The following is a 72,089-nucleotide window of genomic DNA, read 5'->3' on the forward strand; positions in this document are numbered from 1 at the left end:
TTGATTAACGAGCTAGTCAAGCAGAGGCAAACTAGTGACACTCTGTTTGTCTATGTATGCACACATGTATTATGTTTCCGGTTAATACAATTCTAGCATGAATAATAAACATTTATCATGATATAAGGAAATATATAATACTTTATTATTGCCTCTAGGGCATATTTCCTTTAGTCTCCCACTTGCACTAGAGTCAATAATCTAGATTACATAGTAATGATTCTTACACCCATGGAGTCTTGGTGCTGACCATGTTTTGCTCGTGGAAGAGGCTTAGTCAACGGATCTGCTACATTCAGATCCGTATGTATCTTGCAAATTTCTATGTCTCCCACCTGGACTAAATCCCGGATGGAATTGAAGCGTCTTCTGATGTGCTTGGTTCTCTTGTGAAATCTGGATTCCTTTGCTAAGGCAATTGCACCAGTATTATCACAAAAGATTTTCATTGGTCCCGATGTACTAGGTATGACACCTAGATCGGATATGAACTCCTTCATCCAGACTCCTTCATTCGCTGCTTCCGAAGTAGCTATGTATTCCGCTTCACACGTAGATCCCGCCACGACACTTTGCTTGGAACTGCACCAACTGACAGCTCCACCGTTCAATGTAAATACGTATCCGGTTTGCGATTTCGAATCGTCCGGATCAGTGTCAAAGCTTGCATCAACGTAACCCCTTACGATGAGCTCTTTGTCACCTCCATATACGAGAAACATATCCTTAGTCCTTTTCAGGTATTTCAGGATGTTCTTGACCGCTGTCCAGTGATCCACTCCTAGATTACTTTGGTACCTCCCTGCTAAACTTATAGCTAGGGACACATCAGGTCTGGTACACAGCATTGCATACATGATAGAGCCTATGGCTGAAGCATAGGGAACATCTTTCATCTTCTCTCTATCTTCTGCAGTGGTCGGGCATTGAGTCTTACTCAATCTCACACCTTGTAGTACAGGCAAGAACCCTTTCTTTGCTTGATCCATTTTGAACTTCTTCAAAACTTTGTCAAGGTATGTGCTTTGTGAAAGTCCAATTAAGCGTCTTGATCTATCTCTATAGATCTTAATGCCTAATATATATGCAGCTTCACCGAGGTCTTTCATTGAAAAACTCTTATTCAAGTATCCCTTTATGCTATCCAGAAATTCTATATCATTTCCAATCAGTAATATGTCATCCACATATAATATCAGAAATGCTATCGAGCTCCCACTCACTTTATTGTAAATACAGGCTTCTCCAAAAGTCTGTATAAAACCAAATGCTTTGATCACACTATCAAAGCGTTTATTCCAACTCCGAGAGGCTTGCACCAGTCCATAAATGGATCGCTGGAGCTTGCACACTTTGTTAGCTCCCTTTGGATCGACAAAACCTTCCGGTTGCATCATATACAACTCTTCTTCCAGAAATCCATTCAGGAACGCAGTTTTGACATCCATTTGCCAAATTTCATAATCATAAAATGCGGCAATTGCTAACATGATTCGGACAGACTTAAGCATCGCTACGGGTGAGAAGGTCTCATCGTAGTCAATTCCTTGAACTTGTCGAAAACCTTTCGCAACAAGTCGAGCTTTATAGATAGTAACATTACCATCAGCGTCAGTCTTCTTCTTGAAGATCCATTTATTTTCAATGGCTTGCCGACCATCGGGCAAGTCAACCAAAGTACATACTTTGTTCTCATACATGGATCCCATCTCGGATTTCATGGCTTCAAGCCATTTTGCGGAATCTGGGCTCACCATCGCTTCTTCATAGTTCATAGGTTCGCCATGGTCTAGTAACATGACCTCCAGAACAGGATTACCGTACCACTCTGGTGCGGATCTTGATCTAGTTAACCTATGAAGTTCAGTAATAACTTGATCTGAAGTTTCATGATCATTATCATTAACTTCCTCACTACTTGGTGTAGGTGTCGCAGAAACTGATCTCTGCGATGATCTACTTTCCAATAAGGGAGCAGGTACAGTTACCTCATCAAGTTCTACTTTCCTCCCACTCACATCTTTCGAGAGAAACTCCTTCTCTAGAAAGGATCCATTTCTAGCAACAAATGTCTTGCCTTCGGATCTGTGATAGAAGGTGTACCCAACGGTCTCCTTTGGGTATCCTATGAAGACACATTTCTCCGATTTAGGCTCGAGCTTATCAGGTTGAAGTTTCTTCACATAAGCATCGCAACCCCAAACTTTAAGATACGACAACTTTGGTTTCTTGCCAAACCATAGTTCAAAAGGCGTCGTCTCAACGGATTTCGATGGTGTCCTATTTAGAGTGAATGCAGCTGTCTCTAAAGCATAACCCCAAAACGATAGCGGTAAATCAGTAAGAGACATCATAGTTCGCACCATATCTAATAAAGTACGATTACGACGTTCAGACACACCATTACACTGTGGTGTTCCGGGTGGCGTGAGTTGCGAAACTATTCCGCATTGTTTCAAATCTAGACCAAACTCGTAACTCAAATATTCTCCTCCACGATCAGATCGTAGGAATTTTATTTTCTTGTTACGATGATTTTCAACTTCACTCTGAAATTCTTTGAACTTTTCAAATGTTTCAGACTTATGTTTCATTAAGTAGATATACCCATATCTGCTCAAATCATCTGTGAAGGTGAGAAAATAACGATATCCGCCACGAGCTTCAATATTCATCGGACCACATACATCTGTATGTATGATTTCCAACAAATCTGTTGCTTTCTCCATAGTTCCGGAGAACGGTGTTTTGGTCATCTTGCCCATAAGGCACGGTTCGCAAGTACCAAGTGATTCAAAATCAAGTGATTCCAAAATTCCATCAGTATGGAGTTTCTTCATGCGCTTTACACCGATATGACCCAAACGGCAGTGCCACAAATAAGTTGCACTGTCATTATTAACTCTGCATCTTTTGGCTTCAACATTATGAATATGTGTATCACTACTATCGAGATTCATTAAAAATAGACCACTCTTCAAGGGTGCATGACCATAAAAGATATTATTCATATAAATAGAACAACCATTATTCTCTGATTTAAATGAATAACCGTCTCGCATTAAACAAGATCCAGATATAATGTTCATGCTCAACGCTGGCACCAAATAACAATTATTTAGGTCTAAAACTAATCCCGAAGGTAGATGTAGAGGTAGCGTGCCGACGGCGATCACATCGACTTTGGAACCATTTCCCACGCGCATCGTCACCTCGTCCTTATCCAAACTTCGCTTAATCCGTAGCCCCTGTTTCGAGTTGCAAATATTAGCAACAGAACCAGTATCAAATACCCAGGTGCTACTGCGAGTATTAGTAAGGTACACATCAATAACATGTATATCACATATACCTTTGTTAACCTTGCCATCCTTCTTATCCGCCAAATACTTGGGGCAGTTCCGCTTCCAGTGGCCAGTCTGCTTACAGTAGAAGCACTCAGTTTCAGGCTTAGGTCCAGACTTGGATTTCTTCTCCTGAACAGCAACTTGCTTGCTGTTCTTCTTGAAGTTCCCTTTCTTCTTCCCTTTGCCCTTTTTCTTGAAACTAGTGGTTTTACTGACCATCAACACTTGATGCTCCTTTTTGATTTCTACCTCCGCTGCCTTTAGCATTGCGAAGAGCTCGGGAATCGTCTTATCCATCCCTTGCATGTTATAGTTCATCACGAAGCTCTTGTAGCTTGGTGGCAGTGATTGAAGAATTCTGTCAATGACGCAATCATCCAGAAGTTGAACTCCCAGTTGAATCAAGTGATTATTATACCCAGACATTCTGAGTATATGCTCACTGACAGAACTATTCTCTTCCATCTTGCAGCTATAGAACTTATTGGAGACTTCATATCTCTCAATCCGGGCATTTGCTTGAAATATTAACTTCAACTCCTGGAACATCTCATATGCTCCATGACGTTCAAAACGTCGTTGAAGTCCCGGTTCTAAGCCGTAAAGCATGGCACACTGAACTATTGAGTAGTCATCAGATTTGCTTTGCCAGACGTTCATAACTTCTGGCGTAGCTCTTGCAGGAGGCCTGGCACCTAGCGGTGCTTCCAGGACGTAATTCTTCTGTGCAGCAATGAGGATAATCCTCAAGTTACGGACCCAGTCCGTGTAATTGCTACCATCATCTTTCAACTTAGCTTTCTCAAGGAACGCATTAAAATTCAACGGAACAACAGCACGGGCCATATATCTACAATTAACATAGACAAGCAAGATACTATCAGGTACTAAGTTCATGATAAATTTAAGTTCAATTAATCATATTACTTAAGAACTCCCACTTAGATAGACATCTCTCTAATCATCTAAGTGATTACGTGATCCAAAGTAACTAAACCATGTCCGATTAACACGTGAGATGGAGTAGTTTCAATGGTGAACATCACTATGTTGATCATATCTACTATATGATTCACGCTCGACCTTTCGGTCTCTGTGTTCCGAGGCCATATCTATACATATGCTAGGCTCGTCAAGTTTAACCTGAGTATTCCGCGTGTGCAACTGTTTTGCACCCGTTGTATTTGAACGTAGAGCCTATCACACCCGATTAACACGTGGTGTCTCAGCACGAAGAACTTTCGCAACGGTGCATACTCAGGGAGAACACTTTTGTCTTGAAATTTTAGTGAGAGATCATCTTATAATGCTACCGTCAATCAAAGCAAGATAAGATGCATAAAGGATTAACATCACATGCAATCAATATAAGTGATATGATATGGCCATCATCATCTTGTGCTTGTGATCTCCATCTCCGAAGCACCGTGCTCGTGATCTCCATCTCCGAAGCACTGTCATGATCACCATCGTCACCGGCTCGACACCTTGATCTCCATCGTAGTATCGTTGTCGTCTCGCCAACTTATTGCTTTTACGACTATCGCTACCGCTTAGTGATAAAGTAAAACTATTACATGGCGATTGCATCTCATACAATAAAGCGACAACCATATGGCTCCTGCCAGTTGCCGATAACTCGGTTACAAAACATGATCATCTCATACAACACATTATATCACATCATGTCTTGACCATATCACATCATAACATGCCCTGCAAAAACAAGTTAGACGTCCTCTACTTTGTTGTTGCATGTTTTACGTGGCTGCTACGGGCTTAGCAAGAACCGTTCTTACCTACGCATCAAAACCACAATGATAGTTTGTCAAGTTGGTGCTGTTTTAACCTTCGCAAGGACCGGGCGTAGCCACACTCGGTTCAACTAAAGTGAGAGAGACAGACACCCGCCAGTCACCTTTAAGCAACGAGTGCTCCAAACGGTGAAACCAGTCTCGCGTAAGCGTACGCGTAAAGTCGGTCCGGGCCGCTTCATCTCACAATACCGCTGAACCAAAGTATGACATGCTGGTAAGAAGTATGACTTATATCGCCCACAACTCACTTGTGTTCTACTCGTGCATAGCATCAACGCATAAAACCAGGCTCGGATGCCACTGTTGGGGAACGTAGTAATTTCAAAAAATTTCCTACGCACACGCAAGATCATGGTGATGCATAACAACGAGAGGGGAGAGTGTTGTCCACGTACCCTCGTAGACCGACGGCGGAAGCGTTATCACAACACGGTTGATGTAGTCGTACGTCTTCACGATCCGACCGATCAAGTACCGAACGCACGGCACCTCCGAAGTTCTACACACGTTCAGCTCGATGACGTCCTTCGAACTCCGATCCAGCCGAGTGTTGAGGGAGAGTTTTGTCAGCACGACGGCGTGGTGACGATGATGATGTTCCACCGACGCAGGGCTTCGCCTAAGCTCCGCGACGGTATTATCGAGGTGTAATCTGGTGGAGGGGGGCACCGCACACGGCTAAAATATCGTATATCAAGTGTGTTTTGAGGTGCCCCTGCCCCCGTATATAAAGGAGAAAGGGGGAGGCCGGCTGCCTATGGGCGCGCCAAGGAGAGGGGGGGGAGTCCTCCTCCTAGTAGGAGTAGGACTCCCCTTTCCTAGTCCTACTAGGAAAAGAAGGGGGGAAGGAAAGAGAGGGAGAGGGAGAGGGAAAGGGGGCTGCGCCCCCTTCTCCTAGTCCAACTAGGACTCCTCCTGGGAGGGGGCACGCCACCTCCTGGCTGCTGCCCTCTCTCTCCCCTCAAGGCCCACCAAGGCCCAATACTTCCCCGGGGGGTTTCGGTAACCCTCCGGCACTCCGGTTTAATCCGAAACTTCTCCGGAACACTTCCGGTGTCCGAATATAGTCGTCCAATATATCAATCTTTACGTCTCGACCATTTCGAGACTCCTCGTCATGTCCGTGATCACATCCGGGACTCCGAACAACCTTCGGTACATCAAAACATATAAACTCATAATAAAACTGTCATCGTAACTTTAAGCGTGCGGACCCTTTGGGTTCGAGAACAATGTAGACATGACCGAGACACCTCTCCGGTCAATAACCAATAGCGGGACCTGGATGCCCATATTGGCTCCCACATATTCTATGAAGATCTTTATCGGTCAGACCGCATAACAACATACGTTGTTCCCTTTGTCATCGGTATGTTACTTGCCCGAGATTCGATCGTCGGTATCTCGATACCTAGTTCAATCTCGTTACCGGCAAGTCTCTTTACTCGTTCCGTAATACATCATCCCGCAACTAACTCATTAGTCACAATGCTTGCAAGGCTTATAGTGATGTGCATTACCGAGTGGGCCCAAAGATACCTCTCCGACAATTGGAGTGACAAATCCTAATCTCGAAATATGCCAACCCAACAAGTACCTTTGGAGACACCTGTAGAGCACCTTTATAATCACCCAGTTACGTTGTGACGTTTGGTAGCACACAAAGTGTTCCTCCGGTAAACGGGAGTTGCATAATCTCATAGTCATAGGAACATGTATAAGTCATGAAGAAAGCAATAGTAACATACTAAACGATCGGGTGCTAGCTAACGTAATGGGTCATGTCAATCACGTCATTCTCCTAATGAGGTGATCCCGTTAATCAAATGACAACTCATGTCTATGGCTAGGAAACATAACCATCTTTGATTAACGAGCTAGTCAAGCAGAGGCAAACTAGTGACACTCTGTTTGTCTATGTATTCACACATGTATTATGTTTCCGGTTAATACAATTCTAGCATGAATAATAAACATTTATCATGATATAAGGAAATATATAATACTTTATTATTGCCTCTAGGGCATATTTCCTTCACTTCCATCTTGATCCATACAACCTAGCTGTCAATAGTCTTCGTGCTTTAGCTTCATTACTTTCTTGACTATGGCTTGTCTAGTGTAGTCTACCTTCCGCTGCATGTCAATAGGTTCATTTCTATCGTTTGTCTTCGAAACTCCCATGTTTTGAAGACTTTCATAAAAACCGCCTATTCACCCCCACTAATCGATAACTAGCACTTTCACCATGGAGGAAGAGAAGGAAGAAGGACGCGAAGGGACGGACGCTCTGGACACCCCGGGTGCCCGGGCAAGAGGACCCCGGGTGCCCAGGCACAAGGCCGTGGGGCGGGCAAACCCCCTGGACACCCCGGGTGCCCGGCCCCTAGAGCCCCGGGTGCCCGGTCCCCCACCTGGGCGCACCCCCGGGTGGCCGGTCCCCCACCTGGGCGCACCCCCGGGTGGCCGGTCCCTCCAGCCACGGCCTACCCGCTGGCGCGACCCCGGGTGCCCGGCCCCTTGGCACTTGCCTCTCACCGGTCCGGGTGCCCGGACCCCTCCGAGAGTGCCTGCGTGCACTATGGGTTTTGACCCTTGTACCCCTCTCTTTCCCCCAATTCGTCCCTAGACTATATATACCCCTTCCCTAGCTCATTAGAGGGGATAGAAAAGTACATGTGAGATATTGAGAGAGCTTTGCTCATCTTCCTCCTCTTGGAGATCATGACCTCCTAAGGGAGAAGATCCTCTTGTGGATATCAAGGCCCCATCTAGGGAAGGATCCCCATCATAGGATCATCAAGACCTCTCTCCTCATAGGATTGGGATGAACTAGTTACCTTGTATCTTTCCTTTGTTGTCCTTGAATCATTGTGACCTCTTGTGTGTTCTTGGATCTAGCATATGTGTGATTGGATCTAGTCAATTTGAGTGTTTTCCCTCTCTTGTGTTCTTCGTGTTCTTGGGGATTTCCCCTCCAATTCATGAAAGATCTCCATCTAGGGTTCCACCCTACAACAGTGTGTTAGTTTAGAGTATCCACATGCGAACAATCAAATAACAATAAGCAATGCAAATGAGCATGAACTGACAACTAGGTGATAATCTCACGGTCCTAAAAAATGATGTGGTCTTTATAAGAAACATGACTAGATTGTCCTTAGCACGATTAGGATTTGGGTTACTTCTGAGTTAACTTCACTTTTGTTACTTAATTACTCTTGTAACCATCTAGTCAATCAAACACACTACTGTCACTTTATTCAACACATGCAGTTATTCGTAGCTAATTTCTACGCACAAGTTACTTCTTATCCTTGGTGGGATTGATATTCTACTTATCGGAAAGAACTACAAACGATCTCCTATGTTTGTGGGTATCATCTATCAATCTTTTTGTACTCGCAACAATTCTTGCATTTCATGTTCAATTTATGCAAGCCAGAAACATGTAGTGGATTGAGTAATGTCATCCCTAGCAGAGTGCCGAGATGACATTTTAATGTCAACTGTTGTAATATTTTCACTTGACATGGTTGATTGTAAGTATAGCCACACGTTGACCCAGCCAGGTGTCTACTTGCATCCAAGCTTAGAAGCCTTCAGTCTACCCCATGACTCAAAACGATTATTCTCTAAGAGCATCGGTTCATATATTTCACATATCAAACTTTAAATTCCCATGATTCGCGAAGTATGATCGTTCGTAAACAAACAAATGCAATCTAGGGTGCATCCCATTGACCCAAACACTAATAACTAGAGATGCTACACACAAAATATGAAACATCATTTCGTCGATTGATTTATCTCAAAAATCGTGTATCTGACTAGTGATCCATCTTCAGCGGTGAGTTCGTCTTGAGGGCTTCAAAACAAGACCGTGTGTTGCCATGTTTCAAAGTTTTTTTGCCATGTTAGCTCCCATATTATGTCACCATGATTGCCATGTTAAGAGTGAGAAATTGCCATGGTATTTTGTGTGTACTTACACGGCAATATTTTTGTTTATTTTTAAATATTGTACTAACATGCATGGTTAGATGATGAATATTCAAGTATTGTTGACACAAAAATAAGAAGTGGATATCAATGCATACAACTACCACGAAGCAAGCCCTACTTTGGCTTATATTGTCATTTTTTAACTTGGCAATGTACTTTATGTTTGGCAGCTAAGAGCATCTACAATCGGATCTAGCTAATCCAGCCACCTAAGGCCCCGTTCGGAATGAAGGAGTTGAAAACATAGGAATTGATGGAAACAGAGGAAAGGAAAAGGAGCGAAGATGCAAAACTAAGGAATAGAGACCCATAGGGAAATCTCATGAGAAGGTGTTTGGATGAAAAGGATCGAAAATAGAGAGGCTTTTTCTTTAGTCTCGCGGATAGTGCTGCTCTTGATCACGGGATCACACATGCATTATTTTACCCAAATGATAAGTGACACACGCGTGGCACGAAGTAACACCGTCGTGACATTTTTTACAACTAAAATTGCCATCTAAAAAAACAAATCCCCCCAAAAATTGAAACTTGACATCCAAACAAAAAGTTGACATGCTTCACAACTAAAGTTGCCATACTCGGGTAAGTAAACTTGCCATCAAAAAATGTCAGAGCAGAATTGCTTCATGCCACATGTGTGACACTTATCAGGGTCCTTATTTTATTCTGGTCAACATATATAGCTACAACCCTATCCGGTATCCACGCATGGCAAAATGAGTATGGGGTGGATTTTTTTCAATCCTATGGAAACGGTACGGCCTGGCAAGTTTTGTCTTGAAATAATGTTCACTTTTCCTATGTACCGAACGACTACAGAGGAAAAAATTCCAGAGGAATGATGTTCCTGTGAAAATCCTGCAGAAAAACCTACAAACCGAACACAGCCTAAACATCCGCGGACCGAGTCTGGTCACCCCTCAAATGTTTGCTCCCACAACCAGGTACATCACTAGTGAATCCTGAAATCTATACAATCGCATGCAACATAAGATCTCCACCAGAATACATCTTGATCCCACACGACGCATTCGGCTACTTCATCATGCATGCCATCGGACTACCAAAATTGGCATGCTCTGCTACATCATATATGTTGCCCTTGCCCTTGTTGTCTTCATGACGGAAGTAGCAGTCGAAGATGCAAAATGAATCAAGCCGAATCTACTCACTGTCGGAGTTGTCCGACTCGTCGCTGGCCTCCTCCTTCTCCTCTTTGGGGGGTAGTTCGGACATGCCATAAACCTCCTAATTTTTCTCCCGGGTGAGGGCACATGTCCTCCTCCTTTGCCACTTCTCAAGGATGCGGGCATGGATGGCTTTGTCGTCCAAGGCGATGTGACGACTCGTGACGCATGCCGGCGTTGACCTCTGACTCGTACCCCTGACGTCGCAGGGATGAAGTGCGATCAAAGGGGCTGCGCTACCACCCTGAAGTTGGGGTGCCAGACGGTGGACACTGCGGCCGGCGAGGCCGCCATCACGCGCCTCAAGCCACTAGCCCCGATGGATCCGAGCTCCATTTGCGCGGACGCAATAGATTCATGCCGGATCAACTCTGGCCACGGTCTGGCGCACTCCTCTCAGGAGCGGTAGAGAGCCATGTAGACAACCATCTCTTCCTCGCCCCCGCATGGGACGAGGCCCTAGTTGACGGATCGGGAAAGCTTGGAGTCGGATCCGCTGCCCATCATGCCGAAGAAGGTCGGAGATCGCTAGAATGATCTTGGGGGTGGAGTAGAGTGAACTGGCTATAATTTCATCCTAAATGCGGATAGGGACAAATATATGTAGGGTCGGGGTGGGCCAACACGGTCTGTACTCGACATGGCGGACGCGCCCGGGTGCGTCCAACCCTCCCCATATCTGCCCCATATATTGGTTGGATGCGAGGGGCACCAGTCAGCTCAGACATATAGGGCTGGTATGAGGAGTGCGGCTGGGTCGAGATTTTGTGACTGATCACTAACAGGCCATCTGACTGGACGTATAGGTAGCGTTTGAGTAGTCCAGTTGTAGATGTCATGACTAAGAGCATACATCCGGATACACCAAAACTGGTCCCTCAAACTATTGGGGAACGTAGCATGCAATTTCAAATAGTTCACATCTTTATGTGATTAACACCCATAGTTCACATCGCCATGTGACCAACACCCAAAGGAGTCAGTAATCTAGTTCACATCGCTATGTGATTAACACCCAAAGAGTACTAAGGTGTGATCATGTTTTGCTTGTGAGAGAAGTTTAGTCAACAGGTCTGCCACATTCAGATCGGTATGTATTTTGCAAATTTCTATGTCTATAATGCTCTGCATGGAGCTACTCTAGCTAATTGCTCTCACTTTCAATATGTATCCAGATTGAGACTCAGAGTCATCCGGATCAGTGTCACAGCTTGCATTGACGTAACTCTTTACGACGAAATCTTTGTCACCTTCATAACCGAGAAACATTTCCTTAGTCCTCTTTAGATACCTAAGGATAATTTTGACCGTTGTCCAGTGATCAACTCCTGGATCACTATTGTGGCCCCTTGCCAAACTCATGGCAAGGTACACAATAGGTCTGGTATACAGCACGGCATATTTTATAGAACCTATGGCTGAGGCATAGGGAATGACTTTCATTCTCTCTCTCTCTCTCTTCTGCCGTGGTCGGGTTTTCAGTATTACTCAACTTCATACCTTCCAACTCAGGCAAGAACTCCTTCTTTGACTGATCCATTTTGAATTCCTTCAAAATCTTATCAAGGTATGTACTCATCAAAAGTCTTATCAAGCGTCTTAATCTATCTCTATAGATCTTGATGCCCAATACGTAAGCAGCTTCACCGAGGTCTTTCTTTGAAAAACTACTTTCGAACACTCCTTTATGCTTTCCAGAAAATTCTACATCATTTCCGATCAATAATATGTCATTCACATATACTTATCAGAAAGGCTGGAGTGCTCCCACTCACTTTCTTGTAAATACAGGCTTCACCGCAAGTCTGTATAAAACTATATGCTTTGATCAACTCATCAAAGCGTATATTCCAATTCCGAGATGCTTGCACTAGTCCATAGATGGATCGCTGGAGCTTGCACATTTTGTTAGTACCTTTAGGATTGACAAAACCTTCTGATTGTATCATATACAACTCTTTTTCCATTAAGGAATGCAGTTTCGATATCCATTTGCCAGATTTCATAAAATGCGGCAACTGCTAACATGATTCGGACAGACTTAAGCATCAATACGAGTGAGAAAATCTCATCGTAGTCAACACCTTGAACTTGTCGAAAAACCTTTAGCGACAATTTGAGCTTTGTAGATAGTAACACTACCATCAGCGTCTGTCTTCCTCTTGAAGATCCATTTATTCTCAATGGCTTGCCGATCATCGGGCAAGTCCATCAAAGTCCACACTTTGTTCTTATATATATGGATCCTATCTCAGATTTCATGGCCTCAAGCCATTTATCGGAATCTGGGCTCATCATAGCTTCTTCATAGTTCGTCATGGTCTAGTAACATGACTTCCAGAATAGGACTACCGTACCACTCTGGTGCGGAACGTGCTCTGGTTGACCTACGAGATTCGATAGTAACTTGATCTGAAGTTTCATGATCATAATCATTAGCTTCTTCTCTAGTTGGTGTAGGCATCACAGAAGCAGTTTTCTGTGATGAGCTACTTTCCAATTCGAGAGAAGGTACAATTACCTCATCAAGTTCTACTTTCCTCCCACTCACTTCTTTCGAAAGAAGCTCCTTCTCTAGAAAGGATCCATTTTTAGCAACAAAGATCTTGCCTACGGATCTGTGATAGAAGGTGTACCCAACAGTTTCTTTTGGGTATCCTATGAAGACACACTTCTCCGATTTGGGTTCGAGCTTATTAGGCTGAAGCCTTTTCACATAAGCATCGCAACCCCAAACTTTTAAGAAATGACAACTTAGGTTTCTCGCCAAACCACAGTTCATACGGTGTCGTCTCAACGGATTTAGACGGTGCCCTATTTAACGTGAATGCATCTATCTCTAATGCATAACCCCGAAATGATAGTGGTAAATCAGTAAGAGACATCATAGATCGCAATATATCTAATAAAGTACGGTTACGACGTTCGAACACACCATTACGCTGTGGTGTTCTAGGTGGCGTGAGTTGTGAAACTATTCCACATTGTTTTAAATGAAGGCCAAACTCGTAACTCAAATATTCGCCTCCACGATCAGATCGTAGAAACTTTATTTTCTTGTTACGATGATTCTCCACTTCACTCTGAAATTCTTTGAACTTTTCAAATGTTTCAGACTTGTGTTTCATCAAGTAGATATACCCATATCTGCTTAAATCATCTGTGAAGGTCAGAAAATAACGATACCCGCCGTGAGCCTCAACACTCATCGGACCGCATACATCGGTATGTACTATTTCCAATAAGTCAGTGGCTCGCTCCATTGTTCCGGAGAACGGAGTTTTAGTCATCTTGCCCATGAGGCATGGTTCGCAAGTATCAAATGATTCATAATCAAGTGATTTCAAAAACCCATCTGTATGGAGTTTCTTCATGTGCTTTACACCAATATGACCTAAACGGCAGTGTCACAAGTATGTTGCACTATCATTATCAACTTTGCATCTTTTGGCATCAATATTATGAATATGTGTATCACTACGATCGAGATTCAATAAACCATTTATATTGAGTGTATGACCATAGAAGGTTTTATTCATGTAAACAGAATAACAATTATTTTTTGACTTAAATAAATAACCGTATTGCAATAAACATGATCCAATCATATTCATGCTCAACGCAAACACCAAATAACATTTATTTTAGGTTCAACACTAATCCCGAAGGTAAAGGGAGTGTGCGACGGTGACCTTATCAACCTTGGAATCACTTCCAACACACATCGTCACCTCGCCCTTAACTAGTATCTGTTCATTTTGCAACTCCTGTTTCGAGTTACAAATCTTAGCAACTGAACTGGTATAAAATACCCAGGGGCTACTATGAACACTAGTAAAGTACACATCAATAACATGTATATCAAATATACCTTTGTTCACTTTGCCATCTTTCTTATCCGCCAAGTTTTTTGGGCAGTTCCGCTTTCAGTAGAAGCACTCAGTTTCAGGTTTGGGTCTAGCTTTGGGCTTGTTCACAGGAGTGGCAACTTGCCTGCCATTCTTCTAGAAGTTCCCTTTCTTTCCCTTGCCCTTTTTTCTTGAAACTAGTGTTCTTGTTTAACCATCAACACTTGATGCTATTTCTTGATTTCTACCTTCGCCGATTTCAGCATCGCGAAGAGCTTGGGAATCATTTTCGTTATCCCTTGCATATTATAGTTCATCACGATGTTCTAGTAACTTGGTGATAGTGACTAGAGAACTCTGTCAATCACTATCTTATCTGGAAGATTAACTCCCACTTGATTCAAGCAATTGTAGTACCCAGACATTCTGAGCACATGCTCACTAGCTGAGCTATTCTCCTCCATCTTGAAGGCAAAGTACTTGTCAGAGGTCTCATACCTCTTAACACGGGCATGAGTCTGAAATATCAATTTCAGCTCTTGGAACATCTCATATGCTCCATGGCGTTCAAAACATTTTTGAAGTCCCGGTTCTAAGCCGTAAAGCATGGTGCACTAAACTATCAAGTATTCATCATACCGAGCTTGTCAACCGTTCATAACGTCTGCATCTGCTCCTGCAATAGGTCTGTCACCTAGCGGTGCATCAAGGACATAATTCTTTTGTGCAGCAATGAGGATAATCCTCAGATCACGGACCCAGTCCACATCATTGCTACTATCATCTTTCAACTTAGTTTTCTCTAGGAACATATCAAAAATAAAACAGGGGAGCTATACGCGAGCTATTGATCTACAACATAGATATGCAAATACTATCAGGACTAAGTTCATGATAAATTAAGTTTAATTAATCATATTACTTAAGAACTCCCACTTAGATAGACATCCCTCGAGTCATCTAAATGATTATGTGATCCAAATCAACTAAACCATGTCCGATCATCACGTGAGATGGATTAGTCTTCAATGGTGAACATCTCTTGGTTGATCATATCTACTATATGATTCACATTCGACCTTTAGGTCTCCAGTGTTCCGAGGCCATGTCTGCACATGCTAGTCTCGTCAAGTTTAACCCGAGTATTCCACATGTGCAAAACTGTCTTGCACCCGTTGTATGTGAACGTAGAGTCTATCACACCCGATCATCACGTGGTGTATCAGCACGACGAACTGTCGCAACAGTGCATACTCAGGGAGAACACTTATACCTTGAAATTTTAGTGAGGGGTCATCTTATAATACTACCGCCGTACTAAGCAAAATAAGATGCATAAAAGATAAACATCACATGCAATCAATATATGTGACATGATATGGCCATCATCATCTTGTGCCTTTGATATCCATCTCCAAAGCACTGTCATGATCTCCATCGTCACCGGTTTGACACCTTGATCTCCATCGTAGCGTCGTGGTCGTCTCGCCAGCTATTGCTTCTACAACTATCGCTAACGCATAGTGATAAAGTAAAGCAATTACACGGCGTTTGCATTTCATACAATAAAGAGACAACCACAAGGCTCCTGCCGGTTGCCAGTGACTTTTACAAAACATGATCATCTCATACAATAATGTATATCACATCATGTCTTGACCATATCACATCACAACATGCCCTGCAAAAACAAGTTAGACGTCCTCTACTTTGTTGTTGCAAGTTTTACGTGGCTATTACAGGCATCTAGCAAGAACCGTTCTTACCTACACATCAAAACCACAATGGTGATTTATCAAGTTTGCTGTTTTAACCTTCAACAAGGACCGGCCACAGTCAAATTTGATTCAACTAAAGTTGGAGAAACAGACACCCGCCAGCCACCTTTATGCAAAACTAGTTGCATGTCTGCCGGTGGAACCGGTCTCATGAACATGGTCATGTAAGGTTGGTCCAGGTCGCTTCATCCAATAATACTGCCGAATCAAAATAAGACATTGGTGGTAAGCAGTATGACGATCACCGCCCACAACACTTTGTGTTCTACTCGTGCATATCATCTACGCATAGACCTGGCTCGGATGCCACTGTTGGGGAACATAGCATGCAATTTCAAAAAAATTCCTACGCTCACGCAAGATCTATCTAGGATATGCATAGCAACGAGAGGGGGAGAGTGTGTTCACGTACCCTCGTAGACCGAAAGCGGAAGCGTTTGACAACACGGTTGATGTAGTCGAACTTCTTCTCGTTCCGACCGATCAAGCACCGAACGTATGGCACCTCCAAGTTCTGCACACGTTCAGCTCGATGATGTCCCTCGAACCCTTGATCCAGCAAAGTGTCGAGGGAGAGTTCCGTCAGCACGACGGCGTGGTGACGGTGATGGAGAAGTGATCCATGCAGGGCTTCGCCTAAGCACTACGTGAATATGACCGGAGGCGTAAACTGTGGAGGGGGGTGCCGCACACGGCTAACAGATGTTGTTCTGTGTTCTAGCGGTGCCCCCCCACATATATATAGGTTGGAGGGGAGGAGAGGCAGCCAAGGGGGTGCCCCAAGTAGGAGGAATCCTACTTGGGCGCCTCCCAATTCGGCCTCCCCCCTTACCATATCTTCCGGAGGGAGAAGGAAGGAGGAGGGAGGAGGGAAGGAAGGGGGAGGCCGAATCCCTCCCCTTCCTTTCCCTCTTCTCCTCTTTCCTTCCCCTCCTAATTCGGCCTACATGGGGCGCACCAGCCCCTTAGGAGGCTGGTATGTCCCCTTCTTGGCCCATTAGGCCCATGTAGTTGCCGGGGGGGATGCCCGGAACCCCTTCCGGTGACCCGATATGTACCCGGTACCCCCAGAACACTTCCGGTGTCCGAATATCATCGGTCTATATATGAATCTTTACCTCTCGACCATTTCGAGACTCCTCGTCATGTCCGTGATCTCATCCGGGACTCCGAACAACATTCGGTCACCAAATCACATAACTCATATAATACAAAATCGTCATCAAACGTTAAGCATGCGGACCCTACGGGTTCGAGAGCTATGTAGACATGACCGAGACACATCTTCGGACAATAATCAACAGCGGAACTTGGATGCTCATATTGGTTCCTACATATTCTACGAAGATCTTTATCGGTCGTACCGTAATGACAACATACGTCATTCCCTTTGTCATCGGTATGTTACTTGCCCGAGATTCAATCGTCGGTATCTTCATACCTAGTTCAATCTCGTTACCGGCAAGTTTCTTTACTCGTTTCGTAATACATCATCCCGCAACTAACTCATTAGTCATATTGCTTGCAAGGCTTATTATGATGTGCATTACCGAGAGGGCCCAGAGATACCTCTCCAATACTCAAAGTGACAAATCCTAATCTCAATCTATGCCAACCCAACAAACACCTTCGGAGATATTTGTAGAGCATCTTTATAATCACCCAGTTATGTTGTGACGTTTGATAGCACACAAGGTATTCCTCTAGGGCATGAATAATAAAAATTTATCATAATATAAGAAAATATAAAATAACAACTTTATTATTGCCTCTAGGGCATATTTCCTTCACAAACGTCTGTGGACGTGACCGGACGCGTCCATGAACAGTGATCGGCGACACCTTAAATTTTCATATCCCCATCCATGTATCTCAATTAGCAAACACCAAATCCATGTTCACTGCATCGTAAACTTCCGATACAGCCGGACGTCCGCCTACTACTTCAATACATGACATCAGATTACAAAAAATTGGCATGTTCTACATACATAGTAAGCTATGGACAAAGATCATTCACGATTGTCCTTGTCGGCGCCGTTGGCGTATTTCTCACGGAAGTGGCGCTCGAAGGCGCGATATGGATCAAGCCGGATCTCCTCCTCGGCGGAGTTGTTCGCCCCGTCACTATCCTCATCCCCTCTTTGGGGGTGGGGGGCCGACCATGGCACAGATCGCTCACGCTCGCTCTCGGGGCGAGGGAGCTCTTATTTCTCCTATGCCGTTTCTGGAGGATGCGGGAACATATGGCTTCCTCTTCTGCAGCAGCGTGCACTGCCGCCTCCGCCTCTGCTACATCGGCGGCGAGGCAGACCTCACACTCCCACGCCCTCTGCTTGTTACAGCGGGCACACCGGTCCCTTAGCACTCATATGGCGGCAGACCGGAAATGGGGTGGCATACGGACCTCGAGCCACCAGCCTTGGCGGATCCGAGCGCCAGTGGCGCCGACACAATGGATTCACGCCGGATAGATTTCGACTTCCGTTGGGCGCACTCCTCCCGGGAGCAGTGGAGGGCCATGCAGACGGCCATAGCCTCCTTCGCCCCGCATGGGACGACGCCGCAGTCAATGTATTGGGAGTGGTCGGAGTTAGAACCGCTAGTCGCCGTGATGGAGAGGGTCGGACATCATCGGAAGGGAGCTTGGGGGCGGAGCAGAGTGGTTGGGTTTGGTCCGGAGAGCGGATGGGGACGGATATATGTGGGGCCGGGGTGGCCAGCATGGGTCGAATCCGACGTGGCGGACGCGCCCAGGCCTCCCTATATCCACCCTAGATTTGGGTTGGATATGAGGGGTAACGGGCGTTTGGGCCTAGTAGAAGGTGTCCGTCTGGGTCGGTTTTTTTTATCGGGCCGTCTGCTCGAGTGTCCGGGCCGTCCGCCCGAGTGTTTAGGGGGGTTTAGGGAGTGGGGATGTAGATGTTCTAATAATCTAACAAGTAATAAATAGAATAATATGTGAAGTACAAACATGAAAAATGTTGTCGAAATGTTCAATATAAAATCTAGTTACGAAAATCTCGCTGCAAAGAACCATAAATGTAAACAGATCATCGAGTTTAGCGGTTTAAGAGATACATAGTAAATCTAGCAGTTTGTCTAATTCACATCTAGATGTTTTCTAAGGATGTCACATTTAAGCTCTCACAAATAACGCAACAACAAGGAACAAAAAAAACAAAGACAAAAAAATAGACCACAAATATAGTGGACATCAGGTTAGATGTGACATACTATGTCACATCTAGATGTGTCCTAGACAGACCCTCTAATTTGTTTAATTCACATCTAGATGTTTTCTAAGGATGTCACATCTAAGCTGTCACAAATAACGCAACAACAAGAAACAAAAAAAAGACCACAAATATAGTGGACATCAAGTTAGATGTGTCCTAAACAGACCCTAAATCTAGAGACGGGTCATTGCAAACAATTTTAGACTGCACAGCGCTAGTTGTACTTGTATATCAAGTTTACAACTCCACAGAACATTGGACGGGCCATAGTGTATATGTAAGCTGACTGAATATGTCATCATTCTTTCTTCCTCCTCCAACTATTCTTGTTCCCACGAAGTTGACTTCTAAGGCCTGGTTTGATAGCAAAGTATTTTGAGAATACTACAGTTTTTAAGATTATCATAGTTTTATTTACAATGAGGTGTTTGGTTGTCCTTCAAAACTGCGTTTTCAATACTACAGTATTTACTAAACCATGGTTTTTTCTCTGTATTAAAAAAAAGCACCAGACCTCTTTTTAAATAACAGAGAAGCGGAAAAAACGGCATAGCACCCCGTTATCCTCTACCCCGCTATTCTCAACAACTCGCCTTGCTCCCACACCCCGCCGCTGCTGTTGCTCTGCCCAAGCGTCCTTTTTTAGCATGGCTGTTTAGTGGAGTTCAGTTTGTGCAAGCTTCGGTTGTTAATTGTTATGCATGCGGATGGTAAGGAGTGGCCAGCTGGCTAACTAGATAGAAAAATACGCTGCTCTATGGCCGTGTGCATGGCCGTTCTTTGGCCGGTCGCTACATGCAATGGCTAGCTCCTCTAGAAAAACGGGCGTGTTTGATGCAGTACAACTAATTCTGCAACGCTGTGTCAAACAGCTTCTCTGTATTACTAATACTTTAGAATACTCTGCTATGCCAATACCACGGTATTTCATACCAACTGGCTAAATTACTGTAGTTTTTGACACTGTAGTTTTTTTTAGCACTTTGCTATCAAACGGGGCCTAAATTACAACTTCAGTCAACTTACATACAACTACAGTGCTAGACCGAATCTTTTGATACACGGGATTGACTAAGGAATTGTCAATTACATCTATCAACACCATCATCTGCAATTTAACGTGGAACAATTTACATTGTACTAAGATCTAATCTGGTTTACGATCCAGAAGCAGCAATCGATCACGGCGACTAGCCGCTGAGGAGCCTCCGGTACCCCTGCGGCGGCCGGGGTACGAGTGATGAGCAGCCGCGACTCTGCTCGACATTGGAGAGCCACTTCTTGGCAGTGCGAAGCAGCCCCGACCGATGCCGCGTCTGCTGCTCGATCTCGATGGCGTCTCTAAGGCGGAGCTCCACCGTGTCGCGCAACGAGGCGTCGTGCGGGCAGGTCTTCACGGCCCGTGTCGCCACGGTGCGGGCGCGCCTGGCGTCCCCGTGACGGAGCTCGAACGCGAGGTACGCGCACCAGTAGTCGCCGTACTCGTCGGCGGTGGTGCCGTCGTCGTCCTTGCGGAGGTTTCCATCCTTGGCGCAGACGGTGCCCCACTCCTCGAAGAGCCACCGGGCAACGCCGACGCCGCCGCCGCCGTCCATCTCCACGGCGATCCACGTCCTGTAGACAGACGCGTAGTCCTTGACGCAGGAGAGGGCGCCGCGGAGCAGCTGGGCCGCCTCCTTCATGTCGCCGTCGATCCTACGCATCTCCCGCGCCGTCTCGCACCATCGCAGCGCCTGGGCGCGCGCGGGCTTGGTGGCGTCCAGGAACTCGTAGACGCTCTGCCGCCGTCGCCGCTGGGCCTCGTCGAGTACAGCCATCCCCATCGCCTGGACGAAGGGAAGCAGATGCGCCCTGGATGGATCCCTGGTCAATGTCTAGCAATTAAGGCACTGAGTTCCTGAGGCGAATAGCAGCGCGAGGGCGGCAATTTGTAAGGGGATTCCAGTTCCACCCCAGCTCGTCTTCGGAGACGAACCCAGGCTGTTGAATCCTTTTTGGATTCTGTGGATTCACGTATCTGTTGCCGAGATGAATCCAAGCATATTTGGATGGCTCTGATCATAGAGCAGGATTATAGATTTATAGTGAATCAATAGAAGTTCATCTCTGAGATCGAGAACTCTGACATTTAATCGGAGAGCTGTTTGGATGTTGAGATTGAGAACTTTAACATAGACTAACAATAATTCAACAATACATGATCCTGGTAGTGTCAATTTTATTTTAAAACATTTATGTTAATTAATAACTATAATTCTACAAATGTTCATACTACATCAGACATCATGCAGGTTGGAACACTACTAACAGGTAAATCATCAGAATCACTACCAAGGCATGACTTTGCAATTTCATGAGCCACGTGTTTGCTTGCCTGGTAATCTTGATCAAATTGAAACTCTGAAAAAGCTTTGTGATCCCAGCATCTCTATCTTCAAATCAATAAGGGCCGACTTGTCCGGAGTTTAATTTGAAAGGATAGAAAACACAAATAAGCCATCAGTTTCAAAAAAAAAAGAAAAGGTTGATGCAAGTGATACCGATGAAGAGCCCTGCCATCCACTCACAAAGCTCTGTTTTTTCACACTTCAGCATTTAGAGCATCTCCAGCCGTTGGCCCCCCCAAGAGGGTTAAAAATCGCCGTCTGGGGGCGAGTCGACGCTAAAATCGGCACTGAGACGATTGGGTTTCCAGCCACCGCCCCCAGGTCGTCCCCAGGCGCCGATATCGGCCCATTTTTGGCGCCAATGTACCCGCTTTTCGGCCCCACTTTCGGCGAAAAATTGGCCCGATATCGGCGCAAATTGGCCCATATTCGCCGTGGTTCGGTGCAAATTCAACAAAAGTAATTTTTTTTATCACAATCAAATAGTTCAACAACAAATAGTTCAATACAAATTTTATAGTTTAACAAATAAAAACTCATATTTCATCACACGTCGAGCTAGGCGTTGACCTTGAGCCTCCATAGGTGCTCCACCAGATCCTGCAGCAGTTGTTGATGCACCTGTTGGTCTCGGATCTCCTGACGCATATTGAGGAAGACAGTGCAGGTTGCTGGTAGCTGATGATCAACTTGCGCAAGAGGACCCTGCCTGTAATATGGTTCAGTGTCAAACACTGGCTCTTCCTGCTCGCTCTCAATGACCATGTTGTGCAAGATGACACAACAAGTCATGATCTCCCACATTTGATCTTTCGACCAGGTCTGAGCGGGTACCGGACAACAGCAAATCGAGATTGGAGCACACCAAATGCCTGCTCGACATCCTTCCTGCAAGCCTCCTGAACCTCCGTAAAGTGGGAGTTCTTGCCTCCTGGCACAGGGTTTGAGATAGTCTTCACAAATGTAGACCATCTCGTATTGATGCCATCAACTAGGTAGTACCCCTTGTTGTAGTGCCGCCCATTGACCTCGAAGTTCACCGGAGGAGAATGACCTTCAACAAGCTTGGCAAAGACATGGGAGCACTGCAGCACGTTGATGTCATTGTGAGTTCCTGGCATACCAAAAAGGAGTGCCAAATCCAGAGGTCCTGTGTGGCCACTGCCTCAAGTACCACACTGCAACCGCCTTTGGCGCCTTTGTACATCCCCTGCCAAGCAAATGGACAGTTCTTCCATTTCCAATGCATGCAGTCGATGCTTCCAAGCATCCCAGTAAATCCTCTTGCTGCATTCTATGCTAGGATCCGAGCAGTGTCTTCAGCATTGCGTGATCGCAAGTATTGTGGTCCAAACACTGCCACCACTGCCCTGCAGAACTTGTAGAAACACTCAATGGTCGTGGACTCGGCCATGCGCCCATAGTCGTCGAGTGAATCACTGGGAGCTCTGTATGCAAGCATCCTCATAACTGTCATGCACTTCTGGATTGAGGTGAATTCAAGTTTGCCGGTGCAATCCTTCTTGCACTTGAAGTAGCTGTCGAACTCCCGGATGGAATTCACAATCCCGAGGAAAAGCTTTCGGCTCATCTGATAACGGCGCCGAAATACTTTGTCAAGGTGAGCACAACCCACCGGGGCAAGCCCGGCCCCTCAGGCGCTCCCCGGTGTCTTCTGCCCTACTCCTTCACCTTCTGGTCCTTCCACGAAGCTTCGGGGGTCTCTTTTGTTCCACAAAAAATCGTCAAAAAGTTTCAGCTCATTTGGAGAACTTCCATTTCTGCATAAAAAACAACACCACGGTAGTTCTGCTGAAAACGTCAGTCCGGGTTAGTTCCATGCAAATCATACCAAAACCATATAAAATTGTTGTAAACATGGCATGAATACTTCATAAATTATAGATACGTTGGAGACGTATCGGTACCTGACATGGCAAATGCGCCCGGGCGCGCCCAACCCTCTCCATATCCGCCCTATGTTGGATGCGAGGGGCACCGATCAGCTCAGACATATAGGGCTGGTATGAGGAGTGCGGCTGGGTCGAGATTTTGTGACCGATCACTAATAGGTCGTCCGATCGGATGTATAGGAAGCGTTTGAGGAGTCCAGTTGTAGATGTTATAAGTGAATAAGAGCATCTACATCCGGATACACCAGATCTGGCCCCTCAAACGTCCGCGACGTGACCGGACGCGTCCATGAACAGTGACCGACCACACCTTAAATTTTCATTTCCCCATCTAGGTATCTTAATTAGCAAACACAAAATCCATGTTACACATGCATCGTAAACTTTCGATACGGCCAGACGTCCGGCTACTACATCAGTACATGCCATCAGATTATCAAAAATTTGCATGTTCTACATACATACTAAGCTATGGACAAAGATCATTCGGGGGTGCCCTTGTCGGCGCCCTTGGCATATTTCTCACAGAAGTAGCGCTCGAAGGCGCAATATGGATCAAGCCGAATCTCCTCCTCGCCGGAGATGTTCGCCCCGTCACTATCCTCATCCCCTCCTGGGGGGTGTCCGACCATGGCACGGATCGCTCGGGCTTGCTCTCAGGGCGAGGGCGCTCTTATTCCTCCTCTGTCGCTTCTGGAGGATGCGGGAACAGATGGATTCCTCTTCTGCGGCAGCGCGCGCTGCCGCCTCCGCCTCTGCTACATCGGTGGCGAGGCGAACCACGTGCTCTTGCGCCCTCTGCTTGTTACGGCGGGCACACCAGTCCCTTAGCACTCATATGGCGGCAGACGGACCTCGAGCCACCAGCCCCGGTGGACCCAAGCGCCAATTACGCCGCCACAACGGATTCACGCCGGATAGATTTCGACATCCGTCGGGTGCACTCCTCCCGGGAGCGGTGGAGGGCCATGCGAACGGCCATAGCCTCCTTCGCCCCGCATGGGACGACGTCACAATCGATGTACCGGGAGTGGTCGGAGTTAGAACCGCTGGCCGCCATGATGGAGAGGGCCGGATATCATCGGGAGGGAGCTTGGGGGCGGAGCGGAGTGGTTGGGTTGGGTCCGGAGAGCGAATGGGGACACATATATGTGGGGTCGGGGTGGCTAGCATGGGTCGAATCTGACATGGCGGACGCGCCAAGGCCTCCCTATATCCACCCCAGATTTGGGTTGGATACGAGGGGTATCGGTTAGCACGGGCGTTTAGGCCTGGTAGGAGGCGTCCGTCTGGGTCGGGTTTTCTTCTTATCGGGCCGTCTGCTCGCCTGTCCGGGCCGTGTGCCTGAGTGTTTACGCGGGTTTGGGGGAGTCGGGATGTATATATATATTCTAATAATCTAACATGTAAATAGAATAACATGTCAAGTACAGACACGCAAAATGTTGTCGAAATGCATCAATATAAAATATAGTTTGGAAAATCTCGCTGCAAAGAACCATAAATATAAACAGATCATCAATTTGGACGGCACAGCGCTAGTTGTACCTTTACATCAAGTTTACAACTCCATAGAACAGTTGGACGGGCCATAGTATATGTAAGCTGACTGAATATGTCATCATTCTTTCTTCCTCATCCAATTGTTCTTGTTCACACGAAGTTGACTTCTAAGTAGATTACAAATTCAGTCAACTTACATACAACTACTGTGCTAGACCGAATCTTTTGATGCACGAGATTGACCAAAGAATTGTTAATTACATCGATCAACACATCATCTGCAATTTAATATGGAACAATGTTGAGTAAATAGGCAATTTCTCGATTAAATTAATCCACGAGTAAATCACTAGCATGGCATTGACACATATGATCGCATACTGATATTCAGTCAAAGTAGCACATACTACGCTAATTGCAGAAAGATCTACGTATAACGCTAGCATGGCAAAAACAGAAAACAGTAGGAGCGGGATAAACGGGTTATACCCTCCAGTAGGCCATGCAGAGGCCGCGGCTTTGGTGGCAGCAGCGGCGTCCTCGGCGGCCTTCTTGTCAGCTTCAGCTTTCTCGGCGGCGGCACGTTCGGCGTCGGTGGACATGGTGATGATGAAGGCGACGCGGACGTAGAGGAAGTAGACGATCGACCGTGTACGCGGCGGACGGGATGGAGTCACCGGCGGCTTATAGGCGCAGCCGCGTGGAGAGACGTGGGCTCGACCCACGTCCGAGATCGTGGCCCAGCTGTCAGAAAACTCTCCGTTAGTGACTGGCAAAAATAAGCGCGTAGGTGTAAGCTCGGCTCGGCTCAATCCCGCGCCGGTGGAGGATGAGTGCGCGAGGGCCTCTTCTCTTCTCAAACTCCAATAGCATGTAGAAGAGAAACCCTTATAAGGAGGTCCAACTCCTCTTCGACTTTCGGGGTGGGACTAAACTTCCCACTACACCTAGTGCCATATAACCCACGTGGGCCCTTAGAGATTTTTCAGAAATTGCTACATGGGCCTAGAGTGCATCTCAAATTTCAGCAAACAATTTACATTGTACTAAGATCTAATCTGGTTTACGATCCAGAAGCAGCAATCGATCACGGCGACTAGCCGCTGAGGAGCCTCCGGTACCCCTGCGGCGGCCGGGGTACGAGTGATGAGCAGCCGCGACTCTGCTCGCTGTTGGCGAGCCACTTCTTGGCCGTGCGAAGCAGACCCGACCGATGCCGCCTCTGCTGCTCGATCTCGATGGCGTCGCTAAGGCGGAGCTCCACCGTGTCGCGCAACGAGGCGTCGTGCGGGCAGGCCTTCACGGCCCGTGCCGCCACGGTGCGCGCGCGCCTGGCGTCCCCGTGACGGAGCTCGAACGCGAGGTACGCGCACCAGTAGTCGCCGTACTCGTCGGCGGTGGCGCCGTCGTCGTCCTTGCGGAGGTTTCCATCCTTGGCGCACACGGTGCCCCACTCCTCGAAGAGCCACCGGGCAACGCCGACGCCGCCGCCGCCGTCCATCTCCATGGCGATCCACGTCCTGTAGACAGACGCGTAGTCCTTGACGCAGGAGAGGGCGCCGCGGAGCAGCTGGGCCGCCTCCTTCATGTCGCCGTCGATCCTACGCATCTCCCGCGCCGTCTCGCACCATCGCAGCGCCTGGGCGCGCGCGGGCTTGGTGGCGTCCAAAAACTCGTAGACGCTCTGCCGCCGTCGCCGCTGGGCCTCGTCGAGTACAGTCATCCCCATCGCCTGGAGGAACGGAAGCAGATCCGCCCTGGATGGATCCCTGGTCAATGTCTAGCAATTAGGGCACTGAGTTCCTGAGGCGAATAGCAGCGCGAGGGCGGCAATTTGTAAGGGGATTCCAGTTCCACCCCAAGTCGTCTTCGGAGACGAACCCAGGCTGCTGAATCCTCTTGGATTATGTGGGTTCACGTCTCTGTTGCCGAGATGAATTCAAGCATATTTGGACGGCTCTGATCTTAAAGCAGGATTTTATATATAGTGAATCAAATAGAAGTTCATCTGACATTTAGTCGGAGAGCTATTTGGATGTTGAGGTCACACTTTAACATGGACTAACAATAATTCAACAATACATGATCCTGGTAGTGTTAATTTTATTTTAAAACATTTATATTTATATTAATCAATAACAATAATTTTTCAAATGTTCGTACTACACCAGACATCATGCAGGTTGGAACACTACTAACAGGTAAACCATCAGAACCACTACCAAAGCATGACTTTGCAATTTCATGAGCACGTGTTTGTTTGCCTGCTAATCTTGATCAAATTGAAGCTCTGAAAAAGCTTTGTGATCCCAGCATCTCTATCTTCAAATCAATAAGGGCCAACTTGTCCGGAGCTTAATTTGAAAGGATAGAATACACAAATAAGCCGTTAGTTTCTGAAAGAAAAAAATGGTTGATGCAAGTGATACCGATGTAGAGCCCTGCCATCCACTCACAAAGCTCTGTTTTTTCACACTTAAGGACTTACGAATAAAATCCCAAGCCGAGAAAGGCACCCCACCGACAGATTCTCTAGCCACGATACCACAACCGTATAGAAAAGCGGCATCCGCATTAATTTTACCCAAATGATAAGTGCTACACGTGTGGCACGAAGCACTCCAGTCCTGATATTTTTTACAACTGAAGTTTTCATCCGAAAAGAAAAAAAAACTGAAATTTACCATCCGAAAAGAAAGTTGACATGCTTGACAACTAAAATTGTCGTCCTCACATCACTATACTTGCCATAAAAAACGTTCGGAGTTGCATGTGTTCGTGCCACACTTGTGACACTTATCAATGTCCTAATTTTAAAGAATCTTGCGGAAGAGGCACCCATGCTTCGTGCTTAATCATCTTAGAGGGATCAAAACCGTAGTCAGGCCACACAGCCTTGCCCTTCTCCAGATTTTCATGGTTGAAATGCCTTGGCAGCCAGCATAGGAAGACAAATACCTCTCCATAAAACAACCAAAAAGTGGATGAGCCCCCTTTCCTTTTCAAAAATCACACCATTTCTTAAGTACCAAAGTCTCCAAAAGAGACTGCGTGTGGGTGCTCACATCATCAAGCAGAATAAAGAGCTAATCCAGAAAATCTCCTCCTCTGGGAGACCCCATTTACCTCCCGTGCGTGCCTTTGTACAAGACATAAGGGCATGCAAGGTATCGCCATCTTCATCACCACAAATAGCACACGTACATGTACGGGCTTGTAGTGCGTCACTCTGTTTACTTAAACCGTCAGACTATTTGTCGCCACACCCCAAGAGAAAATTATAATCTTTTGAGACACATCCACTTTCCAGATAATGTTTCGCAACTTTCTATCTCCACCCGCCTGATATTCCACAAGTGTAGGTGATCAATTGTAGATATTTTCGATAAGTAAAAGTACGGATCCCACAGGGAGCTGAAGGAATTGGTAACTGCAGAAATAACAAAGGTTTACTGTAAATGCTAAAAGATGTAGTTGTGTTGTGACCTGTGACGGTGGAGTGGTAACCCAATAACAATAAAGAGTAAAAAAGTGCAGCAAATGACCCATTCCTTTGTAAGGTCAAGAGCAAGCTGGTGGTGTTACTTATGATAATTAAATGTTCTTAAGGATGGAGGGAATATCTCATAGTTGTTAATTCCATAATGACTCGCATTGATTATTGTTGCTTGATCTATGTTGTGTGTATAGGGTAACGCAACAGAAAATAAAAAAAATTCCATCCTACGCACCAGCCTAGGACCACTATGAGGATGCATACAAGGTTTGATCTGATCGTTATCAACTTGTAGTGCATCGGAAGTAGAGTTGGTGAAGACCGTTGGTGCAGATCCCCACAACTAGGAATTTACAACCTCCCAACTATGAGGATTTTCTCCCTCAAACAGTCCCTTGAATGGAAGATCGAACATACAATCTCTGTACCGGGTTGCACACATACGGTGTCACCTATCCAGTGGCGCTTCGTCGTTCAGAACTAATCTATACCGGAGATCAGGCAACCTTTGGACGCTATGAAAGTATTTCATGCAGTAACTAGAGAGAGAGAGAGAAGGCAGATCATTGCATGTATACCTCGCCATGGGAAACCTGGCCCGAAAAAGCCCGACCCCGCCCGGCCTGGTCTTGCCCATGGGCCGGGCCTGGGCCTAGGTTTTGAGCCCGAACGTGTGGATAGAGTCTACTATGTGCTGCAAAATCATAGACTTACACATACTTATGATAGTGCTCTCTGCAAACATCCGCAGGTACTAACATTTATTAAGGCATCAAACCTAACCATAGACATAACTTTCTCTAGGGTCCCTATTCAATCCTTATGTTGTAATTCGTTGACTTTGGGAACAGTCATTTCTTTCACTCTGGCCTCCCACCGTAATTTTTTTATAACACAGTGCTTCCCTCTAGGCCCATATAAATGAAGTAATATGAAGTTGATGTTCTCATACCACAACATGATCAACAATCTTTACTACAAATATATATGACACTTAACAACTAGTTTTATCCCATGTCCTCGGGAACACTACAGATCTACGCATGATGCATCATGGTCTTATCCGATTCCTTTTTTCAGATAGGATGAACTTATTTGACGAGTCAGGTGCTTTTAACTTAAACCAATGGTGGGATGAATGAGCAGACATTGCTTTATGGCCCAAATTTTGCGTGGCTTGCTAGGCTTGGCTAGCGCTAACTTCACCCGCTGAACCACTATTTCCTTTTTGATTACTTAAAAAACCTTATTTCCTTTTTGATAGGTGATGAGTGATATTTTTGCAGTCATTCCATCATTGTTTAAATCGGATAACCTCGAGAGAATCGCCATGATATTGGCACTAATGACTAATGAATGCAAGAAATTATGAAACCTCTTGTTTAATGTGTTTCCACACGAAATGAGCTCAAACATAAAAGAAAATCATAATATAGAAGAAAATACCAAGTGAGTGGACCAAGCCAAGGAAAATGGAGTCATCAAGAGGGAAACCGGGAAGAATGTGATACATGGTACGATCGCATGTGCTCATACCCACGGTCGTACCATTTTCCATCGACACCCTGACATCCAACCGAGCATAAAATGTCAAGTCTCATTTGCAACAGAGAGCCGCCCATCGATGAAACGGAGAACCAGAAGCCATCTACAAACCCTAATCACCGCCATTTCCCACCTCATATCCATAGCCATCACCACCTTCATCACTAGAGCCATTCTCTCCAAGTTAGTCATACTTGTAATCAGTCCATCGCAATCGACAACTATTATAAGACAAATTATCCAATCAATCATTCATCTTTATGTCATCTTCAACGATTTGTTCTTGTGATCCGATCGTGATGTGTGAGTAAGTCCTTAAGGCAATGAGTTGAGGCAAGGCGCAACCCTATGTACTTTTGCGCGGAGTCGTTGGAATGACTTTGCTTGATTGATGTTATTTGTATGTGCACTTCACAATGGAGTCGCCTTTTGTCTTCTTCTCGTTCTAAGGCCCTGCAGGTACCCAGGAATCCGTAGATCAATCAAGGAGGACGTAAGAAGTGAGGATGCGTGGAACACTATTATGAACACAAGTGACAGAAATGATTAGTGCGGTAGCGGAAAGCAATTCCTTGGGGACAAATGATGTGTAGTCATTAAAAGCCCAATGTTTTTGTGTGACGTATTTCTTAATAACCGAGGTAACTCCCTGCAAGGGTAATGGCCATCGATTGGACAACCGACTCTCGATGCAGACTAGTCGTGACATACTTTGAAAACATCCACCACTTCATCGTGTTGTAAGCACGTTGTAACGGGTGTCTTCTAGGACTATGTTTATTATAAGATGAGATCTCATGCACATGTACAAGGATGTGAGAGTAAGACCTCATACCCATGCCTATTTCAAAATCATTATTTACATCCAAAAAGGTTGTTAAAGGTCCGGTTAAAAAACTGAAATTTTGCTTTTCTAGGGTCACTCCTTGGGAAAAAAGTAAAGGAACCTTTTGCTATCCAAACCAGGTCTCAAAGGGCATCAACATGGGATGGCCCCGGAAGCAGGTATATTAATGCAAACAGGTTACAACACTTCAAAAAAAAGATCCAAGAAGGTAGAAATACAACACGTTCTTCCACTTTTGCATAGAGAACCGCAAAGATAATATTCCAATGGTAATGTGGTCCGTGCACAACCAGTGACCTCACCAAAGCCGCTTTGGCCACAGTCTTCGACAAAGACCTTACCGAGACAGGTAAGGAAGACATGGCCTCACTATGGAGGTTCAAATAGGCGGCTGGAAACTTTTGTTGCTTTGATCTTCAGTCCCAGTGGCCGAGGTCGAAGTAGAGACTAAATATAACACAATGAATAGAAGAACTAGCTTCAAGATCCATCGAGCACCAGATTCATACCGACAGAGTAAGGACCCATCTTCTGTTTCCCTTAGCCAAGTCGACGAAGAAAGGGGCAAGTATACTTCTGATACACCAGATCTAGCAACCCCAAGCTTATTTGGGGAGGAAGAGGGGTCACCATACTCCTCTTCCAGCCCGATGGTCCTTCATGGACGACGAGCGGAAAGAGCCCCAGCCGCTAGGTGGTGTCACTCGTGGACACCCATGGCCATCTCTCGCGCGACATAACAATAACCAATGCCATGACTTCATTCGCCCCGTAGGCAAATCTAACCCAAAACCTAGAACTAGTACCATCCACACCTGCATCCCCACCACATCTCCCAAAAATAGTGCCAGGAGTTCCTAAGGATTCTATTCCTATCAATCAAAGGGCCTAACATAGGAAAATTCCAAATGGTTCAAACCCTCCAAAACCCCATGCAATTCCTTTGAATGAAAGAAGCCCTTGCAATCGCTCAAAACTCCTTACATTCCTATTTGCAAGAAACGAGGGAAAGACAATAGGTAGCATAATATTAAATTCATCTTACCATTGCATATGTTTTAACCTTAATTTGACCACACCTTTTACAATTCTTGTGTTTTTCTTATTCTTGCAAATCAAACATACTATTCTACAGTTTTCGTATGTTTTCACATTCCTATGCAATCCTAATCATGTTCATGTATTTTTTCCATCATGGGAATAAAAAAATATCCTATGGATCTCTTTGGTTCAAAGGATTTTTTTAAGGATTAGAACCCATACCAATTTTTTGGTCAATTGGTTCTTAGAATTGAATCCTATAAAAAAGAACCCTAAGTAATCCTTTCTACGGGAAAAAAGGGATCTGACGCCCACGCCGTCCCCCAGCAGGGCGGCTCGGGTTTCCTTCCTACCGGCAACCGTCCTTGCCCAACTCCTCCCCCTCGTCGCCGCCGGTGACCGCTGCTGGGCAAAGCTCGTGTGGTGGTGGCGGCGGCGGGACAACTTGGCTCGCCTCCTCCCTGTGGTGGTTGCTGGAACATCACGGTAATGGATGGTGGTGGTGCATGAGACGGTCGGGAAGCGTCACAGCGTCGTTTGCTCATGCCTCCTCTGTTGTGCTTGTGCTCCACGCATGGCGGGCTGCTCTCTTCGGTAGCGGGCGGGGCAGTGCGGCGCCTGCTCCTGGTGGTGGCCGACGACTACGCCCGCTGGGCGGTAAACGGCTTCCCTGTTAGCCGGATCTGTCCGGCGACAGTAGTTCATTCAGTGGTGGTAGCTCAGTTGGCTAGCCGACCAGTGGCTTGGGTGGTGATACCGCCGGCGGAAGCCGATGATGGTGACGCCTGTGGGCGTCGTTACCTTGATGAAGGCGTCAAAGATGCGTTTTTTTCCTCATGGCCTCCATTTGCTCTCCAGGGAAACCCTAGGTCCGAGTTTCTTCGGGTCGGACGATGACGTCACATGTGTCGTGTACCCTCTTGGGGGCATTGTTTTGGAGATGGTCTTAGCTAGAGGGACCTGTGGTTTGTAGGAGGTTTGTGCTACACCTGCCGCCTCCTTGTGTCTCCGGTGCCCTGATTTGGGTGGTTGAGATATGAAGACGGTGTGTGGCGAAACATCGATACTCTGCTGCAGTCTGGCTTTCCGAAGGTGATGCATGGTGGCAGTGCCGCTGTTGATGTCCGGTGGTGCCAATGCCCGTGCCATGGTTGCTCGAGGAAGTTCATGGCGGACGATTTGATGCCATGGTGATAAAGTGGCAGCTTGTGGTGTACTGTCTGGGGGCATTTGTCATGCCTAAATTTACCACCGGGCGTACACTTGCTTCATAGACAGGGACAGTGTGAGATTTTGGTGGTGTTGCCTTCTCTCGCCAGGTAACAACAGTTGGTATTGGCTCCATAAACGGTTCTTGGCGTGTGGCTGCTTGCCTGGTGTGTGTCGTGCACACTTGCATCATATATTTTGGTTCAGCAACGGCTCGGCGAGGATCAATGTTCTTTTTTTAATTTCGCTTCGCTTGATATAGCTTTGGTCTTGTTTGGCTTTGCTTTTTTGCCAACGTGAACTTTTGTGTGCGTGTGTTAGTGTTGACTGTGTGCATCCTAACTATGCAGATGCCGAGTGTGTACTCATTATGTTTGTATCCCTCGATGCTATATTATGAGTCAATACAAAACGCCTTTTATCGAAAAAAGTAATCCTTTCTACTACATTACATAGAAAATCTAACATCTACTTTAACCTTTTGGGAAAAAATACTCTGTTTTTCTTGCAACGTAATTAAACAAACTCAAATCCTGTAGGATTCGAGTGTGCATAACATTCCAATCCTACGTTTTTTCTGTTCCTACATTTTTATATTTCTAATAATCATTTTTATATTCCTAAGAATAAAAAAAGACTGGACTTTGAACTACAAATGTATATATGTTTTGCATGCAGAAATAGTTTATGTTTTCGAAAAGGACCTAGATTTATTATAAAGGTTCACTAGAAGTACAAAGCACACAAAATATAATAAAAATTACGTTCCTTGATTCGCGGGAAAAAAGGAAGACCGAGGGTAACTAACTCTTCCTTGTGAAAAATCTATATCCCAGCTCGTTTTCATCGAGCCTTCCCCCATTTGGAGTATAGCCAAGTGGTAAGGCATAGGTTTTTGGTACCGGCATGCTCCCATACCGGAGCGAGCCAGACCTTGTTAATAACAACCTAAAAGTCTTCGTGCACGTGCCCTTAAGGACCAATGCCCTGTAGCCGCAGTCCGGAACTCCATCTAATCCGTCCTGACGATGAACCTGAGGAGGATCGGAGCCCGAAAGACTGACTCAAACAAGCGTCACTCCTTCGAGGACGAAAAACTCCTACCTATTTAATAGCCGGAGCCGAGGCACTAGGATTCCCCTCACCACCAGGTCAGCCAAATCCCGTCACCGGCAGAGATCGAGGAGAGGAAGGCTTTTGCCCTAGTCACCTTGCAAGAGGGGAAAGAAAGACGTATGCATGCAGACAAAGTTTGACCATAAAGACGAAAAAAATTCAGTTGACATATAATAATAAAAATATGCATTTTGTTAATGATGTGATCACACAAACAAATGTTACTATTTCAACTTCTAAATCTTTCAGTTTCCTCTGCCATAATCTATTCCTCCGATTTCGGAGGGAGTAGAAAAATTAGTTGCACATCATGCCTCCCGTTTCCCAAACAAATTCCCTTGTTCCGCCTAAAATGCAAATTCACTACAGAAAGTGGCCACGACATTTACAAGATGCTATGCGGCAAATAAGCATCATCATAGATTAAGGTTCAGGGAGCTGACTGCCTTCGCTACTGACGCCTGAAGGTACTCCTGGATGGAAGAACGGAGGGCGCGATTAGGGATGAGAACACGATTTGGAAGTGCCAAATTCGTCATTGGAGACCTATTGCTCCCGCCATCTAGCCAGCGTCTTATGGCTTCCGCTTCATAGGTGAACCCATCAGATGCCATTTGAGGATCGTTCATGATCTCCTGAAATACAGAAATTCACCACACAAACATCATCATTTAGAAAGAAAGGGGAAATGTTGATAACTTGTACGACATATAGAAGTTTCAGAAACATGTGTCCAGACTCCAGATTATCACAAATGCTGACAAAAGGTTATTTACCTGGAGGATTGGACAAATGAAGTGGGCAGGGCATGAGGGTGCAGGAGGCTTTCTGACCAGGGCCTCAACAACGGTCCAAACCTCAGTCAGATCAGGCCGCTTTTCCCTCGTCATTTCCACACACCTAAGGCCAAGGAGTGCTAACTGCTTGGCTTGTGTGTAAGGCCAGTCCCCGGCTGATTTATCTATCAGCAAATGCAGGTTATCACTTCGAAATGCTTCTCTAACTTTCTTTGTGATAGCCAAAGGGGGCATTCCAGTCAAAAGGCGAAGGATAATAACACCCAGTGAGTAGACATCAGAAAGGGGTGTGAGGTCCCCAATGGTGAGGAACTCCGGATCCGTGTACGGAAGCCTTGATGTTAGGTTTGGTGGACAGCTGCCAGGCTGGAGAAATAAGGTGGACATACCAAAGTTGTAGAGCTTGCTTCTGTAGTCAGCACCGATGAGGATGTTGCAAGGCCGGAGATCGCCGTGGACCGAGGCATTAGGCTTGTGTGAATGAAGGAAGAGTAGTGCACAGCAAACCTCACGGATGATCTGTGTACGGATGTGCCATGATAGAGGTGGAGTGTCATCGGCACACAGAATGCGGTCTTCAAGGTTTCCCTTAGGTAACCACTCGTACACAAGAGCCGAAACTTCAGAGCACATTCCAACAAAGGTGACAATGTTTGCATGTCTCCCTCCTTGACGAAGAACAGAGACCTGCATTAATCTCATGTTAAATCACAGAATCAAAATTAAGTACCACTATCACAATAGGCGAAGGCTACCTCTTGTTGAAACAAACTCTCGGATTTGGACAGCTTGATTGCTACCGTAGTGTTGTTTATAATGCCTTTATACACACATCCATATTCAGTGTCCCCGATCTTGCACAGGTCCTTGAAATGTTCTGTTGCTTGTTCCAAACATGTAAAGCGGAACTCGAGAATAAATTGAGAGTTCCTATCCCATAATTCATCCACCTGTCGAACTGCATTATCTCGTTCATGCTTTAACTGACTACATTCTGCATTTACAAATGAAGGTTATATATTGCAGCTACCAATTTACGTTTTAGAGCAACTGAAGAATGAAAAGAAAGACGAGAGGTTTTCACAGTCAATATACCCATTTTTGCCTCTTCTATTTGGATGCGACCCACAGTATTCTGATTCAGTAATGCATCTATCTGTCGCACTGCATTGTCTCGTTCATGTCTCAACTGGTTACACTCTGCATCAAATATATGAAGATTACTTACTGCTGCTACCAAGCTATATTTTCGGAAAGGAAAGAATGAAAAGCAAGACAACATAAATTTTCGCAATTTATTCATCCACCTTTTTTTGACTCTTCTATTTGAAGGCGAACTAAATCATTCTGACCGCGAAACTCATCCACCTGTCGCATTGCATTGTCTAGTTCATGTCTCAACTGGTCACACTCTGCATTATATATATGAAGATTACTTACTGCTGCCACCAAGCTATATTTTCGGGAAGGAAAGAATGAAAAGCGAGACAAGATGAATTTTCGCAATTATTCATCCACCTTTTTTTGCCTCTTCTATTTGAAGGCGAACTAAATCATTCTGACCCCGAAACTCATCCACCTGTAGTATTGCATTGTCTCGTTCATGTCTCAACTGAGTACATTCTGCATTATATAATGGTATGTTATATATTGCTGTAGCAATTGATATCTTCCATCAATTGGAATGTAAAACAAGACAAAAGAAGTTCTCGCGAAGTTGATCTACCCAAGTTTGCCGCTATATTAAGATCAGAAAGACGTCTGAATTCAACAATCTCCTCTTCTAGAGCACATATCTTCCTTCCTTCTTTCTACATGTCGTTACGTTAACAATGTTTTCTCAGTAGTTTAAACTACAAAGTACAAGAATTTTATACATAAAGGGAAGTAGTAAACTAGTCATAAAATCAAGAACAACAAAATGTATGTCTTCTCTACCAGATTAGAAAGAGCCTTGACTAAGGTTTTCTCTCCCACTACTAAATGAATGGTGTGTTACTTAGTCACAGCCAATCTGGATAGTAAGAATTAAGAAAAACAAAAAACAAAGTACCAAAATGTCTTTTAGTACCAAGGAATCATAGAGTAAACTTTCAAATTTGAAAATTCTTACATATAATATTTGAATTGTTTAACATATATTCTTATGACTGAATATGATAGTATATACTACTCCCTACGATCATACTTGTCCCTGGTTTAGTAAAACTTTAGTACAAAGTTGTACGAAACCAAGGACAAGTAATATGGATCGGCGGGAGTACTAAATTGATATATTTTGTACAAAAAGGTTGTTTGTAAGTAGCCGTCCCTACTATTATGATAGTTTTTAGAGTTAATTGCATTTTGGACCACATAATATTACACTAGTTGCAATCTGCACTCTGTATGTAGCCATTCCTACTGCATAGAATTGCTCAGTGTTAGGTGCCTAGAGGAGAAGAATGCATGTTTGACTAAAGATCTACTTCCTCTGTTCCTAAATATAAGATGTTTTGGCAGTTCTAGCCGTCCCTACTTTTATGATAGTTTTTAGAGTTAATTGCAATTTGGACCACATAATATTACACTAGTTGCAATCTGCACTCTGTATGTAGCCATTACTGCATAGAATTGCTCAGTGTTAGGTGCCTAGAGGAGAAGAATGCATGTTTCACTAAAGATCTACTCCCTCTGTTCCTAAATATAAGACTTTTTTGGCAGTTCAACGGAGGGAGTAATAGTTTGAGACTCAACTTATCCTATTAAGAGTATAATAGGTATTATGGGCCTTTCTTAGAGTTTGTGTCCATGTCAAGTCTCCTATATACACTGCCCTATGGGCCGCATATCAATACTATACTTCCATAACATGTCCAACCAGGCCCATGTTCTAGGTCCGCCATACTCCCTGTGGGCCAGGTGGGATTGGATAAAACTCATCCGTGGAAGGTTAGGAAACTAAGAGACAATTGTTTTTCTGTATCCAGACAGAAGGTCAATTACCAAATAAAATAAACAATGCAATCGTCTGAGGTCAAACAAGAAATTATCTTTCCAAATTGCTAGGATAACATTGTACCACTAACCTAACTACGAAATATACTTGTCAGATGAATTGGTTGGTAAGGGTCAGATACCAGGGATAAAGTTCTCAGCACTCACGCCACAGCAGGGCCTAATCCTGGAGTGGTAAGCGAAGCTTTAAGGCTTTAGTTATGTCTTTTGACTAAATTCATTGCTTAATCGGTTAACCCACACATAAACAAGTAAAAGGTGTCCCTTTTACCAAGAAAACTTGACTTGACCCTTAGGGTATCCACAATCTGTGTGGTAGAATATGACCTTAAGATGGGACTCATAAACTATAACTATAGCTGAGAAAAACATCATAATGTATATGGCAAAGCAGCCGATAAGCTGTGACCTACATGGTAGACAGAGAGGGGGATGAACAGGAGAGAGCAGAGTGAAAGGATAATATCTAAGGTCAAACCACAGGAAGTATAAGGTCACTTTTTCTTATGGCCTACATTGCAGACGCCCTAAGAATAGAATATCAACATTCCTAACAAACCATGTCGTTTAAACCCTATTTAAACCAATCTGTATCCCAAGTCAGTAGATACCCTTACTAACTAAGCAGCCATCTAAACTTTATCTCCTTAATTCAGCAGCCATCATTCTATTCACGTGAACAGTAACTCCTACTGCACCATTGGGCCTTGGCCCAATACCCAGTATAATACTATCCAGCATGATTGTATGCTGAAAAAAAAATCATAGAAGGCACAACAAGATTCAAACAGTAGCAACAACACAAAAGCCTGTAGTCGCAAGAAAGTTGGTGCAGGCTGGAAAACAAGATTTAAGGTTAACTGGAAATGCAATCCTGCAGCTAGCAGGAAGCCACAATTTGAGTCCTGGAAGTAGAACAATAGAAAGGCTACCGTCAGTTTATGAACATGTTCGAGGAACAATTTAACAGAAGGGTATAAATGCTGGTTGCATGACTTGGGTCTTTTCTGGAAGCAGATGATGTCCCCATTTTCAATCTGAAGAACGGGAGTGAAGAAAGTAAGTACTTGGGCTTAGGAGTTAGTGGAAAAGCAAAAAACATGTATAACAAAACCAGACCTGGTTGACTGTAAAGGTATGATGAATGTCTAAGGCTTCACACATCACATTTGGTTCGAATTTGATTTCCTGAATATAAAAGTGAGAAACTAGTGAGATATGGTGCAAAACCGTATCCATCTTGCATTAGGAGTAGCAGCTTGCACTTGTGCAAAACCTGACCTCATACAATTCTATTTCCTCGTCTGCACAAAAACCAGCTAAACTTCTTAGTTTTGGGAGAATATCTAAAGGCCTTGATGAACAACTCACAAACAGTGTTCCGATATATCTGTGTGTCACATTCACAAGAACAAGATATAACTAAGAATTCCCAATTGCTAAAAAGGACAAAATAATGAATTTTAAGTAAGTGCTGACCGTAGCTGTGTTTGTTCTGGGTCATAGAACTTTAAAAACACCAATAGATATTCCCTGTTTAGATTTCGTGGAGAACAAGGATTGAACACCTACAAGGAATTAATATTGAGGGAACTTCATAAATACAAAGATCACTGGATGGAAGAAGAAAGGTCCTTTCACAAACAGCAAGGCCACAAAGGAAATGATAGAACTAGCAAGGATCTGTGGGCTTTAGGATCTACCTCCAAAAACAGCTTCACATCAGCTGAAAAAACCCTTCCGATCTACAAGAGTGATTATTTATAGTTTAGCATGTCATGGAGAAAATGGAGTTATCTTTGCGCAGGAGGCAATATCAAAACACAGCATTGTTTATTTAATATCCTTCAAAAAAAAGAACAGACGATCACATTGCATACTTACAGATAGTTTCTTTTCTTTGGAATTCAATGGCCTGCTAGGGCGACGTGTCCCGTTTTGCCGTCGCTGGCACAACCAGAGGCGTTGAAACTTAACAGGGGTACCAAGTTCTTTTGCGAGTTCCTCCTGTGCACAATTTAACCAATCAGTATTCTGAACTCATTAAGAACCATGAGAAACAATAGGCTAGAGGAATGAACAGAGAGACACTTTTATCTGCTTAAGCAAGTTATATCTAGAGGCAGCACAAAATCATAAGTACATCATTCTATCTTACAAGGAGTGAAGGTATACATCAGATGGAAACTTCAATCATCTGGATATTTTTAGAAGTTAAAAAAGGAAACTTTATTCCAGGGGCAAATTTAAGTTAATAAATAAATAACACAGTGAAGGCTAACAGTAAGAAGCATTTGAAAGAATGGGGCTGGAGTAAGGCGTGAGGAATCCTCATGCATGGTTCTCGAACAAACAGGTATCTTGGTAGTTTTCCCACAGTTGGCACTGTCATGAAATGGAGTAGGGTACTAGGGTTGTTAGTGATTAAACATCAAATGGAATAGGGTGTCTTGGTAGTTTCCCTATCGTTGACCTTTTTTTTATACAGGCTTCAGCCCAGCTGCCAATTAAACAAGCTCTCATGACCTAGGAAGCGTCTAGTTTGTTACATAGCATCATCACAGGAATAAATCCACTGTTGACCATTGGAAGTGATAAAGAGCATTGCTGACATGTATTTATTAGTGGCAAACACAACAATATGCAATGGCAGGTGCAACATTTCTCAAACTTCTGTGGCATTTAAGCCATTCCTAAAAAGGCCTGATTAGAGTCAATGTAGCAAGCTCGTGATCATTAATGTTTAATTTCTGAGCTAGAAGCTAAATAGAATTATAGAACCATGAGAATTATTTATGATGCAGTGTTAAGCTTGCCAAGTAGTTAGCAAATATGTAGAATCTTAGCTAAGTACACCAAGTGCAAGAGCTACTTGAGACCTGGAAAGAACCTACCACTTTTGTAGCACAACCAGAAGATAAATTGATATCACTAGACCTACATTAAGTTCGCACATTAGATATTCAGGGAAGGCACAAGCTTGAACCATTCAAATTGGTCATTAACAGAATAATATGGGATGCAAACAATACAACAGAACAATCTATTTCTCACATGCTTTCAAGGGCTCATGAGCCTTCCTATATTTGATTCAGTGGAGATGAACAGACCTCATACCGGAATAAGAGGACTAGAAATTTAACCCCAAAAAAACCCACGTCTACGAGGTATTTCAGCACATAATGGAGGTTGGCATCTCATTTCAAAGATAAAAGTAGGTCCGTCTGAACTCTGAAGGTCAGATAAAAAGGACAGGACACAAAGCACTAAACGTTTTTGAAGGATGCATTTTAGTCCGTGTGGATTGGTATTATTCCTTGATGAAAAATATATTATGTGAACCTGCCATACGTTTCGAAACAAGATTAGCACTAGAAGTGATTTTTGAAGAATGTTCAGACGTAGATGGAAGATCTTGAGTTCCTCAGTTGGCACGTGCAGTCAGGAACAGAAACAACAGGTTGCCCTTTACTACTTTCGGTGGTCACACTGTAATTGCATAATGAGTACCACAATAAACAAAAAAAATATATGATGACATATAGAAACTAAATAAATTGCACGGTACAAGTCTGCAAACACCCAAACCTATTTTTATACTGAACTAAAGCAAGGTGGACATTTTTGGAACGGCTGCACTGTTGATTTCCTCAATTGACTTGCATTAATTATGAAATAACACTTCACACGAAAATGGACTGAATTGTTCAGCAGAGAGAATACAGCTCTGCACACTGAAAGTAGAGCACAAAACCAGAACCCGAAGTCGCTGAAATATTTTCAAGGCACCATATATAACACCAACACAAAAATACTATCTCACGTAGCAGATTTTTTTTGAAGGAAAACAAAAATATGCCAAGGGACGTCAATTGCTACTTAATTAAGAAGTCATCTGCCTCGATGCCATATAATTGCTTATATCAGAGGATTCATTCTCATATCCTAAAATTGGTAAGACCTGTTACAGTTTGGAGGACTCAGCGTCTCCAAACACTAGAAACCAGGGGCCCGGGCACTTATAATCTCACAGATCGATCTCTGAAAAGTAAAATTAAAGACCCAGTAACCCAAATTTGGACAAGAATGTCGGGAGTTGGTTGAAAAAGGCAGGATGTGGATATATACCATGAAAAGGATCACGGTGGTGTCAACCGGGACCTGGAAAGCCCGCACTCTGTCGAAGTCGACGAGATCAAAATAGAAGCCCCCGCTCCCAATCTGCGACCGCAAATCTTCATCCCTCGCCACCTGGAGGAAGAGACGAGGCCCAATTATTAGGATCAGAGCCAACCCCCATGCTCTTGCTCTGCACAGATGGCCAACACCCATGCTCTTGCTGTGCACAGATGGCCATAGGATCGGAGCATACCTTGATAGTCCGGTGATCCTGCGCCATGGCGGCGATGGGGAGAACTTCTGCCAGTCGTGGGGCTCCCGTAGTGCTCGTGGGCACTGTTGGGGTTTTCGGCCGGCGCCGCGCGCTGCGGCCGCGGATTGTTGCCGCTGAAAAGGGAAACGTACCGAATCGTGTACGGGAGAAGCAGAAGTACCTTCCAGGGGAAAAACAGAGAGAGAGTAAACGGGGCTGGGCCTAATTTTTTTGAGGGATCGGCCTGGGCCTAAATGAGAGAGAGGGGTTCCAATGGGCCTAAATGAGAGCCGGGCCCATTTAATATTTTCGGTGTCCCACGGGTCCGATCCAGCCGCCTGCTTCGACTTCTCTTCTTCTTCACAAGGAAGAAAGAAGACAGAGAGACAGAGAGAGAGAGAGAGAGAGGCCACACCACCATCCCCAGCCCCAGCCGAGCCGAGGTCTTCCTCCGACGAGCGAAACCAAAGCCGCATCAACCCCTCTCGCGAATCGATGGACGCGAGCGCGGCGGCGGCCGGAGGAGGAGACGGGACGCAGAGGACACTGTAAGCACCCTCCCGATTCCTCCGATCTGGTTTCCCCCCTTGCTTGTCTGTCTGTTCCTGTGCTCACGTCGCCCGGCGGTGCGGGCGGATCCAGAGGCTCGACTACGGGGCGCCCGGTCCGGAGGGTCGACGCCGGCCCCCCACCGCATGGCGGATCTAGGGGGTGGAACAAGGGTGAGGGGAAACTAGGGTTTTGCCAGCGGCGACACGATTTAGAATGCGATGTGGGACGATGCGTTATCCTTGAGAATCTGCTAGCGGAGCTTGCTCTGCGAAGCTTCTTATGCATTGACAGTATGGATGAATTTCTTGGTGTTGTTGTACAAGCCTGAAGCCTCTAGTTAGTCTCAACTCATGAGGAACCAGCCCAACAGTTGCAAAAGCCTTTTACATAGTACAATTTATTTGTTAACTTGTTACCACAGCTTGTTGTCTGAATATTTTACTTTGATACTCCCTCTGTTCACTAATATAAGATGTTTTGGATATTTCAATATGGACTACATACGGACTGAAATGAGTGAGCAAACACACTAAAACGTGTCTATATATCGATTCAGAAAAAAGTTACAGTAGAACTTATAATTCGGAACGGAGGGAGTATAATGGATAATTTTTTTTATTGTGTTAGTATAGAAGCTTCTCATCTGTCTCAGCTTATGTTAACCGGCCCAACAGATATAATAGTCATCTGTAATTGTACAAGATGGTCATAACAATTGTGTGCATGTTAATTGTTTTTTGTTTTCAAACAACCTTCGTTGTCCAAGTTGTCCCCATAGTGTGCAACTGCAACTTTTTTCATGGTGCTATTGTGTCTTTCAGTAAATTTGTATATGCACGTGATTAACTCTTGATGCCTTATTACATCATCAGGAATCCTTATGTGACTGGTAATTCGGTGATTGCAATGAAATACAAGGATGGTGTGATCATGGCATGTGACACTGGAGGTTAGTTTTCACTTCTGCACAGGTAAATGTTGCTCCAGCGGTATGGAAGTCATTATATACTTTCCTGTGCAGCCTCCTATGGGTCAACTTTGCGATACAAGAGTGTGGAGCGTATCAAGGAGGTTGGAAAGCATAGCCTTATTGGAGGGAGTGGGGAGTTCAGTGATTTCCAGGAGATTTTGCGGTATCTGGATGAATTAACGTAAGTTGCCTTTAATGGTGGTTAGCTCATGTTTTCCTTCTCTCTGCTATGTAAAATCTATGTGACATCTTCATCTCCCTTCCTTTTCAGTTTGAATGATCATATGTGGGATGATGGCAACTCATTGGGCCCCAAGGAAATCCATGCCTACCTCACAAGAGTAATGTACAACAGGCGCAATAAGTTTGACCCTCTATGGAACTCCCTGGTGCTTGGTGGAGTGAAAAAGGGCCCAAAGGGCGATGAGAAGTATCTTGGCATGGTATATTATTCATTCAAAAGGATAGTACTACTGTTCTTTTTACTGCTGCCGGTTTGTCAGCATTTTATCTTATGCCTAATTTTTGGTGTTCAGGTTAACATGATTGGTACACACTTTGAGGAGAACCACATTGCCACTGGATTTGGGAACCATATGGCAATCCCAATTCTTCGTGGTGAATGGCGCGAGGACATGACTTTTGAAGAAGCTGTTAAGCTGATTGAGAAGTGCTTGCTGGTCCTGCTGTACCGTGACCGGTCATCCATCAACAAATTCCAGGTTACAACTTGTCATTCTTATTAGTGAACTCACTATCGCCTAGAAGAAAGTTTGGCAGATTGCGGTCTGTAGCTACTCAATTGTTGTAACATTATGCTTTTGGACGACAGATTGCCAAGATCACGACCGAGGGATCAACCATCTACCCGCCGTATGCCCTGAAGACCAACTGGGGGTTTGCTGCCTTTGAGAACCCATCCAAGGGTGCTGTAGGAACATGGTAAGGCCATGAGCTAGGAAACGAAGCAAACTGTGCTGCTGAAAGTGTTTCAGCCCTTGCGAGCGTTTGATCTGAATACGACTTGACTCCACATTTGCTCTGTATGACATGTTTATAATTTGACTTAAAGTCTTGTGAACGTTTAAGGTAGATCTTGTCTTATATGATGATGCCTCCTCACTCTGGATCAATCTGGAGTGCTGGCCAAGGGTACCTGCTCCCAAACGGCGCTCCATTTGACTTGTTTTGGCTGCCCTTTCATAGTCGAAACCTGTTCTTTTTTCTCTTCAAAATAATTTGTTCACCCAAGATCACCATGGTGGCAGAAGTAATGATTCATGACGGCATATACAATCTGGAGCAAGAGTCAGCCCCCCTCCACAACAAAAGATGCATCATTGCCTCTGTAATCATGATTATCTCCTTAGAAATTTGGAACATGCACGGCGTTCTCTTCTGTGTAACATATACCGTCAAATTGATCCTTAAGGCCTGTTCGGAGTCCCTCAGCTCCCGGAGCAGGGGGGAGTTTCAGTTGAAAATCATGGAGCGCTGCTCCACAGATTCTTTGATTTTCACGGAGCCGGTAGATTGCCGAACAGCTCCTTAGTCCACTGTCATGGAACAGAGAAACAGACGCTGGAAATTAGTAAAATCACAACAGAACTTGCTACTCAAAACAGATATTGAGAATTTCAGAGAAGGAATGTTGTTTTCTGACACCACACCCAGGCTTGTTGTTCCACTATTTTTCTTGTTCACGGAGAAAACTGTCCAGCCGTTGTTCAAAGGGGTTATATATGTGCGATTACGTGAGCGTCTGCGATTCTACTATATTTTAAAAAATTGTTATTGTTCTCAACAAATGCCTAACAACTAAGCGGTGGGTGTGAAAACGAGTAGTTTGCCGGCTGGGCTAGTCCATCGACCTACAGCCGCCACCTACCCTAAAAAGTTAGGGTTTCTCTCCTCCCGCCGCCGCCACTGCCGCCGTCGGTCTGCCTCGTCTTCGGCGGCCTTAGGGGCATGGGTGTGGAGTGGACCCCGGTCCTTACCGGTGGGAAGGCTTCATTTTTAGATTTTTTTCGAGTTTTGTTAGGGTTTGTGTCCTGGAAGGCGAGACGGCGGCGGCTCTCTGAAGATGGAGTAAGGTTCTTCCCGCCTAGGCCCCGTTTCGATGGTGCTTCTAGCATTGTCGGTGGGCGTGTGGAGGTGTGTCTCCGGCAGATCTGTCTTTGGTGGATTTGCTCGGATATGGCCGCCGTTCATCTATGTTCTTGTCTTCAGGTTGGATTGTTCTGATATATGCTACTCTTCATCGGCGACGGTTGATATTCTGTTGTGTTAGTCCTATGAGGTCTTAGCACGATAACTTTCCGACTGTCTACTACAACAAGTTTTGGCTGGCTCCGACGAGCGAGGGGCGATGACAGCTGCGTGCCTTCGGCTCGATTCAGTGCTTGTAGTCGTCACTAGGTGGTCTACGAATTTGGATATAAATTTTATCATTTCTGATGTTTGTTGTACTACCGTAATCGAAGATGAATAGATTGGAAGTTTTCTAAAAAAAACTAAGTGTCTATGGTCCTCGTTGATTTCTTTAACGTCCCAACTCTATTGCGCCTTCCTTGCAAACAAAAGAACGACAACTATATTGCGCCTTTCATTATACGGGAGCAGAGCCTCTCGAGTCATGCGTCAAGGCGGAGCTGTCATCCCCGTGCGTGCAACCGTCTCTTCCGCAACAAGGAGTCGGTGCAGTCGTCCCCGCCTTGTTGGTAGTCCAGGAGCTAGTGCACTTGGTTGCCGTCAAGGAGGAGGACCTGACCTCCCTGGCGGTCCCCAAGGCGTGAGACCGCCTCGCCTACTACCTTGGTGGTGGCGGCTCCTCCTCCATAGTGATGGCGGCCTCCGAGGCAGCGCATCAGTCGTCGTTTGCGTGGTCGGTAGTCGCGCTGCCCGGGTCTTGGCAGACCCCACGTTCGCGGAGGCCTGACCATTGGTTGGTCCAAAACCACCGCAGAGACCTTCGCCCGCCATCGCCGCCGGATCAATAACCAGCTCCTCGAAGTGGGGATGGAGGAGTCCGAGCGCTTGTCATGGCTCATAGGCGGGCGACGCGGGGTGGAGTCTGTTGTTGCGGACGAGCGTCGCGCCCATGCCAAGGCTCTGTGCTGGCCGTAGGAGGTCGAGCAGCTGCATTGCGAGTGTGCAGCGGCGGCCGATCAAGGTTGTCGCGACGCCTGGCGGCTGGCGGTGTTTCACCACTAGAAGGACGACGACAATGGTGGCCCGGACGACAGCGACGCCGCCACCAATGATGAAGAACGTGTCAGCGGCTTCAGAGGCCATGCCTTCAAGGTCACCGTCAGGTACCCCACCTTGTTTGCATTAGTTTAAAAAAAATTGGTTTAGTTAAAGCTTCATTTAATTTTGTCCATTTGGTTGTAATTTATTAAAATCTTACAAATATCGTTCGGTTTGCATGAATTTCGTTTGCTTTTGTTAAAAATCCGTTCAAATCTGATAGGACATTTGGTGACTCCAGTTGGATGACGACCGTCCCTATCGCTGTCGTTGGACACGTCTACTGTTGATGTGGGCTTTGATCAACCGCGTTGGAGTTGCCCTAACTTGACTCAATTTATATGGGAAACTCTTCTGTTCACCCTACCGATCTTTCTGTGCGCATCCATCGCCTTTATGGCCGTCGGATCGCAATTTTTGCCCCCCGACAACAACTAGCTTGTTTGCAAGGTCTAGATCCCCACAGCCTCCACACACCTCGGCGCCGGCGTGGACGAGCATGCTCACCTCCTTCATTGGCCCTCCCCTCTCTCCTCCTTTCTCTCCTCCGTCGACAGGCCCGACCCGCTCTCATGCCCCATCTCCTCGGTCAAAGGTAGTCTCTCCTGGTTGCCTGATGACCTCGTCCGAGCCGCCTCCTGCCGAATCTGCGCCGCTCCGACGAGATGGTCCCTCGATCGTCCCTGACGCGCTCTCATGCCCCATCTCCTCGGTCAAAGGTACCTAGGCAGCCTCCTCCCCTCGATCGTCCCTGACGTCGCCTGCGTCTGACGTTGCTGCTGGACGGCGTGGAGTGGGATCCGCAATTGATTTTTGTCTTCTGCAACAACGTGTTTTTGCAACAAGACTCTTCTTGCAAAAATGCTCTTGTTGCAACAGGTTAGGAGGAAAAAATAATTTAAAAAATTTCTAGACCTCTGTTACAGAAAATACTGTAGAAACACATTTGTTGCAAAGATGATGGATCACATGGGTATATCATATAGCCATCCGCAGCTTCATCCAATGGTTAGGGAGACGGCCAATTTTTAACTTTATCCAGTGGACATCGCTCAGTTTATATTGGCCGCATTATTGTGCGTACAAGATTTTACTAGTTTGTACTACAAACTAAACTCTGAGGTCAAATACCGTTTCCCCCAAAAGAAATCCAAATACGAATCCGAATACCGCTCCGATTAAATGTCAGACTCATCTCGACTAGGAGATGAACGCCTAGTGATTCACTGGTTCTGTTTTTCTGTATGATCACAGCCGTCCAAAGATGCTTGGATTCATCTCGGCAACAGAGACGTGAATCCACAGAATCCGAGAGGATTCAGCAGCCTGGGTTCGTCTCCGAAGACGACTTGGGGTGGAATTGGAACCCCCTTACAAATTGCCGCCCTCGCGCTGCTATTCGCCTCAGGAACTCAGTGCCCTAATTGCTAGACATTGACCAGGGATCCATCCAGGGCGCATCTGCTTCCGTTCGTCCAGGCGATGGGGATGGCTGTACTTGACGAGGCCCAGCGGCGACGGCGGCAGAGCGTCTACGAGTTCTTGGACGCCACCAAGCCCGCGTGCGCCCAGGCGCTGCGATGGTGCGAGACGGCGCGGGAGATGCGTAGGATCGACGGCGACATGAAGGAGGCGGCCCAGCTGCTCCGCGGCGCCCTCTCCTGCGTCAAGGACTACGCGTCTGTCTACAGGACGTGGATCGCCATGGAGATGGACGGCGGCGGCGGCGTCGGCGTTGCCCGGTGGCTCTTCGAGGAGTGGGGCACCGTCTGCGCCAAGGATGGAATCCTCCGCAAGGACGACGACGGCACCACCGCCGACGAGTACGGCGACTACTGGTGCGCGTACCTCGCGTTCGAGCTCCGTCACGGGGACGCCAGGCGCGCGCGCACCTGGCGGCACGGGCCGTGAAGGCCTGCCCGCACGACGCCTCGTTGCGCGACACGGTGGAGCTCCGCCTTAGCGACGCCATCGAGATCGAGCAGCAGAGGCGGCATCGATCGGGTCTGCTTCGCACTGCCAAGAAGTGGCTCACCAACAGCGAGCAGAGTCGCGGCTGCTCATCACTCGTACCCCGACCGCCGCAGGGGTACCGGAGGCTCCTCAGCGGCTAGTCGCCGTGATCGATTGCTGCTTCGGGAGTAGATTAGAAGAGATTAGATCACAGTACAATGTAAATTGTTCCACGTATATTTAGTTACAGATCATGGTGCTGATCTCTGCAATAATGTTGATTTTGTTTGAGATCGAAAGGAACAAATGATCGAAGTCCCGATTCCATTGAATGATTCTCGGTATATGTACAAGGGGAACAGACGCGATTAAGAGATGCGACTGTTCGTAGAGGTGCAAGGAGAGAGGCGCGACGGTTGCCAATGCAACCGACGTACAGATTACAATGGGAGGATTATCTCTTTAATTAACCTATAATTTAATCCTAACACTCCCCCTAATCCTTCCTTGTCCTTGCAACCGATCATCTCTGGAATCATCCTTGAATTAACTCTTCTCCAAAAACCCTGTGGGAAAAATGTGAGAAGTATTGTAGTATGATATGTTGCTAAAACTCCTTCAAACCCAGTGGAAAAAATAAGGAGAAAATGGTGCAACATATAATGGTTATTGTCTCTATTAACTCAATACGAGGAAACCCATAGAGTTCAGAGGACAATAAATATGTCGTATATAATTTCCTAAAAACCCCGGTGGGGAAAACTGAAAGTATGACATATGATCTCATGTTGATATTATCTCATTAAAAACCTTTATGAGAACTTGTAAAGTAAACTCATGAAGGGAAAAAAGTATAATATGATGCATTGAACAGGAACAATTCAGGAAGATACTCCCCCTGATTCTTGCAAAATTCAAACCCGTCACCTACCAATTCTATGAACACATTTCCGGAACATAGAAGTTGGTAGAAATCTGATGAACAAATTAGTCGCATGATTTGACTTGCAAGATATGCAATATAGTGATATTGCTTATTATGTAACATGTTTGCATCCGGGCAACACAAGAAACATTATCGTTGAGATAATGGTTGGTGGATGTAGCCACGAGGTCTGTTTCGAAGACTTCTCATGAGAGGGCTACTACACCTAGGAGGAACACCAAAGCTTGTCTACGATCTGACATAGTAGGGATCATATCGATCTATCCAATGATATCGGTGTTCACATTCCTATGAAACTGAAAAACCAGGACAAGATGTTTGATGCCTTGGAGATATCGAAAGATATTCTTGAGCACCAACCAATTGTGTTTGGTGGATCCAATGACATTATGGAACATTGAGTCCCAATATCTCATTTCCATCATCTCTTGGTCTAAATAGATCATTCTCTACGTCTAGAGAATGAACTACCATGAGAGTTATGGATGGATAAGATTTGTCCACAATGAATTTCCCCAAAATAGTTTGGATATAGACAACATGGTGTACAATAATGTATGAATGAAGGTGCTCAAGTTGTAGTAACGAGCGGTATTTTGGTTTACCCAAATCCTCCATTTTAAACTCCGTCATTTAGATGATTACATGTGTCGTCATTGCAGACACACAAACATGGATAATCAATCATTGTAGGAGTAATCCTTGTGAATAAGGAACTCACTATGTCGGTTGTACCAAATGTACCGACAATAATAATAAGTCATATGGTGACTTATTGATTTCACACAATATATGTTGCATTTTGTACTTCGATTCAGAATTAAGGTTCCGTCGGGAACCATCTATATCTGAATCTAGTGATCTACATGGGTATGTAATCACTACATCTATCAACTGCAGAGATAGATGATTTTGTACTGCCAATGATATAAGTTATCGGAAAGAGATTCCATCTTTGGAGAATAGTTGGGTATCTGCGTAAACCCTTGTGCTACAATACTTGCTCTTTGTTTCACCACCTCATTGTTCTCAATTCTGTTTCCAGAAGAAAACTGGTGTATGTATTGCTTATGAATACCTTCCATTATTGAGCAAGATCATTTCTACCTAGATTATACCCTTTGCTTGAGTTCAGTCCAAGTGTTGTTCACACTTTGCCATGACCATGGTCTTTGGATCTGAATCACTTGAAAGGTTTTGCAATCTAGTTGAGAAATGTATGTCGACAATTGTAGACTTTTGGTTATATGTTTCTCCAGAATCTATATATCAATACAGAGTTGATGGAAATATCGTTACCCATGGTGATTGCTCGCGATTTCCCAATGCGGCCGAGTCGGGTATTCCGATGTCCCGGTCATTGTGTGCACTATGACCTGGGTTGGTGGAGGTTTCCCATCCACTGGGTATACTACCCATCAGGTGTCTGTCAACGTGAAGTTGACTTGCATTTACTGATTGGTCATATCCTTGCTTGCAAGAAGCTGAATCCTGATGTACTATTGCCGTACTTCTCCCCCTGTTACTTTGAACGAGGAGTTGAGTGGTTTTAGTTGGTACCTCCACTCTTTCCGACATATTTTTGCAGGATTGTGTGACACCTTTATGTTCAGTAAATGAATCTGGCAGGTTATTTGCAATGTGTTACAAATCTTCTGAACGCATGGTTCAGATCTTTGAGTACGTGGATTTGAGGCAGAAATGTGTTGAACATTCCACTAATTTCCTGGCATTCTTTATGGTACCTGAAATCCCCCCCTAATGCCTGGAAATGTTCCTCATTGAATTAGCATACTGGCCTTGAATAACTCCCCATGCGAGGGGCTTGAGGTATTGACGGAAATACAGTTATTCCTCACATAGATCCCAACTATATGTTGAGGGGCTAATGATGTATGCCGGGTGGTGATATCGGTATGCAACCAAATTACCGCAGATAGGAAATACTTGGTAGATATCCACATATCAAAGATAGAGGGTAATAATATTATGCAGTTCTGTCATGAGCGTGTAAAACTGCATGACTCCAATGTAAAGTTGGCAAGTTACAATTCCAAAGTAAAGATAATGCAATGAGCTTAACTCTTTGGATAGGATTCTACCAAACCATTTTGAGTCTAGACCTTAGGACAAATTGCTTAACTCAATCCAAGGGCCATAGAGAAGGCACTCAAGGAGAATTCTGCAATGTTATCCATTCGGTTTGCTTTAAATCGATGTCAGGATAATGAGCCAATGGTTTCGTGTGAATAAAGCACACACTTAAGACCATCATGTAGATATTTCTTTTAGAACCATGGAATATCTGAATAGTCTAGTCAATGGATGGAAAGAGCCAGTTACCTCAACTTGATGCATTCAAGGAGTCTGAGTGGTTCAGCGTAGACTTTAAGGTGTGCGAGCCTTAAAATTAGCTTCCCTGTGTCACTTGTAGTGCACCTAAAATCCAAATGGTGTTAGAATTTAGCATCATAATAACCATAAACTATTGGAATTGTTGATAGTTTCGGTTTCAACCCAATGTCTCGATGACCAAGGTGAGTATGCCAAGTTTTTCATGTACAAGACATTTTGGAAAACTATCTTGGGTGCAACATGTGCTACGGGTTTTGTAGTATGTGTAGTACAATCCAGATGATACACATAAAATGTGTTTGCCATATCTGTTGCATATGGTAAAGAGAATGTATTTCTCTTTCTTGTCAGCATAATTTTCGCTATGGGAACCACTTTGACAAATATCTCTATAGCTTAGTAGGGTACGAGTTAAACTCGGGAAGCAATGAAGCATCCTGACGTTACTCGAGTACCCACAGGGATAGTAAATATGACTCGAGTTGAGCCAACAAATACCTCATCACATCTAGCGATTGTAAAATATCTCCTTTCTCTCAATGAGAGTGGAAACATTGGACTTCCCTGAGTATAGAGTTTGTGGTGCATATGCCCACAAGGCACATATCATTTTTCATCAGATTGACTCCCATAGAAATCTATATATAGACATGAAGATTCTTAAGAAAATCACTGTCGGATATATAGAATACATACAAATGAATTTGTATCAAAGTGCTGATACAATATATTGTGATATACAATATATGATGACAACAATAATCATGTTCTTATTAGAACATCATAAATGGACATAAATAAATAGATCACTAAGGAGACTAAGGGACTAAATGTATAGTCTCCAAACATGTCGGTTGATGCATATTCAACCATCATGCTCTCCATGCTCATAGGGTCTCGTGACAGCTTGATGGTGTCAGGTTGAGGGTTTGAAGTGAGTTTCAAACCATTATCCTTGAGGTCCTTTGCGTCCCGGTGGCGTGGCTTGGATTGCACGCGCTATCCCATGGGATGCAAGACTGATCTTGATATCCATGACCCGCTTAAGTAAGTTGTGGCCACTAAGGGCAAGTGCCTCAAATTGTTAGCCATCGATTACTTATAGGGGCAAGCCAGTGATAATTAATTTACAAGAAGTAAATTAAAACCATCATGGTTTTGTAATAAGAATGCAAAAAATTGACTCAAGTATATAACTTGAAAATGCTCAACCTCAATTGTGGGAACATAACACATTGAAGATCATACAGATCTCACAGTAATAGAGATAGTCTACACATGGACAGTAGATCCAACTCATTACCTTGTGTTTTCCTAATATAATGAGGGAGATGTTATTGTCAAAAATTTACAAGTTTGTTCTGCGGGAGAAATCAATCTCGACCGCTATGACATGTTCATGAAGAATGTCAATGTGGTAAACACATAGAACATATCATCCCAATAAAAAACCGGTAATTTATTTATATTACAGATTGCGTAATATAAATATATCTTAATGTTGCAAAATCAATAGATTTCAAGAAGGTGGCTCGAAATCATTATTGTGAATCTCAAATTGCTAAGGATGACACCTTGAATTTTGCATATGTATTTGCAAGAAATTGAAAATCTCAATTGCAAATATAAGTATTAATCTCGACATGTAGCGAACATGAAGATACATATATTCCGGAATACGTCGTACTCAATGGAAATGCAGTACTGAAACTGAAATAAACAAGTCTAAAACAGTGACTAGAAGTGCTGTTAGTAGACTAAATGCTAATCTGCTAAAATTAATGTGCAAATAAGCAAAACATGGCATGCTATGCTGGATGCCTAAATTCCCAGCGCATACATATGGCCACGTAAGGCAGCCCCGACCTGGTCCAACCGATTAGCTAAGGGAGAGCGACTAGATGAAATAGACAGGTCTAGCAATTCCTGAGTCACTTCGATCCCAAATCCACAACGGAGACCGGCGGAGATCCCCCAGCGCAGGCTGACCGGCCGCATCACCGGTGGAGAGAAGACCTCCGACCGCGCTCGTCCTGGAGGAGGAGCCACCGCGGAGGTGGCCGGGGGCGACGCCGTTGTAGGCGCCATCCGCGAGCGCGATCGCTGCTGCTGCGCGGCTGGAGCGGACTCTCCAGCGGGACGGCGAGGGCCACGAGGCGGCGGCGAGCGCCTGTGCGCCGCAAAGGCGGAGGATTGACGGGTGCCTGGGACGGCGCGGCAACGTCTGCATCGATTGCCGCGGCGCAAGAGGAGCCGCACACGCCGGAGCCAAGGATGAAGACGGAGGCCCCGGTCGGCACGGACACGAAGGCGAGCACGTGACAGGCGGCGACCTCGACGACCGCAGAGGTCGGAGATGGCAGCGGCGCGGCCTCATGCTCGATGAAGACGATGTCGTTCCCGGGAGCCGCGCTCAACCATCGCGTGCTCCGCGTTGGAAGCCGCCACCGGCTCGGGCTGCAGCAGGCCACTGAGCCACGGTCGCGTGCAGAAGGGCGCCGCTGAGCCGCGTGCTAGATGGAGCGCTCCTTGCTGGCTGTAGGTCGTCCGTCCCGTCTCCCGTGGATGCGAACCGAGGCTGCTGCCTCCGGTCTTGGATATGTGACCGCATCACGGACAACATCCGAGGAAGAAGAGACGACGAAGCGCCTCTCGGCGGGGCTGCTCGAGCCCATGGCCATCTCCGGCTGAGGCGGAGTCGTCGTGTCGGCTCCCTCCATCTCGGCTCCTAGGCGGCGGAGCACGGGGAGTGCGGCCACGGCCACGCGAGGGCGCAGGTGGCGAGGCCATGGCGCAAGCGGCGGACGGGCACGACGCGAGCGGGCGCAACAGGGTAGCTCCATGCAGCTCCGCCCCTGGATGCGACTGTTCGTAGAGGTGCAAGGGGAGAGGCGCGACGGTTGCCAATGCAACCGACGTACAGATTACAATGGGAGGATTATCTCTTTAATTAACCTATAATTTAATCCTAACAGATTTCTCGTTAATTTGATTGGTCTTGGTCCACGGAGATGTGATTTGTAAACCGTATTCCTATGCGGGGTGCTAATTCTTTATTGAAGAAAAATATTGGGTTGTCATTTTGATGTACACCCTGTATATTGCCATGAGTCCTTCCTAGAATTTTTTAAATGATTTTATCAAGCAGACCCGATTACAATCTCCACAAAGATGATGAAATGTTTAATTGGAAAAAGATTTTATCAAGCAGACCCGATTACAATCTCCCTTGCCGCCATCCGAGACGGCCGTCGGGCAATCCCGTGCGGGCGCCGATGACGATGGCGGCGGGGATCTCGTTGCTCCAACCCTTGCGGAGGACTTCGGACCCCGGGAGCGGCGGCCCTAGTGGGCGTGGCGCTAGCGTCTTACGGCTGACGGGGCTCGCTGGTGGTGGCTGACTAGTGCCTCGACCATGTGGGCGGTGAGTCGCCGGCAGGAGCTCATCGTGGCGTGGTTCTGTTGCGCTGGATCTGAGGTGTGTGCCCCCCTTCTGCATCTTCTCCCCCGTCACACTTGGTGGCTTGCGGTCCTGGCCGCCGGCCTCGGTGGTTCAGTGCACTGGCGGGTGATGGTGGTGGTGGAGTGAGACCGGGAGAAACTCTGGTCGGCCCGTCCATCCCGACGGTGGCGATGACCAAGGTCGTTTTTTCCTCCATGGGGGCTCCAGCGAGGTCCCCGACCCCATCCCCGGTTGAAAGACCAAAATCCGCATGCATTGGGCGGCGGCACCAGGTGCATCCTTCACTTCGAGGGGGGCGCCGCCTGGGGGTTCGGGTGCTCGGAAAAGGAGCTCCAAGCAGGGGGGGGGTCGTTAATCTGGCTACGATTTGGTATGGAGGAGCTGATGGAGATGGTGTCGGCAAGTTTCCCATTGGTGCTCTTCGGTGGCGGCTCATGTTGCTCCGTTCCAATGGTGCGGCGCCCTCGGTCCGGGTGGAAGGGGATGGGTTCCCCTTAGCTGGCAGCAACGGCGCAGCGAAAGCCGGAGGCACTCGAACTTCAATGTGGCCGGATGCTATGCTTGCTCTGGCTGCTCTTTGTTCGTCTTGATGGTGTCTTCCTCGTTCAATTGTGAGTGCTCCTAGAAGCTATCCAGCTCCTCTTGGTTGTTCTTGGTCAGCGACGATGCGACAAGCTAGGTGAGCTCGAATCGAGGAGAACAATCTGAGGATGCGTTGAGGGCGGCTCTCTGCTAGCTCCGGGATGAACTGTTTTATTCTCCGATGGTTCGATGCCTTTCGAGCCAAGGCGAGGGGATAGTGTTCCCCTTTGAAATAGAGGTAGATGTCATGGTCCTCCAGTAACATGAATTTTATCCCTGTGATGGTGGTTGCTCCTTTCTTTGCCATGCCTGCCATTTCTTCTATGGTGCCATTTGTGAGGAGTGCATCTCCACTCAAGCTAGGATCTTTTTTTTCCTATTCTAGGCTGCTTGTAGTGGATCATGTTGTAGTTAGTTTTCTATTTAGCCCTAATGTATCACTCTTGGCCGGTTGATGGCTTTGTTAATACAAAGTCGGGCTCATCTAGAGCCTACTTCTAAAGAAAATGTTTAATTGATGAACGTCCGGAAAAAGGAGCGAGTGAACGGTCATTGTAATGTGAAAACTTATGAGAAGCTCTTGCAACTTCAATTTACTGAACAGTGCATGTTGACACGTGTCGGTGCAATGGAAGTTCTAATAAAAGGTAAAAGAAAATAGTGTGAGTATGGGATTCGACTCTCTTTATCAGTTCAAACTTTTGGGTCTGTGTGCACTCTGCCATGGTGTCACCCTCCTCCACCCTCAACTCTCATGTGACGGAGAAGCTCACGCGCCACAACTTCATTATGTGGCGTGCGTAAGTGCTCCACGAATCATGGGCGTCAGAATGTCTAGGTTCCACGACGACACTCTCACGGAGCCGGTCAAAACCATCACATGCAAAGGCTCCGATGGGAAGGAAGAAACTATGGCGAACTCTGCATACTCAATTTGGGTGATCCATGACAAACAACTTTTGGGCTATTTGCGGAATAATGTATTCAAGGAGGACTTAGTTCAGGTCGCATAAATTCCCATGACACGTGTGTGTTGGACTGCCCTAGAGAAGACATTATCCTCTCAGTCACGTTCATGCGTCAACAACATCCAGACCATCGCTACCCCACTGAAGGGGACCTAGACCATCGCCGCCTACTTCGCCTACATGTGTCCCTCACCGATGACCTCGTTGCCACCGACAAACCTCTCACCGACTACGATTCATCTCCTACATCCTCATCGGACCGGACATGGACTACCAACCCCTCATCTCAGCCCTCGATGCACACACTAAGCCAGCCAATGTTGATGATTTGTTCGACCAGATGTCAAACTTCGACCAACGAGATGAGCTCTTCCACGAATGGGTGTCATTGGTGGCTCCATGTCTTCGGCGAATGTTACTGGACAAGGACAGAGTGGTCCACCAAAAGGCTACCATTGGCCGCCACGTTGCAAGATCAATGAGGACCTCGCGGTGGTAACGACAATGGCGGAAACAACACCGACAACGTCAGCAACAACATCAGGCGACCCTCTGAAGGACCCAATGATGGCGTTGATTGATGTAATTAACAATTCTTTAGTTAATCTCATGCATCAATGATATGTCCACTTTGCATCATGTTTACCTACTGTTATTTATGATGTTTTTATGCATAATAATGTTTTTGGAGTAATTCTAATGCCTTTTCTCTCATAATATGCATGGTACACACAAAGAGGGAGAATTCCGGCAGCTGGAAATCTGGACCTGGAAAAGCTACGTCAGGCCACCTATTCTGCACAACTCCAAATGAGCTGAAACTTTACGGTGATTTTTGATGGAATATATGAGGAATATTGGAGCCAATAAGTACCAGAGGGGGCCCACTAGGTGGGCACAACCCAGCTGGGCGCGCTAGGGAGCCCAGGCGCGCCCTGGTGGGTTGTGCTCCCCTCGGCCCACCTCCGGTGCCCATCTTCTCGTATATAAGTCATTTTGACCTAGAAAATAAGGAGAGGACTTTCGGGACGGAGCGCCGCCGTCTCGCGGCGGAACTTGGGCAGGAGCACTTTTGCCCTCCGGCGGAGCGATTCCGCGGGGGGAACTTCCCTCCCAGAGGGGGAAATCATCGTCATCATCATCACCAACAACTCTCCCATCTTGGGGAGGGCTATCTCCATCAACATCTTCAACAGCACCATCTCATCTCAAACCCTAGTTCATCTCTTGTGTTCAATCTTTGTACCGGAATTATAGATTGGTGCTTGTGGGTGACTAGTAGTGTTGATTATATCTTGTAGTTGATTACTATATGGTTTATTTGGTGGAAGATTATATGTTCAGATCCAATATGCTATTTAATACCCCTCTGATCTTGAGCATGATTATCATTTGTGAGTAGTTACTTTTGTTCTTGAGGTCACGGGAGGAATTGTGACGCCCCGATTCAATCGTACACTAATCATACATGCAAATGTGTACGATCAAGATCAGGCACTCACGGGAAGATATCACAACACAACTCTAAAAATAAAATAAGTCATACAAGCATCATATTACAAGCCAGGGGCCTCGAGGGCTTGAATACAACAGCTCGATCATAGACGAGTCAGCGGAAGCAATAATATCTGAGTATAGACATAAGTTAAACAAGGATGCCTTAAGAAGGCTAGCACAAAAACAACACGATCGAAGAGGCAAGGCCTCCTGCCTGGGACCTCCTAACTACTCCTGGTCTTTAGCGGCCTCCATGTAGTAGTATCCGTCGGCGGTGGCATCTGGCTCCTGGGACCCAACATCTGGTTGCGACGTCCGAGAAGAGGAAAAGGGGGAAAAGAGGGAGCAAAGCAACCGTGAGTACTCATCCAAAGTACTCGCAAGCAAGGATCTACACTACATATGCATGGGTATCTGTGCAAAGGGGCAATATCGGTGGACTGAACTGCAGAATGCCAGAATAAGAGGGGGATAGCTAGTCCTGTCGAAGACTACGCTTCTGGCAGCCTCCATCTCGCAGCATGTAGAAGAGAGTAGATGGTAAGTTCACCAAGTATCATCGCATAGCATAATCCTACCCGGCGATCCTCCCCTCGTCGCCCTATGTGAGAGCGGTCACCGGATTATATCTGTCACTTGGAAGGGTGCGTTTTATTAAGTATTCGGTTCTAGTTGTCATAAGGTCAAGGTACAACTCTGGGTTGTCCTGTTACCGAGGATCACGGCTATTCGAATAGATAAACTTCCCTGCAGGGGTGCACCACATTACCCAACATGCTCGATCCCTCTGGTCGGACACACTTTCCTAGGTCATGCTCGGCCTCGGAAGATCAACACGTCGCAGCCCTACCTAGGCACAACAGAGAGGTCAGCATGCCGGTCTAAATCCTAAGGCGCACAGGGGTCTGGGCCCATCGCCCGTCGCACACCTGCACGTTGCGAGGGCGGCCGGAAGCAGACCTAGCCTCCCTAATACAAGAGCAGGCGTTCCAGTCCAATCCGGCGTGCGCCGCTTAGTCGCCGACGTCAAGAAGGCTTCGGCTGATACCACGATGTCGAGTGCCCATAACTGTTCCCGCGTAGTTGGTTAGTGCGTATAGGCCAGTGGCCAGACTCAGATCAAATACCAAGATCTCTTTAAGCGTGTTATTATGAAGCAACCGCGGACGCCGACCAGGGCCAGGCCCACCTCTCTCCTAGGTGGTCTCAACCTGCCCTGTCGCTCCGCCACAAAGTAACAGTCGAGGGCCGTCGGGAACCCAGGCCCACCACTACCGGGATGGAACCACTTGTCCTTTCAGCTCCCACATCGGAATCACTTGCGGGTACTCTACGAGCCGACCCGACTTTAGTCACCACATGTATCATATAATATGTATGTAATTATATACCCGTGATCACCTCCCGAGTGATCACGGCCCGATAGTATAGCATGGCAGACGAACAAGAATGTATGGCCACTGATGGAATACTAGCATCCTATACTAAGCATTTAGGATTGCAGGTAAAGGTAACAACAGTAGTAGCAAAGACATGCTATGCAGCAGAATAGGATTAACCGAAAGCAGTAACAAGCTACACTACTCTAATGCAAGAAGTAGAGAGAAGGAATAGGCGATATCGGGTTGATCAAGGGGGCGCTTGCCTGGAAGCTCAGCCGAGAAGGAGGGGTCGTCAACACCGTAGTCGTACTGGGTAGCAGCGGCGTCGGTCTCGGTTTCTAGCGAGAGAAGAGGTGGAAGAAACAATAAATATAATGCAAACATATGCACGACGATGCATGACATGACAATGAGCGGTGCTAGGTGTGCCCTAACGCGGTAGTAGGTGATACCAGCGAAGGGGGGAAACATCCGGGAAAGTATTCCCGGTGTTTCGCGTTTTCAGACAGATGAACCGGAGGGGGAAAGTTGCGTGTTTGCTATGCTAGGGATGTGTGGCAGACGAACGGGCCGCGTATCCGGATTCGTCTCGTCGTTCTAAGCAACTTTCATGTACAAAGTTTTTCCATCCGAGTTACGGATTATTTTATATTAATTTTTAAATTTTAAAATCATTTTCTAAATTATTATTACTAAATTAATTCGAAATTAGCATTACTGCATCAGCATGACGTCAGCATGACATCAGCAGTCAACAGAGGTGTTGACTGGGTCAAACTGACATGTGGGGTACGCATGTCATTGACTAATCAGGCTAATCAGGGTTTAATTAAGTTAACTAGTGATTAGGTTAATCTAATCAGGATTAATTAATTCTTTAATTAATTAGTTAATTAATATTTTAATTATTATATTTATTTATTTTTGAACCAGAAGGGGTTTCCCCCTGCCCCAACTTTATAAAGCCAAAGCAAAGTCAACAACATAGACTGTTTAACAGCGCTCGGCGGCAACCGGAGAGTAGCTGCCATAGAAAAGAAAACAAGGTTTAACTGCCCTATTACAAGGTTTTTAGGCGGATACATAACCAGGTGGCAACATGCTAGCTTACTTTTATAGATCAAAGCTAAGATATGCAAGCTAGCACAACGCAACCCAGCGACGCCCCGAAGAAGGCCTTAGCGCCATGCAATCCTAAGCAATGCCCCTCTTCGGTGGTCCAACAGCCTTAAGCATTGGATAAGAAGCGCACCCTGAGCCTCTGAACATAGGATTTTCCATTGCCGGATCGTTGCCCCCAACAGGTCCAAACCACATCGTGTACTTCGCCATCTTCGCCCCTGGAAAACAAAGTCATTTCGCAAACGCCATAAGCTACATAAGGCACCAGCAGTAACAATGTTTAAAGCTTCAAAATATTTTCTCCTCTTCCAGAAGGAAGCCAGCAGAACAAAAGAATCAGGTGCCGTAACATTAAAACTATCAGCTACAAAATCCCAAACATGTCTACCAACAATGCAATCAAAGAAGAGATGTTGGATGGTTTCAGGCTCGCTACAAAAGACACATGACATGTCATCTACTTGCCTGCGCTTGGCAAGATTATCTCTAGTTAAGCTCTTATTATAGTATATCAACCAGAGGAAAACATGAATATTGGGTGGAACTTTGATTTTCCAGATATCATCTTTAATTTCAGACGATATCCCCCCAAAGTTAATTACCTTATAAAAGGATCTGACAGAGTACTTGCTGGAAGATTCCAGCATCCAGACAGGCTGATCTGGAGAATCAGACAGACATACTGGCTCAACAACTTTGATGAGCTCATTCTATCTAAGGTACTTTCCTCAACACACCTCCTAAAAGTAAGGCGTAATTCGCCACTTACCCAGACCTGTGCAAGAATAGAATCTTGCTGTTGACAGATAGTATATAAGTCCCAAAATGCAGTGTTAAGAGAACAATTTCCAATCCTGGTGTCATGCCAGAAGACAATGCTTTTGCCATCCCCAGGGACCCATCTATAGAAATTTTTAGAAGCTGCAAGAGCCCAAGATAAGCTTTTCATAAATGAAGACCCCAGGTTCACCCTAGTGCTAAAAAGATTAGGACTAGTAGTGTTGTACTTGTAGGTCAGAACCTTCTTCCAATCACTATTCCTATCATCATAGAATCTTCTCCCCCATGAGGCCAAAAGGGCCATGTTGAACTCTCTAAGGTTGGGAACCCCCATGCCACCAAACTCTTTTCTTCTGAAGATCAACCCCAGCAAGGTGATATTTATGATTATCACCCACATTACCCCAGAAGAAATGAGACATTTGTGAGGTGATCATATCAATAGCCCATTTGGGGAATTTCACAATAGACATAAGATAAGCAGGAATGCTGGCAATGCAAGTAGTAAGCATGATCAGTTTGCCCCTATATGAGAGAAATCTCCCTAACCACCCAGAGATGTACTTGATAATTCTATCAATAATGGGTTGAAGATCTTCCCTTCTAAGTTTTTTAAAGTCAAGAGGGACACCTAGATATTTAAAGGGGAAATCCCCAAGCTGGCAGCAAAAAATCTGGGCAAAATCATTAGATAGTTTCTCAGAAATATTAATAGCATGAAGATCACTTTTATGAAAATTAATCTTCAAACCAGATAGATTTTCAAAACAGGAGAGAATCCATTTCAAGTTCTTGGCATACTCCAGAGAGTTAGCCAAGAATAGTATGGTATCATCAGCATACTGTAGGTTGACTACCCCACCTGGGAAGGCATGAGGCAGCAGTCCACAAATTAAGCCACAACTGGCAGCCTTATGGAGCATCTTAGGAAAAACATCAGCCACCAGATTAAACAAAAGGGGTGAGTGAGGGTCACCCTGTTTCAAGCCTTTCCCCCCAGAGAACTGGGGACCATTAGAATCATTAATCCTAACCTGAAACGTCCCTTGGTGAATAGTAGACATAACCCATCCCACCCATTTACTACCAAAGCCTCTAGAAAGAAGCATTTCCTTCAAAAAGTCCCAACTAACTCTATCATATGCTTTCTCATAATCAAGTTTAAGAATTAAACCAGCAGACCCAGACCTATGAATTTCATGAATGACCTCATGAGCCATAACCACACTTTCCAATATGAATCTGCCCTTAATAAATGCAGTTTGGTTGGAAGAAATAAGCTTGTCACATAAGGGGGAAACCCTAGTAGTCATAGCTTTAGAAAAAAATACAGCACAATTACTAAGACTGATAGGCCTAAAGTTCTTCATATCTCTAGCCATAGGAACTTTAGGAATAAGAGTAATAATGGCATGATTCAACTTATCTATATCAAGATTACCATTCTCAAAGTCTCTAACCATCCACATAAAATCTTTTTTGATCAGTTCCCAAAAGGTTTGATAAAATAAAAAGGAAAGGCCATCAGGGCCAGGGGCACCACTAGCATAAGAGCTCATCACAGCTTGTTTAATTTCCTCTTCAGGAAAAGGTCTCTCTAGTTGTTCTCTCTCATCATTACTAACCAATTCATCCTCAGACCAAAAGTCATCATCCAAATGGATGTCAAGTTTAGGTTCAAAAGCAAACAAATCTTTGTAAAATGAGGTAGCAACCTCAAGCATCTCCTTGGTCGAAGTTACCACACCATTAGGACTGTTTAGTTCAGAAAGATGATTCTTCCTGTGTCTGTGATTAGCCAGGGCTTGGAAATAAGCATTATTTCTATTCCCCTCTAAATATTTTTTGTCCCTAGATCTCTGCCAGAGTGCATTCTCCTCTTTCTTCCATACTTCATCCAACTCTTTCTTAATCTCCTTCATTCTGTCATAGTCAGACATAGATAATTGCTGAGTTTCAGACATGACATCAAGAGTGTCCAACTCCATAAGGAGTGCCGTCTTCTTTTTCTTCAAAATTGCCTCTCTATTAATACTCCACCCTTTAGTTTTCTTTCTGAGAACTCTAGTCTTAAGCATCCAATTATCAGCTGAATATTTGGATGATGACACAGAATTCCAGGCTTCTGTGACCATTTGGTGAAAACCTGGTTGGGAGAGCCACCATTTCTCAAACCTGAAAGGTTTGGGGTTGGATGGGGCTCTAGCACCAGTATCTAGGACTAAAGGAGTGTGATCATTACCCACCCTGGGGAGGCCTGACAAGGTAGAGAAAGGAAAATGTGCATCCCAATTCACAGAAATGAACACTCTATCCAACACAGCAAACACAGGGGAAATCTGGTTGTTAGACCAGGTAAACACCCTATTAGAGACAGAAATCTCCATCAAGGCCCATCTGTTGATCCAATCATTAAATAGAAATGCAGTCTGTTGATTAACTAAACCACTACTTTTTTCATTTTCATTCCTAACCAGATTGAAATCTCCACAAATCATGATAGGATAAGAAGCATTTGATAAAGTATCATGCAATTCAGCCACAAAGTCCATTTTAAATTCAGGATAAGCAGACCCATACACTAACACCATGTGCCAGACAAAGCCATCCGACTTATTTTTCACAGTAGCAACAATAGAAAATCTTTGGTTAATAAAACCAACTACCTAAAAAATCATTTTCTTAAATCCTACAAGGATACCCCCAGGTATTGTCAGCTGGCAAGAAATGCCACACAAAATTATCAAATCTATCAATAACTTTGAGGAAACCCTCAGAAATAATTTCTTTCTTTGTTTCTTGAAAACCAATAAAGTCAGGATCAGATTTAGCAATAGTATCACACATGCATTGTATCTTTCCATGTTGCCCAAGACCCCTAATATTCCAAATAAGACCTATCATAACTAATTAATTTTGAAAGGGTGGGATAAGCCACAAGGCTTAGCTTTAGTTAGAACAGCAGGTGTTCCCCTAGCAGCATCAGTAGTGCCAACTGGCTCCAAGGGGAAGGCACCCCCAGGTGTACTAACTAATTCATTAGAATCAATGTCAAGATTATCAGGGAGCACTATTCCAGGATTATTATTGACAAAAACCAAACATCTCTCCTTCTCCACAGCTATCATCTCATCAATGGTGAGATTCTTTTGAATATCACCCCCCAACTATGAAATTCATTTGACTCATTTGATTAGCGAGGATAGACTTATCTACAGTAGAAAAGGATTTACCTTTGAATGTTTGTGGGATCTCCAAGTTCTTCTTCCTCTTATATGCAGCAGCTTTCTCCATGATGTTAACATTGCCATGGCCTCTAGTAGCAGGCCTTTGAGCTAGCACAGGGCCCCATCTTGGTTACTTCTCATGAATGGCCTCATCATTTTGGGTTCGGTTAAGTGACTCCAGCAGGGACCTTTGCCAAGTCTCACTTTGTAGGATTTGGACAGCCTCAAGGGGGAGAACCCCCAACTCTTCTTCTTTTGTCTCCTCATTTTCAGAATCAGATACATCCACTGACCTTAGCAGATCCTCACAGTATTCCATACTGCCAGCACTCTTCTCAGGAGTTATGTGTGTGTCATTCTTCTCAGATGGAGAGGGGTTTTTTTGGTTCACCATTACTTCATCCTCTCTTCCCTCCCCATCAGCATTTTGGTGTTGTTCTGGAAGGTTACCAACACAGCCAGATTTAGGTTCATGTCCATCAGAAGATGTAACACCAAGGTCAACAGCAGCCAAAGCACATTTCATAATGAAATTCTCCTGATCAACATCATGGTCATATTCCATAGGTGTAACCACCAAATTTTGAACACCATACTTGTTTGATGACCTATGTTTGGTTGAGAAGTTAGCTTTGTCTAATTCATCAATGGCCAGATCACCATCACCTGACCCTTCAGAAGCATGTTCTCCATGAGTTCCTGAAGGAAATATGCCCTAGAGGCAATAATAAAGTTATTATTTATTTCCTTATATCATGATAAATGTTTATTATTCATGCTAGAATTTTATTAACCGGAAACATGATACATGTGTGAATACATAGACAAACAGAGTGTCACTAGTATGCCTCTACTTGACTAGCTCGTTAATCAAAGATGGTTATGTTTCCTAGCCATAGACATGAGTTGTCATTTGATTAACGGGATCACATCATTAGGAGAATGATGTGATTGACTTGACCCATTCCGTTAGCTTAGCACTCGATCGTTTAGTATGTTGCTATTGCTTTCTTCATGACTTATACATGTTCCTATGACCATGAGATTATGCAACTCCCGTTTACCGGAGGAACACTTTGTGTGCTACCAAACGTCACCACGTAACTGGGTGATTATAAAGGTGCTCTACAGGTGTCTCCAAAGGTACTTGTTGGGTTGGCGTATTTCGAGATTAGGATTTGTCACTCCGATTGTCGGAGAGGTATCTCTGGGCCCTCTCGGTAATGCACATCACTTAAGCCTTGCAAGCATTGCAACTAATGAGTTTGTTGCGAGATGATGTATTACAGAACAAGTAAAGAGACTTGTCGGTAACGAGATTGAACTAGGTATTAAGATACCGACGATCGAATCTCGGGCAAGTAACATACCGATGACAAAGGGAACAACGTATGTTGTTATGCGGTCTGACCGATAAAGATCTTCGTAGAATATGTGGGAGCCAATATGGGCATCCAGGTCCCGCTATTGGTTATTGACCGGAGACGTGTCTCGGTCATGTCTACATAGTTCTCGAACCCGTAGGGTCCGCACGCTTAACGTTACGATGACAGTTATATTATGAGTTTATGTGTTTTGATGTACCGAAGGTTGTTCGGAGTCCCAGATGTGATCACGGACATGACGAGGAGTCTCGAAATGGTCGAGACATAAAGATTGATATATTGGAAGCCTATGTTTGGACATCGGAAGTGTTCCGGGTGAAATCGGGATTTTTCCGGAGTACCGGGAGGTTACCGGAACCCCCCGGTAACTTAATGGGCCTTAGTGGGCCTAGGTGGAAGAGAGGAGAGGAGGCTAGGGCAGGGCCGCGCCCCCCTTCCCCCCCAGTCCGAATAGGACAAGGAGAGGGGGGGGGGCGGTGCCCCCCTTCCTTCCTCCCCTCCACCTCTTCCCCTCTTCCATCCTAGTCCAACAAGGAAAGGGGGGAGTCCTACTCCCGGTAGGAGTAGGACTCCTCCTGGCGCGCCACACCTCCTAGGCCGGCGGCCTCCCCCTTGCTCCTTTATATACGGGGGCAGGGGGGCACCTCTAGACACAACAATTGATCTATTGATCTCTTAGCCGTGTGCGGTGCCCCCCTCCACCATATTACACCTCGATAATATCGTAGCGGTGCTTAGGCGAAGCCCTGTGTCGGTAGAACATCATCATCACCACGCCGTCGTGCTGACGAAACTCTCCCTCAACACTCGGCTGGATCGGAGTTCGAGGGACGTCATCGAGCTGAACGTGTGCTGAACTCGGAGGTGCCGTACGTTCGGTACTTGATCGGTCGGATCGTGAAGACGTACGACTACATCAACCGCATTGTGTTAACGCTTCCGCTATCGGTCTACGAGGGTACGTGGACAACACTCTCCCCTCTCGTTGCTATGCATCACCATGATCTTGCGTGTGCGTAGGAATTTTTTTGAAATTACTACGTTCCCCAACAGTTCCACCATCTTTTTCAGCTTGCTCTTCCTCAGCTCTCTCTTATCATCCTCATTACCATCTTCATCCTCATCCACATCAATAGCAGAGTCAACACCACCTGTCTGTTCAAACCCCTCTACAGTGAAACTAAACAGGAACAAATTTTTCTTCATCTCAATCAGTCTTTCAAAAGGAATCTTAGTTGGATCCCTACAGGCTATTTTAATTCTAACATTCTCAAAAAAGGTTCTAAACATTCCATTCCAATCCACATCTGTAAGTACCCCAAATAGTGAAGCAATTTGGGCAAAAACTTTCCAAGTACACCACTTTGGGGGAATCCCCTCAATTAGTACCCAAGCTTCAACCAGCTCTCCAAAAGGTTCACACCCTCCCTTCCAGTCAGTTAATGTTACATTCACATCCTGTGGCAGGGAGAATCCAGGCAGTTCAACGAGGTCTTCCACTTTCTTCCAAGGGGGAAATCTGACCAAAAAGGTCTTGCTGGAGAGCCCTCTGATTTGCCATGGCCAGTGTTTAGTCTTACAGAAAGTAGCAGACAACAGCTCCATCAGTTTAGCACAATCCACTTCTCCTTTTAAGATATTCACCACCGCACAATTCTGGAAGTTTAACCACTTTGACTCATTAGCAACCGGGACGTCCACATGGTAGAAACCAAGACCTTGAGGTCCACTGCCAAAGAAGGTAGCAGTAGGTTGAATCTTAGACCATGTTGCGCAGTTGTTCACATTGTGGTTCTGCTGACAGATAAAATAGGTCTTCGGCTTCACGCAATTCCCAACATAATGCCCAGGCCCACCACAATTAAAGAAAATTATATCCTTATACCTAGGATCAAGAACTTATTCCACTTCAACCTCTGCAGATTGAGATGATTGTACCTGAGCAGATCCAGCAGTCGAAGCTGTAGATCTGGTGGGCTTGGGGGCAGGGGCTTGTTCCTTCGCTGCAGGTGCAGATGGCTTCCGCCCATCGAAGGAGGTGGATTTCTGACCCGCCCCCTTGGACCGACCAGCAGCAAGATTGATGCTCCCTCCTGCACGGCGATCGGCCATCTTCAACCCACGCTTCACAACCTCCGCAAAGGAGATTGAACCAGGGCCAGTCCTCTCACGAGCTACCTTGATTTGTTTTGGTGGTGGGTCAAATGGTCGACTTGATGCAGGATAACAATCCGCGGCCGAGAAGGAATTGCTGTCGACCAAGTCTCTTTGGATCCAACAAAGGAATCCGGACTTGGGGTTGTTTTGCGGCTGCTGGGTAGGGTTTGTGGGAAAGCAGCGGCGAGGGGGGGAGGGAATAAGCCAGAGCTGGCCAAAGTGTTCCTCCACGTTTTCTAGGGATTCGTCTTTACGTAATCGCCTCACCCTACCCGTTTTCTCCCCAAGCACACGTAATTTGAGTGTGGGGCCAGGCAACGCTGGATTTACAGGGGGAGAACGACAGGGAGTCGCCTCCCCTAGTTTGGGGCTAGATTTTAAACCATGACTGAGCCCCTCGCCGGAAACCAACTCCGACGAGGTCTCACGGGCTGCAGAAGAAGCCACACAATCCTTACTGTTAATAGAACCAGGAGGGAGAACCCTCGACTCTACCATTGACTCCTGATCAGACGGGTGAATAATCGATTCAACACGATCTCGCATCCCCAGACGGCGTAAACGAAAATCCCTCAATCTAGCCTTAAGAGCTAAATCAGCACGAATATGCATACCTAACTCACCATGCCAAGGTGGGGGATCGATGGGTCGTTGCTGTGTTTGGACCAGTTGGGGCAGCCGATCTACTGACGGTGCTGGGGCCAAACGATCCCCGGAGGGAGGAACTCCGGCGGGATGTTGGCGATTCCCTCCCACGACGGCGGCCGGATATTGAGCCTTTAGGGATTCGCCGTCCGGAAGTTCTCCCACCATGCGGCCTGCTACGGATCCGACGACTCCGCCTCCTGGATCGCCCAGAAGAGGAGCTCCAAATCCTCGCAGCCGTCGTCTCCGATGAAGCACGCGCGCTCGACGAAGTTCACGTGGTGGAGGATGTGGAGGTGGATCTCCTCCCACTCGTCATGGTCGGGGAAGCGCTCCAGCACCACCCGCCGCACCTCGCGGCGAGCCTCCAGCGAGTGCGGGTCGATCTCGGGCAGCGGCGCCGCTGCAGGGGTTGGAAGTGCCCGCGGCTCCGCTACCCGCGCCACCGGTGCAAGCTGGCGAACCCGCACGCCGCGACGACGCACTCCAGCCATGCAGACTCTTAGATGGGGATTTGGGGCGGGGAGAGCTCGGTGAGATGCGAGAGTGGGTGGGAAGCTGGTGGTTGGTTTGCTTTAATGGCGGCTTCGTTGCTTCGCCCGAGAGGGAGGGGAGGGGGCGGGAGGGAGAGCGAGATGCCATCCACCCGAGCTGTCCCTCGCAGTATATTTTAAATTAATAACTTTTTTTAAGAAAAAACGTTCTTGCGCAGGGGCCCACTGTCATACGCCCAATGGCCTTAACGGGCGCATGGTTATGGGCGGATCCAAGCGCGAGCGTTGGGCGCCTGATTGGGGGAACCCGGGCGCTAGCTCGGCGAGGCCAGTCGGGGCCGGACTGGTGGCAAGGAGGCGGCGGCAAGCAGCGGTGGAGGTGGGGCAGAGGGTGCCGGAGTGGCGCCGGGCAGGGGACGGCGACGAGCGCGGCGCAGGCGGCTTGGGGAGCGGCACGACGCGCTGGCCGTGGCCGGAGCGGGCGCGTGGCGGAGGGGACGTGCACGCGCGGGCGGGCGGCGAGTGCGGCCACAGTGGCGGACGCGCGCTAGCCGCCGAGCAGGGGGCTCGCGCGGGCGCGGCGGGGCTGCAGGGCAAGTGCGGCGCGGCGGAGTAGTGCAGCAGCAGCAGGTCGCGGTCGAGCACGGCACACGGGCGCGGGGCGACTACGGCGTGGTCGGTGGCAGGCTGGGGCAGCTTTACCGGGAGCAGGGGCGAGCGATGCGGCGGTGGCATGGTGGCCAGCTGGAGCGCAGGCGGCGCGAGCGGGGAGATGGGGATGGATGGATGGGGCGCTCACAGGGGGGTTCGTAGGGCACGGGCAATGGTGCTCGGGGTGGGGGCCGGGGACGACGGCGTCGACGGAGACGGGGAGGAAGTCCGGCGGGGAGGTCCGGCGACGGCGAGGTCTTCGGGAGGCGATGGTGGCACACGGCAATGACGAGCAGGTGCGGCTCGGTGATGAGGGGACGATGGAGAGGAGATGAGGAGACGGCAGTCCGGTGGGCGGCGCCGGCGAACGACGAGGCGGCAGGGACGAGCCAGGGCGTCGGGATCGACCCCGATCCAGATCGGGGGGGGGGGGAGATGGATCGGGGGGAGTGGGGGTGCGGTTAGGGTTAGGGTTGGGGGCAGAGGCCTAAGTAGGCCAGAGGCATGGGGCGGCCTGGCTGGGCCGTGGCCCAGTTGGGCCAAGGGGGGACCTTCTGTTTTTCTTTGTATTTTAGTTCTCTTTTCTTTTAGTTATTTTATGTTTTCTTTAATTTACCAATTTATTTTAATTTGAAAAATATAAATTAGTTCCTAAATTAGCATAACTAATTATACTACTGCCACATAAGGTTTAGTTCCCAAATAAATTATATTAATATTTTATAAATTATAAAAGCCATTTAATTAACTATTTTACTACTGTTTTATCTACTTTAGTGCATTTAACTATTTTATAAAAGTGTGGTTTCTCCATCATTATTACTTATGAATTATTTGGCACAACCCGAGCATTTTAGTTTTAAAGTTTGAAAACTTTTGATGTTTTCCTATAATTCAATTTTGAATTTGAATCGGGTTGAACTAACGGGAGATTATCAACAGTAATCGAGGTGACGTGGCATCATTAGCAGAGGTTCACTGTAGCTTAAGTATCCGGACGTCACAATTCTCCTCCACTACAAGAAATCTCATCCCGAGATTTAAGAGGCGTAAGGTGGGAAGGTTCTGGTTACGAAATTATATCGAATCTTCTCAGTCTTGGTTGCTCTTCTCGAAGAGGTCGATCCATTACGTTGATGTCTTTATTTCTCTGCTCCAGGTCATCATGATGAAGTCGGCATCCTTTCTTCGGGAACTCCATCGTACTTACGAAAGAATAAAGGGTGGGTATATTCCGGGAGAACGGACCTCTGCAAGGTTGACT

At 45.9% G+C, this 72,089-nt stretch overlaps 2 protein-coding genes across 2 annotated transcripts; one reads left to right on the forward strand and one right to left on the reverse strand.

Annotated features, from left to right (window-relative positions):
• Window positions 1–34,452: 34,452 nt before the first annotated feature.
• Window positions 34,453–42,621, reverse strand: LOC123096286 (U-box domain-containing protein 57). Its single transcript, XM_044517977.1, has 15 exons — window positions 42,448–42,621; window positions 42,204–42,326; window positions 39,960–40,082; window positions 39,779–39,820; window positions 39,555–39,643; window positions 39,357–39,465; window positions 39,195–39,263; window positions 39,008–39,112; window positions 36,805–36,889; window positions 36,597–36,701; window positions 36,386–36,490; window positions 36,174–36,278; window positions 35,834–36,072; window positions 35,058–35,765; window positions 34,453–34,916 (listed from the first exon to the last, which is right to left on the reverse strand). Exons 1-15 carry the CDS (start codon window positions 42,472–42,474, stop codon window positions 34,698–34,700), a joined length of 2,253 nt encoding a protein of 750 aa, XP_044373912.1. The 5' UTR covers window positions 42,475–42,621; the 3' UTR covers window positions 34,453–34,697.
• Window positions 42,622–42,769: 148 nt separating this feature from the next.
• On the forward strand, window positions 42,770–45,061 carry LOC123096287 (proteasome subunit beta type-4). Its single transcript, XM_044517978.1, has 6 exons — window positions 42,770–42,995; window positions 43,872–43,948; window positions 44,021–44,150; window positions 44,241–44,412; window positions 44,506–44,691; window positions 44,802–45,061. The coding sequence occupies exons 1-6, from the start codon at window positions 42,943–42,945 to the stop codon at window positions 44,913–44,915; spliced, it is 732 nt and encodes a 243-aa protein (XP_044373913.1). The 5' UTR covers window positions 42,770–42,942; the 3' UTR covers window positions 44,916–45,061.
• The last annotated feature ends 27,028 nt before the right edge of the window (window positions 45,062–72,089 follow it).

Source organism: Triticum aestivum, chromosome 4D (assembly GCF_018294505.1).
Source record: "Triticum aestivum cultivar Chinese Spring chromosome 4D, IWGSC CS RefSeq v2.1, whole genome shotgun sequence".
Lineage (NCBI taxonomy): Eukaryota > Viridiplantae > Streptophyta > Magnoliopsida > Poales > Poaceae > Triticum > Triticum aestivum.

Bases quoted from the DNA above. Each gene is read 5' to 3' on its own strand.
- LOC123096286 (XM_044517977.1), bottom strand. From the start codon at position 42,474: ATGGCGCAGGATCACCGGACTATCAAG. The intron at 36,702-36,804 runs GTAGATCAACTT...TATATAATGCAG, and splicing joins TAATATAGCGGCAAACTTGG to AATGTACTCAGTTGAGACAT. The intron at 35,766-35,833 runs GTAGCCTTCGCC...AGATTAATGCAG, and splicing joins AGAGTTTGTTTCAACAAGAG to GTCTCTGTTCTTCGTCAAGG.
- LOC123096287 (XM_044517978.1), top strand. From the start codon at position 42,943: ATGGACGCGAGCGCGGCGGCGGCCGGAGGAGGAGACGGGACGCAGAGG. The intron at 44,413-44,505 runs GTATATTATTCA...TTTGGTGTTCAG, and splicing joins ATGAGAAGTATCTTGGCATG to GTTAACATGATTGGTACACA. The intron at 44,692-44,801 runs GTTACAACTTGT...TTTGGACGACAG, and splicing joins CATCCATCAACAAATTCCAG to ATTGCCAAGATCACGACCGA.